The following is a 72,089-nucleotide window of genomic DNA, read 5'->3' as shown; positions in this document are numbered from 1 at the left end:
AGTCCATCCGAGCCTACATCAAAAGATTCAATCAGGTAGCTATCGATGTACCCAATGCTACTACTGAAATCTTAGTAAGCGCTTTCTCTCAAGGTTTAAATGATAATGATTTCTTTAAAGATCTGGTGAGAAACCCTCCTGCTAATTTTGATTCCGTAATTGAACGTGCCACTGAATTTATTAATGTGGAAGAAGCTCAAGCTGCTCGTAGAAAGGAGGGCACTACTTCTTCTCCTACTCTGGTTAAGGAGAAAGCTCTTGCTCCTGTTCCTCCACCAAGGGGGCCGCGAGCAATTCATCCACCTCATCGTCATCCAGAATATCATCCACAAGCAGTGCAACATGTGGAGATACAACCAGAGGCACCCAGAAGATGGTGCACTTATCATAAAACTAGCTGTCATCATACTGAAGACTGTTTTGTTTTGAGAAATAAAAGAGCAAACAGGGAACGCTACCAAAGGCCGAACTATTATCGACAGCAGTACCCTAGGCATCAAAGTCCGCTCAAATTGGAATATCGCCCGGTCGAGCCTCGGCAGGATGCATTACCTACCCTGGCCGGTACAAGTCAGGTGTCAGAGAACACTCCAGCTGAAGCCATGACAGCCCGACAAGAAGAAAACAGGAGTAATGCCACCCGAGGCAATATCAATATGATCGCGGGGGGGGGGGCCACTGGTGGAGATTCTAATAGGGCCAGAAAAGCACATGCACGAAGACTTGAGATTCATGCTATGGGATGCAGCATGGAACGAGCAGATCTTGAGGGGGTAAAAATACCCCATGATGATGTATTAATAATTAAGGTCGTGATAGCCAATTATACTATTTCTTGTACCTTTATAGACACTGGTAGTTCTGTCAATATTATCTTTAAGAAGGCTTTTGATCAATTACAGATCGACCCGAGCGAACTTCAATAGATGGTAACTCCTCTATATGGATTCACGGGTAATGAAGTACAACCGCTCGGTCAAATAAAGTTGGTCATATCTCTAGGGGAGGAGCCCCTAATGAGAACAAGAAGATCTTATTTTATGGTGGTGGATGTCCCGTCCTCTTATAATGTGATACTGGTCTACCGGCCTTAAACGAGTTTAGGGTGGTCGTTTCTACTTTCTGTCAAAAAATTAAATTTCTTGTTGATGACCAGGTCGGGGAAGTGCGAGGTGATCAGAAGACAAATCGAAAATGTTATGTAGAGATTGTTCGGACTGAAGCTAATGCTGCCCAAAAAATTCAAAGAATGGAAGTCAATGTCATTCAGGAAAAGCCGCCAATTCTGGTTTATAAAGAAAAGGAAGAAGTCCAGACTCAAACCGGTTGACCTGAAGCTACTACTTATATTGCGGCTGATCTTGATCCCACTCTGAAAGTCAAACTGGTGCAATGCCTGAAGAAGAATAATGATGTGTTTGCCTGGATACCCAAAGAGGTCTCGGGCGTTTCACCTGCAGTAATGGAGCATGCTTTGCATGTCTTTACAGATGCCCGGCCGGTCATGCAAAGGAAAAGAAATTTTAGCACAGAGCAGAACCAAATCATCAAGCAAGAAGTAACTAAACTCATGGAAGCTGGCTACATCAGGAAGGTACAATTTCCTAGCTGGCTAGCTAATGTGGTCTTAGTCTCTAAGCCAGGAAACAAATGGCGGGTATACATTGATTTTCGGGATCTCAACAAAGCTTGCCCAAAAGATTATTATCCGTTACCCCGGATCGATCAACTGGTAGACTCTACTGCTGGGTGTGAATACATTTCTATGCTAGACGCTTATCAGGGCTATCATCAGGTCCCTTTAGCTAAGGAGGATCAAGAAAAGGTCAGTTTTATAACATCTGAAGGTACTTATTGTTATAATGTTATGCCCTTCGAACTAAAAAATATAGGAGCAACTTATCAAATGCTTATGAATAAGGTCTTCCAGAAGTAGATTGGAAGAAATATGGAAGTATATGTTGATGATATCTTAATTAAGTCTCTCCAAGCTATTGATCTGTGCAGGGATGTAGAGGAGACCTGCAAGACATTGAGGCAATATTGGCTCAAGCTAAACCCGTGAAAATGTTTATTTGGAGCAAAAGGGGGAAAGTTCCTGGGGTATATGGTGTCCGAGCGAGGAATAGAGGCCAACCCGAGTAAAGTCAAGGCACTTCAGAACATAGAGCCGCTGCGCAACATGAGGGAAGCTTAAAGACTTACCGGCCGGATTACAGCCTTGTCTAGGTTCATTTCCAGGTCGGCCGATCGTAGCTTCCACTTCTTTAAAATACTCCAGAAGGCAAACAAATTTCAGTGGAACGAAGAATGTGATAAGCCTTCCAAGAATTAAAAAATTATTTGTCTACCCTTCCTGTATTAGCTAAGCATATAGTAGGAGAGACCCTCTAGGTGTATTTGTCAGCTAACGAGAACGTTGTAGGCTCTGTATTAGTTAAGCAAGAAGGGAAAGAACAACAACCTTTATATTTTTTCAGCCATTTATCAAAAGGAGTTAAGTGTAGATATACTACACTAGAGAAGTTGGCTTATGCATTAGTGTTGACTGCCCGGAGGTTGCGCCCATATTTCTTAGCACATGAAATTGTTGTGTTGACCAACAGTACGCTCGGACGGGTGCTACTCAACCCAGAGGCATCAGGTCGGCTGATCAAATGGATGACCAAACTTAGTGAATATGACAAACAGTATCAACCTCGCTCGGCCATCAAGGCACAAGCTCTAGCAGATTTCATTATAGAAGTTTAAGGTCCCGAGGAATAAAAGATTTGGAAAGTTTATGAGGATGGCTCCTCAACCAGACAAGGTAGCAGAATTGGTGTTCTTCTTATATCTCCAAGGGAAGACAGACTCCAACATTCTATCAGATTGAATTATAGAATCACTAACAATGAAGCAGAATATGAAGCATTGATAGCTGGATTGCAGGCCGCTCGGCATATAGGAGCAGCTCGGGTCCTTATCTATTCTGATTCTCAATTAGCAGCCCAACAATTATCAGATAACTTTGAAATTAATAACGATAGGCTCAAGTTATATGCTAAGGCATTTGATAAGTTGAAGTCTCAGTTTCAAGAAGTGAATATACAAAAAGTTCCTCGGTCTGAAAATCAAGTAGCAGATGAATTAGCTAAGTTGGCCTCTGCTATAACACCATGGATTTTGGATCGGCCAATGGAACAGACTCTGTTAATATCTTGTATCGAAAGACAAGCTGGCGTAGAAATACAGGGCGACTGGAGGGCACAAATCATATTGTACTTACAACAAGGTATTCTTCCCAGAGATGCAGAACAAGCAAGGATATTTAAGAAGAGAGATGCTCAGTATACTATGATAGGGGAGAAGTTATATAAGAGAGCTTTCTCCAGATGTTTACTGAATTGTATTAGCTCAGAAGACATACAATTTATTTTACAAGAGGTTCATCAAGGCTCGTGTGGTAGTCATATAGGAGGGAGATCCTTAGCTCGTAAAATTTTATTAGCAGGATATTTCTAGCCTACTCTACACGAGGATGCTAACAAATTAGTAAGAACTTGTATTTGTTGTCAAAAACATCAAAATATTCCGCATCATCCCACACAGTTATTAAGGACCTCCATAGTCTCCTGTCCCTTTGATCAGTGGGGAATGGACATAGTGGTCTCATTTCCTATGGCGGTTGCACAAAGAAGGTTTTTATTAGTAGCAGTAGACTATTTCTCTAAATGGGTAGAAGTGGAACCACTTGCTCAGATTACTGAAGATGCAGTTATTAAATTCCTATGGAAAAATATCATATGCAGATTCGGTTTCCCTCATAAATTGGTTTCTGATAATGGAAGGCAATTTCAAGGAGACACAATCCTAGACTGGTGCAAAAGTTATGGCATTATTCAAGCATTCACCTCCGTGGCGTATCCACAAAGTAATGGTCAAGCAGAAGTAACCAATAGAAAAATCATAAGGGGCTTAAAAACCAAACTGGATCATGTTGGAGGTAGCTGGGTAGATGAATTACCTAGTGTTCTTTGGGCCTATCATACTACACCTCGAGAAGCAGCAGGAATTACTCCTTTTCAATTAGTTTATGGAGGAGAAGCAATAATTCCCATCGAAGTGGGAGTAGAATCTGATAGAAAATAATTATATGATGGAGACAATGCTGGTCGACGACTCATGGAGCTAGACTTGATAGAAGAAATTAGAGACAAGGCTGCAACTCATCTCACCTCATATCGACGACGAATGAGGCAAAATTATAATAGAAGAGTTATCCCAAGATTTTTTCAAGTAGGAGATCTGGTATGGAAGCGTGTTAAACCCGTTGGGGATGTCAGCAAGTTAGCACCACAATGGGGAGGACCTTACAAAGTGATAGAAAAACTCACATCGGGTTCATATTATCTTCAGGATACTGAAGGAAGAATTCTCGAGCGTCCCTGGAGTGCAAATCATTTGCAGCCTTACCGAGCCTAACAAGATCACATCATTCAAGAATACATCTGAATGAACAAATCCAAATTATTTGAAGCGAGTTCCTAGCGAACTAAGAACAAGTATGCTTATAGTTTATGTACTCTATTTCTCTTAATGGATACAATGCAAGACAAATGTCGCTCGAGAAATAAAAGTGGTTCAGACAGTTTGACAATTATTGGCCAAACCTTTGTAATCTATTCAAGCACCAACAATTGGGAACCTTAAGGAAGGAACTATCCAATTTCCTTAAGAAAAGCTAAGAAAACATTAAATCATTACAAGGTTAGTACAAGCACTTTAGTTTTGCATAAAAACATAGTCGATCGGGAAATCTCATGAAGTAACTCGGACGGGTCTTCATGGGAGGAACCGGAGACTTTAAACTATCATAGAACATAGTCGATCGGGAAATCTTATGAAGTAACTCAGACGGGTCTTCATGGGAGGAACCGGAGACTTTAAACCATCACAGAACATAGTCGATCGGAAAATCTCATGAAGTAACCCGGACGGGTCTTCATTGGAGGAACCGGAGACTTTAAACTATCATAGAACCTAGTCGATCGAGAAATCTCATGAAGTAACTCGGACGGGTCTTTATGGGAGGAACCAGAGACTTTAAACCATCACAGAACATAGTCGATCGGGAAATCTCATTAAGTAACTTAGACGGGTCTTCATGGGAGGAACCAGAGATTTTAAACCATCACAGAACAAAGTCGATCGGGAATTCTCATGAAGTAACTCGGACGGGTCTTCATGGGAGGAACCGAAGACTTTAAACCATCACAGAACATAGTCGATCGGGAAATCTCATGAAGTAACTCGGACGGGTCTTCATGGGAAAAACCGGAGACTTTAAACCATCATAGAACATAGTCGATCGGGAAATCTCATGAAGTAACTCGGGCGGGTCTTTATGGGAGGAACCGGAAACTTTAAACCATCACAGGACATAGTCGATCGAGATCTCATGAAGTAACTCGGATGGGTCTTCATGGGAGGAACCGGAGACTTTAAACCATCACAGAACATAGTCGATCGGGAAATCTCATGAAACAGCCCGGACGGGTCTTCATGGGAGGAACCGGACACTTTAAACCATCACAGAACATAGTCGATCGAGAAATCTCATGAAGTAACTCGAACGGGTCTTCATGGGAGGAACCGGAGACTTTAAACTATCACAAAGCATAGTCGATCAGGAAATCCCATGAAACAGCCCAGACGGGTCCTTATGGGAGGAACTGGAGACTTTAAACTATCATAAAAGCATAATCGATTAGGATTATATTGTCGAAGTAAATTCAAAGTTATACAGATTTCTTCACAAGAATCATTTGGTATTACCCGCTAAATCCAAAGCCATGTTCGAGGGGGATTCCATATATACATTATATTTCCTATCTGAAGGCCCGATTACATAAAGCTCTTTATTTAAAATCACCCAGAGTACTATACTCAGTTAATAGCTCAGAAATCCCATGAAGTTCCTCATATAAAATCGCTCGAAATTACCCGTTCTTCTGAAGTATGAATGATACCCGGCACATGCCTACCTGAGGGAAATTCAGGGAGATTAGGGGAAATTTTATTATTCAAAATTATATGGTCAAGGAAGATATTATCGGCAAAGGAGTTTATTAAAACAAGATTTAATCCCGAGGATTAAGTAAGGAATTCTTGAATAAAGCAGCACTTATGCTCAGTTTCCGGAAGCATTTCAAAGGAAGCAATCTCAAGCTAACACAAACTGGAAAAAGAAACAGGTAAGTATCAAACTTTCTCCTGATATTGCAATCACTTAATTACAGATTTTTCAGTTGCAATTCCTTTCATTACAAGTCTTTTCATTGTAAGTTCTTTCATTATCAATCTTTTTAAATACATAACCATGCTTACTTAAAATGACTCGTTAAATCTTCGGGTAATTCTTTATTGAGTCTGCGACGGTTTATGAATGAAGGAGGAGGTTCTCTGGGTAGATAACCACCATCTCTCAGTTGTTAAAGGATTTCTGTCACAGAATGATTCAAAGCCCCTATAATTCGACGAACATATTCTTGAGCAAACGCTGGAGATCTTAGAAAAGTTAAACGCCTTCCTTCCCATTGGTCTTCCTCATGATCCTTGTAACTTTTGAAATCAGCTTGTAGTTTAATGTTTTGATCTTTGAGAGTGTCTTTCTCCAATTTAAGTTGTTCCAGTTCCTTTTAGAGCAGTGATAACTCGACATCTTGAGCCTTTCTTTGTTCTTGTTCCTGTAGAATAGCAAAGTCATGTGAGGCTGAATCTTGAGCCTGCTCAGAGAGAAAGACATTATGAAGTCTCTCTACTTTCTCTAATATAAGGCTTTTATGAGAGACATCTCAGAGAGCTTTTTCCTTCAAAGCAATTTCCAGTCGAAGACCAGAATGTAATCGATCCACCTGTAGCTCCAAAGTTCTCCTTTCAAGCTATTTGTCTTTCAATAATTGTTACAATTTCTAAATATGAGAAATATCCTAAATATCAAAAAAATAAAAATAACTAAAAACATCTTTTGAGGCTTCGACAAAGCCCTAAACGGTTGGTTTTGAACTCGAACCCATAACAAATGTAGTTTTTTCAATTCTACATGGTGAGTACTAACAGAATTTGATTCTGAGACCCGAGTTAAAAATTATGTCCTCCGTAAAATTGAATCCTTTTATATTGATCTTTCATCACAAAGTGTGTACGATTGTCTAGAAGGGACTATTAAGTTGACGATTTTATCTTTTAGTAGTGCTCAAGTATCTGTAATGGAACGAACGGACAAAATTTTTGTTATGATCATGAGTTGGAAATTAAATCTGAGAAAATCAAATCCATTTATTAATCTCATCATTTTCTTTCCAGATTAACATTGAACATCAGAAAGAAAAAAAAGATTCGACATCATCCCATCATCCCTAGCTCTCTGCTAATTTATTTTGAAGGAAGCTTACTATAGCAGCAGACGCCATTTTTGCAGGCGGCAAAACTTGGCGAATCACAGACGGAGTAGCAGTAACCGTCATTAACGCAACCGATATCCGTACAAACAAAATGAATGGGTTTCTCATTTATCGGTACTCCATCATCTGCAGATTAAGAAAGGATGCATGCATGCATGGCGTAAACATTAGCTAACAATATATATAATCAAATATCTTGAGATATATTCAATGACAAATGTGTACGTGGCATGCAGTACCAGATTTAACGAGCACGAAGGATGAGGAGAGAAGAAGGGCGACGATGACAAGGAGAAAACAATACTGCTTGGAAGTCATTCCTATCGCCAAAGGTCTTTTGACGTTCTTAATAGTTAAGCTAGTTTTGATAGAAATGTTAATGACGAGTAGTTATATTTATAATGTCGTGAGGGACTCGTAAACGAAAGGAACGTGACAACAGAATTAATTTCTAAAAAAAAATATTTTAAATTTACTCATTCATTTGTTTACTTAAAAAAAATACGCTCTTTCATTTTAAAAATCCAGTCCATCCTGCATTTTTTTTTTTATTTTTTTTAATGTGGTGCTCTTTAATTTCTTTTATTGTTTACTTGAAAAACCATTCTCTTTCATTAAGTAAAAAACTAATTAATTTATTTGCCTAAGTAAGCACAAACATAAAAGGTATGTATCAAAAGTGAATAATTTATCATGCAAACTTCCTAATTTTCATTGCTTGCAAACTTATTATATCAAAGTAATTCCATTTTACTTTGAGTAACTATTTAAAGTATTAATTATAATTAAATATTTTATCAGTTAATTAATTAAATATTTTATTTTATTAATTGTCTTTCAGGCTGTGACGAGATACTAAGCCTTCTAAGTTTTTTGTGCAACGACCACTTTCTAGACAAAGCCTCTTAAGAAAATTAAATATTTAATCTACTCTCTGAAAACCCTTAGTCCAATTCGATTTTAATTTAGATAAGATTTTGGAACCCAATATAGAATCCAGCCTACTGGATTAATTAAAAATCTTTTGGGTATGTATTTCTTTGAAATTTTCTTAATTTGTCCCTTGTGGTATTTAAAATACCAGTTCAAATTATTATATCTTTTATTGTTTTGATTAAACAAACATGCACGATTTTTCAAGTATGCTATTTCTGTTTGTAAATTATCATTTTTCAATAATTTAATAAACTTGAATAATTTATCGAGAGGCAGAGATCGTACCTAACTTACCTTGTCGATCTCATCATCCGTAGCTCCCCCTGAACTGCTACTTTCATCCGATGTAGCTTCCCCTTCATCGATGCTCATTTCAGACGAGCTTGCATCGTGTTCATTTTCTTGATGGCTTGCCATTAACGCAAGTCTGGAGAAAGTCTCAATCTCTGATTCGGATGACGTTTCATCCCACGTAGTCTTTAGCGTCTTGTACTTGTTAGATTGGGCAGGTTTCTCATTCTTGCCCTTGTCTTTATTCTTCAATTTAGAGTAGTTGTCTTTTACATACCCTTCTCCATCATAGTGGTAGCATCTGAATATTAGATTTTCTAGATTTAAGCAATTTTTTAAATCGCCTTACCATCATTGTCGTTTTGTCATCATCGAAAGAGGATTCTGAATCTTGTTCATCCATCTTTGCCTTAAAGGTAATGTTGTGTTTTGGCTCCTTTGAATCTGCACATCTCGTTTCATGGATTTCCAAAGTAGAAAATAACTCTTCCAAGACATATTCTAAATCCTTAGAGATATAGTAGGCATCTAATAATGATGCCTATTTCGCATTTCTAGGGAATGTATTAAGAGCGTAACTTAGTGAATCTCAGTTGCTTATCTTTTCTCCGAGATTCGAAAGTCCGGTGATGAGCTCCTTGATCCTCAACTGAAGATGTGTTATAGTTTCATCTTCTTCTAATCAGAAGTTGCTGATCTGGTTTCGAAGTAAGTCTCGTCTCGTAAGTTTCAACTCCGAGGTTCCTTCGTGAAGTTTCAGGAATTTTTCCCAGAACTCCTTGGCGGACTTGTAAGTTTCGATCCGGTTGACTTCTTGTGGAAGTAAAACGCTTAGTAGATGAAACTCTATTTTGCTGTTTGTCACAAAGTCGACTTGTTCCTTCTTTGTCCACTGATACTTTTCCTTGTCCTCGGGTGCTTCAAACCTAAATTCCATTATTAATAATAAATCGAAGTATATTTTGAAAAAATACCTCTATTCTCTTTTTCCATCTCGCGAACTCCCCCTCGAATTTTGGTGGGTAGATACTTGGTCCGGCCATCTTGTGTGCTTGGTTTGGCGGTTAGTCCTTCTGAAGCAACCTGGCTCTGATACCACTTGTTAGGATCCTTGGCGGCCGGCTAGAGAAGGGGTGAATAGCCTCTGTACAAATTAAACAAACGAACCTTTTCGAACTTATAACTTAATTAAAACACTTGCATAAATATAGAAAGAATAATAAACTAAAAAGACGAGTGATGTTAATACTTATAAATGTTACATACATGGAAATAGATGATGGAGAGATGTCTAACAGTGAGGAGGTTGATATACCAATGGAGTCTAACGATGAGAACTTACAAAATGTTAATTTAGTTGATTCAAAATGACATCAGATGATTAACAAGTAATAACAACGTTATGCTATATTGTATGAATTTTATATATTTATTTCATCTCCCTAATTAAAAGGTCTTATTATTCAAATGTGTATGTCTTATACTATGATTTTGTATATATTGTCATGGAGCCAGAAATTAGAGTATAGCCTTTGAGGGTTGTTGGTGACTAATAAGTATTTATGTATTTAGTAATTATTTCAATAATTAATTTTTTTTTATTTGTCACGCATATTTCATATATAATATTTTTCTATGTAGTTTTGTCCCAGTCACATCTTACATATCAAAGAAGTTTAAAAAATAGTTGTCAACATCTAGTACTACATGGATGCTTATATATTAGGACTTGAAGTACTTCTATTACATTGAATTCTTGGTAAGTATTTTAAATATAAAATGTATTTTGTAGTTTAATATTAATCTGATATTAATTCTGAATATGTATTGTTGCAAAAGAGGTATGTTTGAGAGGAGGACAACGAGGTTGAAATTTTAAAAAAAAAAAAATTGGAGCAACTACTGCTCTAAACTGTACATGAACATATTATACAACTAGAGGTAGAGGGGTACTAGGCCATACAAGGTCCCTAATGCAGTTTGGGAGGTTTAAAGAACCATTTGGGTTGTCAAGCATTATCGATCTAATTCAGCGATTGCTCGAGGTAAGGTATTTGCAATTCAGAACTTGTTGGGTCGAGCACTGGATCCATAAAACATATTGCTGGATCCTGTTCTATGGTGGAGTATGCCTCTGACTTTGTAAGTTTTAAATTAAGTTATATAAAAATTTCTTACATATATTTTTTTAATTAGTTTTAATGTACTTACATTCTCTGTATACTGACTGTTAAATTACAAAGACCTGCCACTTGTTTGGAGGTATTTAACAAGATTCATAAGAAGAAAATAGATTATTTTTTATCAATGTTCCTTAGAAATTAATATATGAATAAATTAACTATGTGAATATATTTGTATATTTTTTATGGAGATTAATAAAATTATTATTTTGACACAGGAAACAATATTCACTAGAGTTACATGGGTGTCTCAACTTGGTGCAGAGGGAGAGGGATTACTTTATCTTTCCACTGATCAGGTTAACAACATTTATTATAATATCATTGGTGGAAGGAAGAAGTCCTCACTTTATGAGCTTGCTCTCAAGCAAAAATTGTCTTATACCGGATGAGGTGTCCATGGGTTAGGGGGCGTCATCCTTGTTCCTCCTCCTCATCTAGTGAGGTCCAAGCATTGTGGGTAAAAAGTCAAGAATTGTGGACTCGACTCTTATCATTGGAGGAAACAATGGTTGAGAGAGACAGAGGCACGAAAGTTATGCAACCAACCGGCTCAAACTAAGGATATAATTTTCTATAGGCTCCACCTTAATTTGGCATTCTGTTTTAAAACTAAGTGTTAAATATTTATTTATCCTCCCCTTAAGTTGAAACTCCCCATTAACTTGACATTAGGGTTTCGATTTAATCAAGTTTAACTACAGTTAGTTTTGAATTGAGTGAAATTCTTCATGTTAAAATATCAAATTTTAATTAATTGCATATTAACCTAAAAACATTTCAAACTAAAATTAAGTTTGAGTTAAATTTAATTTGACTTTTGAGAAGAATTTTAGAAACGTATTTTTAAATGAATTTCAAAAAAATGAGTTTCAAAAGTAATTTTTGGAATAATTTTTTAAATGATTTTCAAAAGAAATTTATAAAAGAAATTAAAAATAATAAAACATTTTAAAATGATTTTAAAAAGAATTTTTAAAATATTTATAGATGAATTTTCAAAGAATTTTTAACAGAAAATGAATTTTAAAAGAAATTTTTAAAATATGTTAAAATGAATTTTAAAGGAAAATTTAAAAAAAAATAAAATTATTTTTTAAAGTTATTTTTAATTTGATTTTTAAAAAGAATATTTTTTGTTTAAATGGTTTTTAAAAGAATTTTTTAAAATTATTTTTGAAATAATTTTTAAATGATTTTAAAAAGTATTTTTAAAATTATTTTTCAAATAAATTTTTAACTAATTTTTGAAAGTATTTTTAAAATAATTTTTCTAAGATTTTTTTAACTCATTTTTTAAAGTATTTTTGAAAGAATTTTAAAAGGTATTTAAAAGATTTTTAAAAGACTTTTAAAAGCATTTTTAAATTATTTTTAAAAGTTTTTTAATAGATTTTAAAAATATTTTTAAAGGTGTTTTAAAATATTTTTAAGATGATTTTTAAAAGATTTTTAAAAAATAAAAGTTGTTTAAATGATTTTTATATGATTTTGTAAAAGATTTCAAAAAGGAGTTTTAAAATTATTATTTAAAAGAATTTTAATTTTAAATTTGAATTTGAATTTGAAGTTTAATTTTGAATTTTAATTTTAATTTTGAGTTTTGACCTTATTCATCTCACCCGGTCTATATTTTCAATCAAAGTTGTTACGCGCTAGAGGAGTGCTTGCCCGACAAATGAACAACATCTCCCTTGTAAGAGTAACAAATAAAACCTTAATACATTGTCATATGACTGTGCAAGAAAAATATGTACAATCCACATGGCTGGAAAACAAAATAATACAGCTCACACAGCTAGAAACAAACACAACGAAAGATAATAATACACAACTTACATGGCTGGTACAAACACAAATCACACAAGATAATAAACTGACTGTATACCGTTATGACTTATACCATGAAAAACCTAAAATGAATAAAAGTAGCCACAATGCTCAAAACCATAAACAAGACAACATAACACAATATTTAGTCCGAATGCAAAGTATAAATAGCGTAATACGAAATAGCAGGAAAAGCTTATCTCATATGTGAAATATGACTGATAGCCAAAATCCTCCAAGCGATTCCATAAATCCTCTACCTGCTCCCTAGCGAAAGAAACCAGTAAAAGGGGTGGTGAGTCCGAGTGACTCAGCGGGTAATAGACAAATGGTAGTACATGGATAAATGTGTAAGGTAGTCAAAGATATACAGTCTCAGTAGAGAAATAAAAACATGATCTTATGTGACATAATAAATATGCATACCAGTATCGGTCTAACACACATGGTATAATAATCAGTAAAGCACTAGGTATCAACAACATATCTGCTTATAATACCTGGCAATATATATAAAAGCATGTACATATATGATGAATGCACATGTTTGAATCATGATAACCATATGTAACATGCATCTACAACATAAGCAACCTATTCAACTATAAATAATGTAATGAGTAGAGTCAAATAATGATCAACATGAGTACCCAAAAGTCTAAGCATGTGCTAGTACATATAACAATACTAGATCATCATATGTGAGAGCAACGTTCTATAATAAGCAATACATCATATGTAGGAGCAACGCTCCACCACAAGCAAACCATTATATGTGGATACAACACTCCACCATAAGCAATACAAATGACCAAGACATCTAGCTATCTAGCTAGGGACTACGTGAAATTACTCTACCACAGATCACTGTAAGCAGTCCATGTTGGTGCAATCGACCTCCAAGGTTTTAATGTCCAACAAATATGTTTAAGTATGTTTAATGGAGCTTAGTCTTGAAAAGTCCTAGTTGTAGGCTAGGCAAGGAAAATCTCGATAGATCATGGAAGCCAAGTGGATTTGATAGGTCTGGAGGACCTGATCCCTGGATAGCCGAATACTTAGTCCTAGTTCTAGGTTAGGGAAGGGAAATCTCGGTAGATCGTGGAAGCCATGTGGATATGTCTGAAGGACCTAATCCCAGGGTAGTCGAATACTGAGTCTTGGTGAGTGAAGTCAGGTGGAGAAAACCCTAGGGGTGGTAACCTTAGGTTTTGGTGAGTGAAGCCAAATGGAGAAAATCCTAGGGGGAGATAACCTTAGGTAACGAGAAGTCTTGGAGGAGTGAACTCCAAGCAAAGTTGATCGGTCGACATAACCAGCAGATCTTGGTGATTCTATGTTTAGTTTTGCCATAGCATTCTGTATTACTATTATTGTTGTTGGCTAATGTAATATTATAGGAAAGACCTTAGTGGATCAGGTGATCAGACACTGAGTAGAGAAAGTCCAAACAAGTCTGGAGGACAATGTTTGGTAGGTAAGTTGAGGTAAGCAACTAGAGGAGCGACAGTGAGGTCGTGTTCCTGAAAGGAACAATCTAAGGTCGCTGATCCAACTGAAAAAATCGAAAAAGTTTTCAAGTTGAGATCAAGACAGTTAAACTATCTATTATTATTACTCATTCATTTATTATTACTGTGCTAATATCTATTTTACAAGATTATTGTCAAACACTGTTTTGCAAATTCGTCCTGATCAGTCAACCGAACTAGATGATCGGTCGACCGAACAAGGCCAACTTAGAGTAGATATTTGTTTAGACCAAAACAGAGCAAGGTCCGATCAAAACTTGATCGGTCAACCGAATAAGATGATCAGTCAACTGAATCCTGATGACTCGGCATAGTTCAGATCGAGCAGAAGCAAAGAAGGAAAGCTTGTTGATCGGTCGATCGAACACATGGATCGATCGACCGAACGATCATCACATTAAAGGAGCAGTAAGTGAGAATCTCGACAAATCTCGATGAACGGGGAAGGATCATGTTCGGTCGACCAAAAATAAGGATCGGTCGACCGAACCCTTAATGGTCATTAAATGTCGAAGATCAAATCAGCATCAAATCTCAGCGAAGATGGAAGAGAGCTGGTTCAATCGTCCGAACACAAGGATCGGTCGACCGAACATCAATGATTCTTATAAAAGAGAGCTCGAGATCCGAGGCTGTGTAACGATTCTGGTTGGTTCGAAGTTCATCTCTATGAAGGTTGCTCGTGTTACTGCTACTACAACTCGCAAGCAACTACTTCATTCAAGTGTCGACTGAGCTTCAACTTTAACATACTGTTGGTATATTTTTATTTTATTGCTTGCATTATACTTAACTCAAGTAAGATAGTAGGTTCTTATACGCACTGCTTCTTTTCGAGGTTTTCAGAAAGAAGAGTTTTAGTGAATTGTCTAACGATGCGATCAAGGATCGCGGGTCTTGGAATAGGAGTCGACATAAGCTCGGAACCAAGTAACCAAACGAGTCGTTTACTTTTCACTATATATTTTGATTGTCTTTAAAATGCTAAAAAGAAAAGTTTTTAAAAGTGCGATATTCACCTCCCCCCCTTCTCTATCGCATTCGTTCGATCCTACAATTGGTATCAGACCCTCGTAGCTCTGAAATTACTTAACCATTTTTCGAACAATTTTTAAAAACCTTTTCTTTTTCTTTAAAAGTGTTTTCTCTTAATTCTTAAGAAATATATTTTTTTAAAAAAAATCTTTATCCCGCACTAGTAATCCTAAGACGAAAGTCTTGGAAATTGATTTTCTATTTTTATTGCAAGAATGTCGACATCCTATCAAGAAGGGAGAAGCATCCATCAACCTCCACCGTACAATTAAGTCTACTTCAATTCCTGGAGGTAAATGATGGAATGCTTCGTAGGAAGCAACCATTTCGACAACTGGATCGCACTGAGACAACCTTCTCGAAACTCACAAATAAATGTTAGGACCTTCGGATGCGGCTAGAGAGGGGGGTGTGAATAGCCGATCCCAAATTCTCGTTTCTTCCTACAATTTGAGTTAGCGCAGCGGAAATAAAAGATAGAAACGAAAATGGAGAAGATCAAACCTCAAACGCGATGATATAACGAGGTTCGGAGATGATACTCCTACTCCTCGGCGTGTCCGTAAGGTGGACGAATCCTATCAATCCGTCGGTGGATGAGACCCCGGAGAACCGGCTAATAAAAACTCCTTCTGGGTGGAGAAACCTCGCCACAATCTCTCTTGCAATAGCAAGATCAGTGTACAAGAAATACAGCAAGAAGCCAAGAACAATATGAATGTAAAAACACTAGTTTGCTTGCCTTCTCGTCGACTGGTGATGAAGCAACCACTTCACGCCAACAATAGCAGCAACTGATCAGTTGGAGTCCAGCCAAGGGAAGCTCACACGAAGCTTCAGTAATAGAGAGCTCAGCAAAGCTCTGATCGCAAGGAACAAGAAGGAGCAACAACCAGAAAACAATCTCTACTGTAGAGGCCCTTGATTTATATGAACCTGCGAAGAAGAAGAAAGAAGAAATCTAGCCGTTATGTCTCAACGGCTAGACCTGGACCGATCAGGCTTCACCCTGATCGGTCCAGGATGGATCTGATCGGTTAGGGGACCGATCAAGCCCTACGCTGATCGGTCCCCAGACCGATCCCAACTCTCACAGAGAGTTGGTTGCGATCCCTGATCGGTCTGTGGACCGATCAGGCCCTAGGCTGATCGGTCCCCAGACCGATCCCAACTCTCACAGAGAGTTGGTTGCCAGAGCCCTGATCGGTCTGTGGACCGATCAGGCCATTCCTTCTCCCAATCTGTTTGGTTACTGATCGGTTACCAGATCGATCAGGTGACCCAGTGTATCACTGGATCGGTCAGCAGACCGATCCAATTTCCCAGCCTTAAACCTAAAGCCTTCCTGATCTAGAGAACGAGCTATCGAGCCCTCTCTGACCTAGTCCGGAGAACAAGCTACCGAGCCCTCTCTGACCTAATCCGGAGAACGAGCTACCGAGCCCTCTCCGACTCCATCCAGTCCAAAGAACGAGCTACCGAGCCCTCTCTGACCTCCCATGCCAAGCTTCCATACTTGGATTTTTCCCCATGCCAAGCTCCCTACTTGGACATTTCCCGTGCCAAGCTCCATCCTTGGACTTTTCCCGTGCCAAGCTCCCTGCTTGGACTTTTCCCGTGCCAAGCTCCCTGCTTGGACTTTTCCGTGCCAAGTCTCCATACTTGGACTTTTCCCGAATCAAGTCAACCTCAAGTCAGGTCAACCTTGACCAAAGGTTGCACCCACAATCCCCCAAGTTCCTATTCTTGTCAAACATCAAAATATAACTTCTCTATTCTTGTCAAACATCAAAATATATCTCGAGTTAGGTCAACTCGAGTCGGGTCACCCAGGTCAACCTTGACCTAAGGTTGCACCAACAATCTCCCCCTTTTTGATGTTTGACAAAAACCATAATCAAGTTAGGTTAACCCGATAACCTAACTTAGGTTTTCCAATAGTTCTCCAATGTTCTTCCTTGAACATTCTCTGAACATTCTCCCCAAACTCCAATGTTCTTCCTTGAACATTCTCTGGACATTCTCCCCCTTTTTGACACACATCAAAAAGGAGTGAATCAAGGTCAAGAGTTTCTTCCTAATGAAAGTCTCATACCGTTCATTGAAACCCTTAATTTCCCCCTTGATACTAAAATCAACAGTCAACTTAGTGATAATCTCATATCACTCATCCTCAGAAATCTTGACGAGTAAAAACTCCCCCTAAAAGTCAACTCCCCCTTGACGAATAAGTAAAACTCCCCCTAAAGGTCAACTCCTCCTTGACCATTGCACCAACAACAATGTCTTGGAGAGTTTTAACCCTTTAGAAATCTAAAACACCAACTTTCACAGCTGAAATTTCAGACAACAATCGAAAATCAGCATTTTGGCACGCTCTGATCGGTCACCAGACCGATCAGGACTTCACTGGATCGATCACCAGACCGATCCACACTGCCCTGGATCGGTCCAGTGACCGATCCAGACTTCCCTGGACCGATCAGGATCTCCTCTGATCGATCCACGACTCTCTGATAAGGATTTCTGATTTTTCTCCCGAAATTCAGAAACCCCTAAAAAATTACAGAAAATTCCAAAAATTATAAAATTTTGAGGATACATTCCTCATAACATATATTATCATGGAAAAATAGTTTTCTATGAAAATAACTCCCATTTTTTAATCTTGATATAAAGTTCGAAATACTTTGAAATAACTCAAGTTTAATCCATCTTTGTATCAACTTGCTCAATGATGAATGCTATCACTAGAAAAGCTTCATCAAGGTTTTTCAAATCAATTTTGAAATGATCTTAAACCATTCAATTTAGGACCACAATCTTAGGGCTAAATGTACATGACTTGTACACAAGTTTTTCCTATGATCCTCAAATTCGAATTAGGCTCATCTAGGTACAAGAACTATGCACCTTGATCCTAACTCATAATCCTAATATCTCACACACATCTAAGGTGTATCAAACACATCCAAGTCAATTTTGATGTGAGATATGGATTTAGGTCATCTTAAGCTAAGTTCTCATGCATTTTCTAAACAACCATTTGATCTCCATATCAAATTGTGTTTTTATCCTTACATCAATTTAATTGATCATAAATGCAAGAGATGATGACATGGCATAAAATAATATCATAAGTGGAAATATGTGCCAATGTCATGACGTCATGGCATAAAGTATGAAACTTAAATAAGGCATGACATATAACTAATCTAAGCATTATCATGACATTTCAAATGATAATAAATATGATTTCATGGCATGACATATGACAAACAATGTATGGAAAATAACATATAAAGGTATAGAAAATACCTAATTCTAGCCTTAGTTGCCATTTTTGATAATTTTGATCATTTTGCCATAAATTCTATATTCCTAAGTGTAATAGACCTAAAATCATAAACTAGAGATTTTTAGATACTATGTGTCAATTAGATTGATCCTAGGAAACTCCTCAAATGTGGTTGGCACATCCTAATCACCTTAGGAATAATTTTTAATTTCATTTTCAAGGCTTGATTACACCTTGAAAATTCCTAAAATGCCACCTTTTGCCATGAGTAGGTTAACTACCTATCCAATTAAGGTTGGCACACTCTAAACCATCTAGCGTGAAGGGATCACGCTCCTAGGAACCCAATACCTATTTGAGCTCATTGGATTCACTAAATATTCACTAGGGATGACTTCCCTAGCAACCCTCCTAATGACCCTCCTAGGCTTTAAAGCCTTGGTCATTTGGAACTCATCAAGATCAACTCTAGGGGTGGCTCCCCTTGTGACCTTGGTGATGGTCTTCTTAGCCCTAGGTCTTGTTCCATAATCGAATGGAACATTATGATAAGCGGGCTTGAACACTTGAGACTTAGGTTTGTGACCCAAACCTCTCATGTCCTTGGGCTTTGATTTTTGACCCTTAGACCCTAGAGTTGACTTCTCCAAATTCTTAAGAGCCTTTTCTAAAGTGTCAAGTCTTGACCTCAAGACTTGATTTTCATTCTTTAATACCTCAAGCTTTAATTTTCCATTTTTCTTTGAGGTATTCCTAGGCATATGTCTAGTTGTTTTGGGATTCCTATCTAGGTTTTCCTTAACCTTAGATGAGTTAACTCTAGGGTTGGCATTTCTAGCATTGTCCTTATCTAAGCTAACATGTCATGCTTATCATTATTGACAATTGCAATAAAACTACTAGCATGTGTCTTATTAGAATTGCAAGAATGTGCCTTAAAGGATACCTTAGGGTTTGCCTTAGCTCCCCCCATAGATGTGCTTGGTCTCTTGTCCTTGTGAGGTTGCCTCCCCCTTGGACATTGACTTCTATAATGTCCCCTTTGCTTGCATTGGAAGCACACCACGTGCTCCTTGCCCTTGTGTATCGGGACTCTGGCTTCCTTGACTTTTGGTGCCGATGGAGTCTTCCTAATCCTCTTTGGACATTTACTTTTGTAATGCTCATATTCCCTACACTCAAAGCACATTATATGTAATTTATTTGAAATTAAGTTGCTTAAGTTACCTAGGGTTGAGGATGGATATAAGCTCTCTCCTTCATCCCTTCCGGAGGTAGAGGCTTCTTCTTCTTGCTCCAATCTTGAAGAAGAACTCTCCTCCTCTTCTTCCTTAGATGTTGAGTAGCCCTCAACTTCTAATTCCATACCTCCATGATGTGAGCTACTTGGCTCACTTGACTCCTCTTCATGACTTGAATTGGAGATCTCCTCATGGAACTTAGCCAAGTTGTTCCACAACTCCTTGGCATTGTTGTATCTACCTATCTTACACAAGATATCATTAGATAATGAAAATTCAAAGATTTTCGTTACCTCGTCGTTGATTATGGATTGGTGGATTTCTTCCTTCGTCCACTTCTTCTTCTCGAGAGGTTCTACTTCTTTATCCATCGGAGGAATAAAACCTACTTGTACACAATTCCAATTTACTAGGTTAGTCATAAGAAAATACTTCATTCTTACCTTCCAATACGCGAAGTCGTCGCGATCGTAGAAGGGTGGAATTGTGACGTCTTCTCCAAGTTGATCCATTCTCTAGCTCGTGCTCCCCCGGATGTTAATCCGACGAAGAGCGACCTTGCTCTGATACCACTTGTTAGGACCTTCGGATGCGGCTAGAGAGGGGGGTGTGAATAGCCGATCCCAAATTCTCGTTTCTTCCTACAATTTGAGTTAGCGCAGCGGAAATAAAAGATAGAAACGAAAATGGAGAAGATCAAACCTCAAACGCGACGATATAACGAGGTTCGGAGATGATACTCCTACTCCTCGGCGTGTCCGTAAGGTGGACGAATCCTATCAATCCGTCGGTGGATGAGACCCCGGAGAACCGGCTAATAAAAACTCCTTCTGGGTGGAGAAACCTCGCCACAATCTCTCTTGCAACAGCAAGATCAGTGTACAAGAAATACAGCAAGAAGCCAAGAACAATATGAATGTAAAAACACTAGTTTGCTTGCCTTCTCGTCGACTGGTGATGAAGCAACCACTTCACGCCAACAACAGCAGCAACTGATCAGTTGGAGTCCAGCCGAGGGAAGCTCACACGAAGCTTCAGAAATGGAGAGCTCAACAAAGCTCTGATCGCAAGGAACAAGAAGTAGCAAGCAGAAGCAAACTCTACTGTAGAGGCCCTTGATTTATATGAACCTGCGAAGAAGAAGAAAGAAGAAATCTAGCCGTTGTGTCTCAACGGCTAGACCTGGACCGATCAGGCTCCACCCTGATCGGTCCAGGATGGATCTGATCGGTCAGGGGACCGATCAGGCCCTAGGCTGATCGGTCCCCAGACCGATCCCAACTCTCACAGAGAGTTGGTTGCGATCCCTGATCGGTCTGTGGACCGATCAGGCCCTAGGCTGATCGGTCCCCAGACCGATCCCAACTCTCACAGAGAGTTGGTTGCCAGAGCCCTGATCGGTCTGTGGACCGATCAGGCCATTCCTTCTCCCAATCTGTTTGGTTACTGATCGGTCACCAGATCGATCAGGTGACCCAGTGTATCACTGGATCGGTCAGCAGACCGATCCAATTTCCCAGCCTTAAACCTAAAGCCTTCCTGATCTAGAGAACGAGCTACCGAGCCCTCTCTGACCTAGTCCGGAGAACGAGCTACCGAGCCCTCTCCGACTTCCACGTCCGGTCCAGAGAACGAGCTACCGAGCCCTCTCTGACCTAGTCCGGAGAACGAGCTACCGAGCCCTCTCCGACTTCCACGTCCGGTCCAGAGAACGAGCTACCGAGCCCTCTCTGACCTAATCCGGAGAACGAGCTACCGAGCCCTCTCTGACCTCCCATGCCAAGCTTCCATACTTGGACTTTTCCCCGTGCCAAGCTCCCTGCTTGGACTTTTCCCGTGCCAAGCTCCATCCTTGGAGTACTTGGACTTTTACCGTGCCAAGCTCCCTGCTTGGACTTTTCCGTGCCAAGTCTCCATACTTGGACTTTTCCCGTGCCAAGCTCCCTGCTTGGACTTTTCCGTGCCAAGTCTCCATACTTGGACTTTTCCCGAATCAGTTCAACCTCAAGTCAGGTCAACCAGGTCAAACTTGACCAAAGGTTGCACCCACAATCCCCCAAGTTCCTATTCTTGTCAAATATCAAAATATAACTTCTCTATTCTTGTCAAACATCAAAATATACCTCGAGTTAGGTCAACTCGAGTCGGGTCACCCAGGTCAACCTTGACCTAAGGTTGCACCAACAATAAACACAAAGGTAATAGATATATTAATTAGTATTTTGCCTAACAAAATTTTGTGTCAATTAGAATATTACAAAAATGCATTCGAGTTGTGGACCAAATTGATCAAGCTTCACGAGACTCTATCAAGGCTAGAAGATCAAGGTGAAAGTGAGCTTGAATCCGAGTCCGAATCTGGAGAGTTATTCTCAGAGTCATACCTAGAAGAACATGACCAAATTAACTTCTTCGCACTAGTGGCTGAGGAGGAGGCTGACGGATCCGAACTCGAGTCAGAACAAATGTCCGAGCCCGAATCCGAGATGATAATGGTAAGGGGGAGAATCCTAATGAGGATTCAGAAGGTAAAATTATCAATTCAAAATTTAAGGTTCATATAACATGTTTTAAGTGCAGTAAAAAAGGACACTATAAAAGTAAATGTCCGATGAATCAATCCGCACAACCGGAGGCAAAGGAGGAACCAATGCCTAGAGTACGAAAAAGGAAGGACCACATCGAATGCTTCTAGTGCAAAAAGATGAGACACTACAAATCCCAATGTCCAGAGAGAGCACCCAAGGATACGGGGGAACAATTATGATAAATAAATTTAAATTATATGAAAATTTGCATGCTTTAAGTATTTCTTGTTTAAATTGTAATATGAAATTAAAAATGCATGAAAATCCTACATTAACATTACTTAACAAAAATAATCTAATTAATAAAAACTTAATTAATTCAAATATAACTAAAATAGACTAAATCAACCCAAATCTTAATCAAGAGTAGATAGTTAATCAAAATTTATATATTCAAGATAATTTGAATCAAAATAATAATCATCTAAAATTAAATAACAATAAACACAATTTAACAAAAAAAATTAGAAAATAAAAATAAGAAACTAAACTATAAACTAAATATAAAATCAAATTTTAAAAAATTTGAGAAACAAAATAATTTTTTGAAAACTAAAATTGATAAACTAGAAAACATTATTAATAATTTTATAAACTCATAAAATCTAAATTTAAGCTACAAATCAAAACCAAATCTAAAACAAAACTTCTACCAACCTAATTATAATCATGTACCATTTAATTATAAAACAATAATATTAAAACAACACAAATAAAATAAAAATATTAAAACAACAACAATAAAATAATAATATTAAAACAACAACAATAAAATAATAATATTAAAATAATAATATTAAAACAACAACAATAAAATAATAATATTAATAAATAATAATAAAACAACAACAACATCAACAACAACAACAATTGGTATCATGCATGACTTGTTTGAATTGTTTGACTTGTCATGATCATGCATACTTATCTGTTATATAACATGGTATGCATCTTCTCTTAATTTAGAATGGTTAGTTAAAAAGATTTACCAAACGCTAACAACATAGCATCGGAATGGATTTGGATGATAGTACGTCAAGGAAACTTTATCGAATGCATGTCTAGGTTGAATCTTGTGTATTCTACCTGGTGCACTAGACTTAGTGGATTTGACTGAAGCTACCCTAGTCAAACATGGGCTAGTTAGACCAAAACTTAGTATTAAGTTTTTTGGGCAGGACTATTTTAAAAAGTATTCAGCAAGTGGTCCACCGTTAATACACAAGACGGTCATATGTCTCGCCACTAAACTGAAAACTTATTCTTAGGAAGCTTGCTTGATTAACCCAAAACTAAATTTGAATCTAACATGCGTTGAACAACCTTTTCAAAATTCAAAATACTTAACTAAAGTTTAACTTAATTATTAAAACTTAATTACATTTAATTAATTATTAATTTAAAACTTAATTAAAATTATTTTAAGAATAATTAAAAATTATTTTAAAATTTAATTATTTTAAAACTATTTAAAATTATTTTAAAACTTAATTTAAAATTATTTTCAAACTTATTTTAAAACCTTATTTTAAACTTAATTAAAATTAAACTTAACTAAGCTATTTAAAACTATCAACTTAATTATTAAAATTTTAATTAAACAAATTAAAAACTCAAAAATTAATCAAAACTTAATAAAATAAATAAAATCGAAATTAAATGATTAATTATTTAAACTTTAACTCACTAATTAATGTCCATTCAATTAATAAACTATCTTAACAATTAATACTTAAAAACTTAAATTTAAAATTCAAAACTTAATTAAAAATTATTTTAAAACTTAATTAAAATTATTTTAAAATTTTAATTAAACTTATTTTAAAACTTAATTAAAACTTATTTTAAACTTAATTGAAACTTGAAATTATGTTAAAACTTAATTAAAAATTATTTTAAACACATTTAAAAATTATTTTTAAAAACTTCACTAAATTTAAAAAAAAAACTTTATTCAAACTAAACAAGTTGAAACTTAAAATTAAATTAACTCAAATCTAATTTAAAAACAAACTAAACCAACTTAAAATTAAAACACATAATCTTTAATGATTTTAATCAATAAATAAAATACTTTAAACTTAATCAATAATTAATAATTTTAACTTAATTAAATTAATCATTAACTTTAAAATTTGACGTAATACATCATTAATGAATCTCAATTTGTAATCTTAACTTTAGTTAACTAATTAAGTACTTTAAATAATGTTAAGTACCTTAACTAATTCTTGACTCAATTAATAATCATCTACTTAATTAACTTTAAATTGTTCCCTAATTAATTAGTTAATTAAATCTTAAAATTTGTAAAGTAAACATAAATTTATAAATTCAATTAATTCAAATAATATTAATAATAATAATAATATTAATAATAATATCATTAATACCAACTTAATTAATCTTAATAATCTAATTTAACACACAATTAACTTAAAATAATTCAAGTAAAAATAAAATTCAAACTCAATTTTAACTTAATTATAACGAATCTCACAATCAATAAAGTCATCTCACACAATTATAAGATTACCATACTTGAAAATTTAGAATGGGTGAGATGCTAAGAAAATTAAAATTTAAAATATTTTTTAAAATATTTTGAAAACATATAAATCTATTTTCTTAAGAAATATTTTTCTTGATGATTGATTGAGTGTAATATATATATAAATTATTGTTATTCACCAACTAAGTATTTAGATCTTTAAGTCAACTATGACCCTTAGATACATCTAAGAATATCTTTCTTGTCGGTAACAAAGATATCTAAAAAGAATGTCTCATTAAAGAGGAAAGACTATACTGAAAAAAATATTTTTTTAAAATATTTTTAAAAATATATTTTCAAAAAGAGTTTCAAAAGTTTTGATTTCAAGCATTCTCTTTTTTTAAAAAAAAAAACATATTACTCAAAATCTTATTTTTGAAAACATATTTTGAAAAATATTTTAAAACTCTTTGAAAAATACTTGATAAAAATTCTTTACAAATCTTTTTAAAAATTATCTATAAAATCTCTTAATTCCTATCAAATATTTCTTGAAAATTACTTTTACAAAATTTCTTGAAAATTATTTTTTAAAGCATCTTGGTTTTGAATTTAACTTGAAAATATTTTTGAAAATTTCTTTCAAGGATAACTTTTACAAAATTTATGTTTGATTCTTTGAAAAACTATCTAAAAAAAGATGTTCTCTTTGCAAATTCTTTTGAAAATTATTATTACTTATCAAATATTTTCAGAAATCATTCTTACAAAATTTCGTGAAATATTGAAAGCATCATTATTTTGAAAAAATATTCTTGAAAATTTTTACTTAGAGAATTTCTTGAAAATTACTTGAAAACATTTTTTGAAATCAGCTTTGAAATTTTTTTAAAATTATTTTCAAAAGTATCTTGAAATTTTTTTGAAAATGATACTACAATTTCCTTCCAAATTTTTGAAATTATCAACAACTATTTTTCAAAATATATTTGATGCATGTTCATTTAGAAAATCCAAAATACATCTTATTATTGTCTTGCAAAAGGGTGAGAGAATACCTTAGGAAATATCTTGTGAATGTTTAAGGTACTACATTATTGTAGGTGCAAAACTAAAGGATACCTTAGCAATCAATGAAATTTATGACGGATTTTTTTTGTTGTGTAACGAAAGAGGGAGATGGGTCTAAGTTAGATATCTAATTACCTCTAACTTAAACATATTTGTCAAAGATCAAAAGGGGGAGATGTTGGTGGAATCGACCTCCAAGGTTTTAATGTCCGACAAATATGTTTAAATATGTTTAATGGAGCTTAGTCTTGGAAAGTCCTAGTTGTAGGTTAGACAAGGAAAATCTCGGTAGATCGTGGAAGCCAGGTGAATTCGATAGGTCTGGAGGGCCTGATCCCTGGATAGCCGAATACTGAGTCCTAGTTGTAGGCTAGGGAAGAGAAATCTCGATAGATTGTGGAATCTGGGTGGATAGGTCTGAAGGACATGATCCCTGCGTAGTCGAATACTGAGTCTTAGTGAGTGAAGTCAAGTGGAGAAACCCCTAGGAGGTGGTAACCTTAGGTTCTGGTGAGTGAAGCCAGATGAAGAAAATCCTAGGGAGAGATAACCTTAGGTAACGAGAAGTCTTGGAGGAGTGAATTTCAAGTAAGGTTGATCGGTTGACCGGACCAGTGAATCTTGGTGATTCTAAATTTAGTTTTATCATAACATTCTGTATTACTATTATTAATGCTGGCTAATGTAATATTGCAGGAAAGCCCTTAGTGGATCAAGTGATCAGACACTAAGCAGAGAAAGTCCAAACAAGTCTGGAGAACAAATGTTTGGCAAGTAAGTTGAGGTAAGCAACTGGAGGAGCAACAATGAGGTCGTGTTCCTGAAAGGAACAATCTAAGGTCGTTGATCCAACTGAAGAAATTGGGAAAGTTTCCAAGTTGAGATTAAGACAGTTGAACTGTCTATTATTATTACTCATGTATTTATTATTACTGTGCTAATATCTGTTTTACAGGATTATTGTTTAACATTGTTTTGCAGGTTCGACCTAATCGATCGATCGAACCAGATGATCGGTCGACCGAACAAGGCCAACTCAGAGTAGATATTTGTTCGGACAAAAACAGAGCAGGGTCCGATCAAAGCTTGATCGGTCGACCGAACAAGATGATTAGTCAACCGAACCCTGATGACTCAGCATAGTTCAGATCGAGCAGAAGCAAAGAAGGAAAGCTTACTGATCGGTTGACCGAACACATGGATCGATCGACCGAATGATCATCACATTAAAGGTGCAGTAAGTTCGAATCTCGGCAAATCTCGATGAACAGGGAAGGATCCTGTTCAGTCGATCGAAAAGAAGGATCGATCGACCGAACCCTTAATGGTCATTAAATGCTGAAGATCAAATCAGCATCAAATCTCAGCGAAGATGGAAAGGAGCTGGTTCGGTCAACTGAACGTAAGGATCGGTCGATCGAACATCGACGATTCTTATAAAAGAGAGTTCGAGATCCGAGGTTGTGTAATGATTCTGGTTGGTTCGAAGTTCATCTCTATGAAAACTGCTTGTGTTACTGCTACTACAACTCGCGAGCAACTACTTCATTCAAGTGTCGACCAAGCTTCAACTTTAACATACTGTCGATATACTTTTTTTTTATTGCTTGCATTGTATTAACTTAAGTAAGATAGTAGGTTGTTACTATCTTACTCATTTTCTTGTACGCACTGCTTCTTTCCGAGGTTTTCAGAAAGAAGAGTTTTAGTGAATTGCCCAACGGTGCGATCAAGGATCGTGGGTCTTAGAGTAGGAGTCAACCTAGGCTCCGAATCAAGTAACCAAACGAGTCATTTACTTTCTGTTGTATATTCTGATTGTCTTTAAAACGCTAAAAAGAAAAGTTTTTAAAAGCGCGATATTCACCCTCCCCCCTCCCTCTATCGCACTCGTTCAATCCTACAGTCCAAAATGTCAAGGTTCCTGTCTACGTCAGTTCACTCTACCACGGATCATTGTGAGCAGACAAAAGTAGTTACATAGCTATAGGCTATACAAGATCATTCTACTATAGATCACTGTGGGCAGCCCTAGGTATAACAACCCAAGGATAAAACCACAAACAAATCATTATATATAGGAGCAACGCTCCACCACAAGTAATACAAATGGCTAAGACATCTAGCTATCTAGTTAGGGAATGCACGAGATCACTCTACCACAGATCAGTGTGTATAGTCCGAAATGTTAGGGTCTCTGTCTGCACGAGATCACTCTACCATAGATCACTGTAGGCAGATAGGAAGTAACTATAAAGCTACGAGCTGCGCGAGATCACTCTACCACAGATCAATGTGGACAGCCCAGGGTATAACAATCCAAGAATAAAACCACAAGCAAACCATCATATGTGGAAGCAACACTCGACCACAAGCAATACAAATGACCAAGATATCTAACTATTTAGTTAGGGACTGTGCGAGATTACCTTACCATATATCACTATAGGCAATACAAAATGTCAAGATCCCTGTTTACGCAAGATCACTCTACCACAGATAACCCCGGGGCAAACCGGATGTAGCTATCTAGCTATGGGCTGTGTGAGATGACTCTACCACAGATAACCTGTAGACAGCCGAGGGTATAACAACCACTGTCAACTAGCTCTAACCTCAACTCACAACAGAAGGGAGCCCTAGTCGATAGGATACATACAAATTTAGATATGTATAATAATCACAGTCGCATGACTCTGACCTCAACCTAAAATGGGAGGGAGCCCTGACCAACAAGATACATGCAAGTCCCCAGATGTATAACAATCACTGTCGATTGGCTCTGACCTCAGCCTACAATGGGTGGGAGCCTTGGCCAATGGGATATACACACGATCACTATCAATTCTCTCAACATCGTAGTGGAGGCACAATCGTCAACCACTCGTAGGAGACTTAATTAACAAGATATACAAACAATGATATAGTGTGACTTAATTAACAAGATATACAAACAATGATATAGTGTTACTAATATAGTAACCGACTACATCAATAGGAGTATATGACTCTATGCATTGGTACACAATCATACCTACCATGATAATCAATGGTATATCCAGAACATGATCTAATACTCTGGAGTTATAAGAGAGCAAGGCCCTCGCGCTAAGTGTCCCAGACTCTCGAGCTGCTCGACCGAGTTATAAGTGAGCATGCTCTTACGCTTCTAGACTCTTGAATCGTTCGACCGAGTTGTAAGTGAGCAAAGCCCTCTCACCTAAGTGTCCCAAACTCTCGTACCATTCGGGTGAGTAATAAATGAGTATGCTCTCAAGTCTCCAGACTCTTGAATCGTTCGGCCAAGTTATAAGCAAGCAAAGCGCATGCGTCTAAGTGTCCCAGACTCTCGCACCGTTCGGGTGAGCTATAAGTGAGCAAAGCTCTCGCGCCAAATATCATAGAATATCGTTCGGCTAAGTTTTGGTCAAGCTTAGCTCTCGCACTGCATATTGCTCAAGTAGTCCGAAAAAGCTAAGTCTTTAAGGTGAAAGGTAAAAGTCAACGCATTTACAAAAAGCTAACTCCAGAACGTAGAACGGGCTTGCATCAAACTAAACTTAGAAAAATTTTACAACTAATGCTTCGTTACAACTATTGCTTCGTTGCTACAAAAGGATGTAGATAAAGTTAAAAAGAAAATTAATCCAGATCGACAGTTACATCATCTAGGAGCGATTCCACAATCTTCGCCCTCTTAATGAACGCCTCCGGGACCTCTGTGAAAAGGTAGCTTCCCTCCTTTAATTGTTACAAGGTCTCATCAATAGTATAGTCAAACAGTCGGAAGGTGCAATTGGTCAACATTTGGTTAAAACCCTCCAAGCGAAGGTACTCTACCCTGAAGGCCTTTAGCCGACCGGGCTCCTCTTCCTTGAACTTAGTAAATTAAGCTTGGGAGGTCCCAACGCGGCTTTCGATGCTAGTAGTTCGACATCTTTTTTAGTAAATTCTCATTTAAGCTCACCGAGCTAGAGTTCGTGGACCACCTGCTCAGTCGTACGGATGACTTGCTCTATGGCCAGGGTGTTTTCCGCTTCCTTGAGTTTTTTTTGCCATAATCGGGACTTCTTTATTTTTGATATCTAACTCTTGATGGCCCTGAGCTTCTTGGCATTCGCAGAGTTGACTTTGGCCTTAAACTTATGAGCCTACTTGGTCAGCTGGTAGAGTTGGAGGGGTTGATCATGATTTTTTATTTGTTTTCAACCATCAGTGCCCGCTCAGACCCTAGCAGTTGCTCGGAGGTTGTATCCAAGTCTTTTTTTAGCCGGGCCACCTCAGCATTAAGCCAATCGACTAAGGCTTGCGAGGCACTTGTCTCCCCGACTAGGATCTGCAGCTGTTTATTTTTGTGCTCTAGGTAGGCCAGCCTCTGACACATAACCAAGCTCTCTACCCAGAACTGTAAGTAAAAGAATTCAGTTATGGTCGATCGAGAAAAATGAATAAAAAAATCCCAATAAGCTTATCCAAATAGATTTCTAACTGAAGCTATCAGCGAGCTCACCGGGTGGAATTATGGTTGCCCTAGCCCTAGCATCCGCCAGGGTCTGGGCCAAGGGACCCTGTATGCGAATCTTATGTTCAAGGGAGCGTGGTTCGGAATCGTCCAAATGGCGCCAGGCATCAATTGGTAGTTTGATAATGGTCGCGATATGCCTACGGCTACTCGGATCGGAGGACTCTAAAGTCGCCTTGCCCTTGGACTTAGAGAGGGGGTGGAACGGATGATAGATGTAGGGACCACTGTGTCGGCTAGGGGGGGGGCATTAGGTAGGAGATGGGTTGTTCTATGGTTACCCCAGCCGGCAGCTCAGACAAAGAAAGAGTCCGATCAAATGACGGAGGACTTGGTAGATCGGTCGTCCTCTCAGGGACGATAGACAAAGAGCTCTCACCTCGCTCAGATGGGGTTGAGGAGCCGACACGGCCGCAGAGTTCTATGAAAGAGAGTCCTCCGATCAGGAGGAAGCCTCCGGCCGGAGCCTCTTCCGGCGTTGGTGCTAGATCAGTGGCTCGCCAGAGTGGTCGATTCCGAAGGAACCGTTATGAGCGCCATAGAAGGGCGCTCAGGCAGTAGCTCGCCAGTGTTCGTTGCGACATCACTGGCTGCCACCCGGCTTGCTCATGTTTCACCGATCAGTTCTTCAGATTGCCCGACCAACAACAGCCTACGCTTTCTAGCTCGGTCACCGCCCTAGAGTTGATTTCTGCATCGGTTAATTTGCCCTTGCCACTGAGCAACGCCTTGAACATGACTTAGGCTGCAAAAAGAAAGAAAAATCTATTAAATTCAAAAATGATATAAGGAATATGGCTTACCAAAGGAGTCGGGTAGTCGAGCTCGGACGGGAGTCAGCCCGAACATATACAATACACTCTCTGGTAGTAGCTTGTGTATATAGTATTTCTAACTGGCTAGGTGCGCGGCTACTTGAAGGTAGGTTGGCTCCCACAAGTATTTTCACAGCCCAGGGGCATTTAGCAGTTCCATCTGCCAATTGGTTGGAAAAGCGGGTCGGTCGAGAAGTCGGGCGTAGAAATAATAATCCTTCCAACTCTTATTAGAGGTGGACATCTTTTCAAAATAGACTGCGCCCACTCGGGCTTGAAAGAGGAAGATACCTGGCTCGGATAATTTCGGATAATAGAAATAATGGAAAATACAAGACAAAAGAGGAATTCCATACATACGGAACAGAATCACGACCCCGCATAGTAACTTAAAGGAATTAGGTACCAACTATTGCAAAGAAATGTGAAAATACCTACAAACTTTAGAAAAAAAGGAATGGATAGAAAAGCACAGACCGACATACAGTTGATCTTTAAAAAAAGGAGGAAAGTCGTCTGGAGGCGTATGAAGATGAGCATAAGCGGAAGGGATTGCGATTTGGTGGTCGTCGAGAATATGGTAGGTTATTTTCATCTGGTCTACCTCGTCACCGTTAAAGTCCGACTCGGTGGAAGTATACCACAACTCGGGGACAGTCGGGGTAAAGAAGGAGAGTGTGCTATGGAAAGAAGATGAAAATCAAAGATCGAAAGGAGAAAGGCAAAAGAACTTACTAGAGAAAGATCGCCAATGAGGAGCAGAGGACAAGAAGCAACGGAGACGAAGACGAGAACGAAGGATGCGATAAGGTGAAGGAAGAAATTAAGGGTATAGAAACCCTGTTGACGGTTGTCCCAAGTCATCCAATCAAGGGCTTGGGAAAATGAGACTTAATCTTGGCCATCGAATTGGAAAAGGCGATTGTCACATTAGATCACAAGTCATATCATGTCACACATTCAACAGCAGAGGATCGTGACACATGGCATTCAACCATAGGTGGCATTAATGAAAAATTGAAGTGTATGATTAAAAAGCATGGTCGGCGTACTTTACATTAATGGCAGGAGATTTGAACAATTTCCAAGAAATCAAGTTGACATCTGCAACAATAAAAAGACACTAAGTATGGGTGGCCATTCGAGAAAGAAATTAGAAAATAAGTGATAAACAACTAAGTGTTGTCCACGTGGCGTCTGATCGGCATCAACCCTAGAGTCTCCCGATCAGGTAGAGATCAGCTCCTGGACGATCCATAAAAGCAGTAATTGTGCAAAGCCTAAGTGTTCTAGTCGAGCGACAGCTCTAAACCCTAGTGCGTCCGTTCAAGAAGAAGAGTTGCTGAAAATACTAATTGTCCAATGAATCGGACTTGCAGGCTCCTTCGACTAGACTTGAGGGGAAGGTTTATGATATGGTGACAAAGAGGACCCCCACCAAAGATGGGTCAAAGCAGGGAAGAGTGACCGGTGTGGAAGTCAAAGTCTTCAGATCAGGCAAAGTTGGCCGAACATGCCTCCAATGCTGATTGGGCGTGACCTTCCGAACAGTCATCCTTTGAAAACTTGGGACTAGAGTTAAGAGACAAATAGTAAATATCCTGGCCCACCGTTCTATTGAGCGAACCTTATGTCCAATCAGGCGACAAGCAACCCTCCGACAACTAGATAGTCGAGTGAAGGACAGATTAACAACCTTACTCTATATGGCCAAGATGGAGATGTCCCGGCTGGGCGACATCCGATCGGCCTATTACGAGACCCAGAGACATATCTCACCATCCACTTTTGAAAGTTTGTGTCATCGACGACAGAGCATATCCAGCATGCAAATCGTACTTTAAAAGCTTCTAGACTCTCACATTAAAGATTTACGTGCTCGCTTAAAGAAAGGTGTCATTGACACTTTTTGACTTATCTTTTCCTAAGACACTTTAAAAAACTTGCATATACTACAGTGATATTTTAAAAAGGAGTTTCCATTCACGTGGGGAGGTATGCGATACTTTACTATTCAACACGCTCATGGATACAATTTTCCTACTATTCTTCTCCATAAGTTGAGGATTGACTTGAGCGTCGAAAGACCAACGCTATGAACCCCTCCCCGGCCCGACACTAATGCTCTTGGTTTTGCAAGACAACGAGTCTTCATCCAATCAATCGCAGAGCCACGTGTTCAACCTACCGTCTTCTTCACTTTCAAATAAGATCAACATGGAATTTAAAAGGATTAAGAGGATCTAACCCACATGTTCGACACTCACTTTTGAAGAATGTGTTAAATACCACATCCGATAGTCACTATGGATATGTAATCTCTACTTCACCTCAGATCACTTATTCCTTTCCACCTCAACCAGATTTAGCCCAAACTGCTTTACCGCATGCTGCAGCACAACTTCACTGCAAAGTTAGTTTCAAGATTAAATTGCACCCATCCACCTTGGACAATCAGGACAATTTGCTCATCGTTCAACAAAACTCAATTGGACTCTTGATTGATTGATCAAATCTAACTAGAAACTTTACCCATTGCGTCCGAAGGCCTGCTTCAGAAGAACTAAACCCATTGCTCCACTCAAATTGGCTGAACTCCTATCAACTTAAATCTCTTCTTTAGCCAATTTCTCCAAGATCTAAGCTAGAGTTTTATAGCAACGGTAACTCAACCTTGACACTATCCACCACTGTTTTATGCTTGAAGTTAACCTAGATTATACTTTTCAACCACCTTAATCCACCTTTCTTGAAAACAAGTCTTGAACAAAAGAGTTCTGTCCATCCTGTTTATAGATCTAAATCTGTCACAATGACTAAGAGATGCATATGCTTCAGTAGTCAGATCATTTAAACCATAAACTTGTTGCAAAGCCACCAAAATTCACTACCCAAGTGAAATATGAACAGGAGAAACATCAATAAAGCATAAAAAAAATTATTCTAATTATTCTAACTAAACACTAATCTAAATGGAAATTCACCCCGTGGTAGGCTTCAGTTTTCGGCCTCCAATTCAGAATCGGAGTTGGGGACTAAATCTTGACTTTGCAGACCCGTTTGTGCATTTCGAGACTCAGCAGTGCCTGGTTCGTGGATGTGCGCTGGACTGATGATATCCTTCAAAACCTTGTTTGCTGAAACATATTCACATAGTAAACCTCCAGTCAATAGTGCTCCAAAACAATTAGATAATAGAGCAAATGAAAAGCAGTAGTTGAAAAGGTGCGCTTGTGAACACACCATGTCAAATGAAAGTTCTAACAAATACAATACTATGACATTGGTTACAAAATCCACATAAGATAATTCCCTACTCAGGTTACAGCTTAGGGTTTAGGTAAATCACATATGCAATGTAAATAGACTAAGATGCTCCTCGGAAGATAAAATGCAATTGTCAACTTGCAGTTGTTTGACATCTGATGCATGATGGTAGAAAGGCATACATGCTATGTATGGTTAAATTGTTAGTTGAACTATAATTAGCTACAATACTAGGAACAAATAAGATCCTTGGAAGAGACCCAAAATAGTTAATCATTCAACCCTTCGCTACCATGAAAGCAATCGAAACCCAAATAAGATCAAGTTGCAGTTGTTTGACATTTAATACATGTGATAGAGAGACATGAACACCATTTAAGTTTATTGCTTGTTTGTCAAATTAGTATTAGCTATAATACTTGGAACATGGAAATCCACAGAGAATCTCCCAAATAGCTAGTCACTCGATATACTTATCTGTTAAGAAAGCAATGAAATACAAAATCAACCTTTTTTTTTTGGGTGTTACTTCTGTTTGCAAAAAAAAGAGTACAACTGAGACAGCACAACTACCTGTGATTGCGCATCTCACAGCCATAGCCTTTGTGAATTGAATTTCTTGTTGATGGTTGCTAATGAACTTCTCCTAAAAGTTACAAACAGATAAGAGTCTAATATCATATGACAAACATTTACAAAGTATTTTCATGAGCAAGATGTACTAAGAATTTCATTTTTGGAAAGTTTAGTAGGCGGTGAACAAAAAAAAAGCAGATCATGGTTGCCATCATCACATGTAGACTGTTTAATGAAAAATAAAACAAAAGGATAGATTTTTTAATTCACAAAAATAAAGGGCAGCAGATAAATCAATAGAAGGTATACATCACCCAAGAGATTGATATAAATATAGCATATAAAGTAACCAAAACCGTTAGGATAGCAAATCTTTACATAAGAAGGTTTTTATTCTACTGTGCACATTCATCAAAATTTATAAAATAAAAAATTGGCTTCCAATAACTTGCAGCCTTTGCAGTTATAGAGAACTGAAACTTTACCAACCAAAATGAGTTGCAACCAAATGACGTACAATTTCATGGGACAAGGAATTCAGTAGGTGATCAAGTGTATCTTGACGTTTCTGTAAGAATGGCCGAAGGTATCTTGCATACAAATATTTTGAACCCTGAAAAATGGAAACTAAATCACTTCAGTTATACTTCGAATAAAAAATAGAGGAAAAGTGAAGTGAAAGCATACAGTTTGTATCCTCTGTGCATTACATGAAGAGCACACAGGAACAAAGTAAACTAAAAAAATCAGGTTTCTCAGAGTCAATTTTATTAAATTGATTAATATTTTCTTTCGATCCCCTTCATCCCATAGACCATCCAAGATAATAGGTTTAACTCTTCAAGTTATAGAATCTATTGGTCGCTATTGAACATATTCAATCCATCACAATTTAATTTCCACCATTTTTTCATCTACTGAAGTTATATCTAATTACACTTGGATAGTAGCATTTTTTTGTTTTATCCTTTTTAGTAACTACATAACCATCTTAGCATTTTAAAATATGCAACATTACCTTTTTTTGTACCGAACTACTCTGTACTTTGATCCAGGGAAACGAATACCGTTCTATGCCGGGCGGCACGGATGATTTTTACCGTTCCGCCGCCCGGCCGAAACCGGCACCCGACGAGATAAAATTTCGACACGTGATACACACGCATCAGTCCACGCACAATCGATTAATCGCAACAGAATCTGTCGCGATAAATCATCGCTGAAAAAAAAAAATCTATAAAAGGCACCACAGAATGAAGGAATCGATTCCACGCGCGATCGATTAATCGTGACAGAAGGAATCGAATTGATTCCATCTGTCGCAGTTAATCGGTCGCTATAAAAAAAATCTATAAAAGGCACCGATCGCGCTCGATCAGTAGTCGAGGCAAGCAGCAGCAGCATGACAACGGCGAGGCAAGACGACAGCGGACGAGGCGAGGCGACAGCGGCAAAGCGAGCAGCAACGAAGCGGCAGCAAGGGCGGTGAACTCTGAAGGTATGATTTCCCCTATTCATCGACATGCACATCTCAGATACATCGCAGGCAGCGCCGGAGGAGTCGTCGGACGCCTCCGGTGGCGCCGGAGGCCGCAATCCGCCGCTGCTCGCGTGCCCTAGCTTTAAAAAAAATATTTTTTAATTTTATTAATTTAAATCATTCCTAAGGAAGTGTGGTATTACAAACAGGCTTTTATAAACCCTAATTAAACTATCCCAATAAAATATATAAAAAAATATAATTAAAGATAAAATTTTAATTAATATTCTGAAAAATTATTTTTTAATATTTTAAATTGTATTTAAAATTTTTTTTAAAAAAATTATAATAAATCTGATTTATATTTTAATAATTTTTTTATTATTTTAAGTTGCATTTAAAAATTTGAAAAAAAATATATAAAAATTCAGTTAAAAATTATTAAAATTCAGATAAAAAATTATAAAAATTCAGATTATATATTCTAATATTTTTTTATTATTTTCAATTTCATTTTAAAATTAAAAAATTATAAAAATTCATATATATATTCTAATAATTTTTTATTATTTTAAATTTCATTTAAAATTATTCTTAAAAATTTTAAAAAATCTAATAAATTAAATTGATATTCTGATATTTTTATTATTTTAGATTTTTTACAAATAATAATTAAATAATTAATTAGTTTATTTATATAATTATTATATATAAAATAACATTTTTATGTTAATTTATATATTTATTATAGATAATATTTTTTAATCTTATAATTAATTTGAAATTTGAATCCACAAATATTAACATATTTAATCTTGTGCAATTCTGATCATTTTAAATTGAGAAAGATGAATTAATATTTTTAGGAGATTGTTTCAAATTTTAGAAGTTACTCTATATAGTTTATATACTTAATTTGTAAATTTACAATGATAATACATTCTTTGTGGCAAAAGACGAATACGCTCGCCCCTAGCGCCCCCGCCAACCCATCCCCGGGCCAACACGGAGGAAGTAAATCACGGGCGGCTACTAGCCTTTGGAATAGTGACTAGCACATAAGGGAGGTATTTACCTCGTCTTTGCCGAGATTCGAACCCCAGACCTTATTGTGGCAACACCTCATGCGCTAGTCACTAGACCCATCCGAGGGGACAATGATAATACATTCTTGACATTATAAAATGATGACCATTATCTATAAATGTGTATTATTCTTAATTTTTGTATAATAGGTAATGGCACCAAAACAACAATCTCATGATCCAGCTTGGAGACACGACATCGATTAGAAAATTGATTCCATTGGTAATGTTTGCATTGCGATATGATTGGACGCAACGGCGGGGTCACACGCCTAAAACAACATCTTGCTGGTGGATATCCGGATGTTTTTAATTGTCCAAAAGTTTCTCAAGAAGTTCGTCGTGCAATGAAAGAGAAACTTGATGGCAAAAAAACATTAAAATATAAACAACAACGAGAACATGGACTTGTTGATAGTCAAAGCTCTAAAGAACCAATCTATGATGAAATGGAAGGTCGTGGTGAAGTTCCAAATGACGAAGACTTTTTAGCAACTCTCAATGCCTCTCGAACTCAATATGACTGAGCAAAATATGCGATATAGAAGTGGCTCTGGTGCCCGTGGAAGTGACTCAACTACTGCAACAAAATTAGGAAGGAGTGCAAGTGTTCGTATTACTTCAACACAAGGTAGTATTGGTCGTTTTTTTCTTCTATAGGACAAAGACGTGCAGTTGATATTGCTAATATTAATCCACTAGCATTCCCAGACCAAGCTAGCAAACAGAGTAGAATTAATGATGCATATTCAAAAGAGAAGAAATCAATCATAAAAGTATTGCTAAATTTTTCCATTTTAATCATATTCCCCCTAATGCAGCAAACAACACATACTACCGTAATATGGTGTCTAACATCCAAAAATCTCATCCTGGTATTCAACCTCCGACTGCATATGAAATTGTCGGTCTATATTTAGATGAACAAGTGGAGGAGATCAAGACTTGGATCATATCATGTAAGAAGCAATGGAGCTTATATGGGGTTATGTTGATGTGTGATGGTTGGACAGGACCTACACGGATAAGCATTATCAACTTTCTACTATACTGCAATAGAAAGGTGATATTTCATAAATCTATTGATGCAACTACAGACTATCATGATGCACCCTACATATATCGTTTGATGGATAGTGTAGTTCACGAGATAGGTGCAGAAGTGATTACAAATAATGGTGTCAACTTTAAAAAGGCTGGAGAGTTATTGGAGCAAAAGTATCAAATATTATTTTGGATACCATGCGCAACACACTGTATCGATTTGATGATAGCAGATATCAGTAAGTTCGATATAATGAAGAAGGTAGTGAAAAAAAGGTCAATCTTTAACAAAATTTATCTATAATCACCATTGGGTTCATGGATTAATAAGGAAATTTATTGATGGGGAGATTCTGCGACCAGGAGCGACTAGATTTGTCATTCACTTTCTCCTGTTAAAATCGTTGAATCAAAAAAAAGTCAGATTAAAGGTCATGTTCAATATGAGGATTGGGAAGCCTCTCGATATTCTAACATGATGACAAAAGGCGAATACGCTCGCCCCCAGCGTCCCCGCCAACCCGTCCCAAGTAAATCACGGGCGGCTACTAGCCTTTGGAATAGTGATTAGCACATAAGGGAGGCATTTACCTTGACTTTGTCGAGATTCGAAAATGACTGAAGGTAAGGAGGTGCAAAAAATTATTATCTGTTAGATTTTGGGACTATATCACAGATATTCTTATAGCAGTAGAACTATTGTACGTTGTTCTACGTAAAGTTGATATGGACAAGAAGACACAAATGGGCAACATTTACCACCTAATTCATGAAGCAAAAGAGGAAATGAAGAGGTGTCTACAATCACCGACCAAGTATCAACATTACATTAATATAATCACTACAATATGGGACGATCAAATGAGAAAATCTATCCATTTGGTCGGTACGTATTTTTTAATGATAAAGAAATTTTAATATTGTTATTAATAATTATATATGGTTAATCATTATAGGTTATTATCTCAATTCGGCATATCAATATCGTTATAATCTTGGCCCAAATGATGATTTATTAGTGGCTCTCAGACATGTAATATCAAGACTACATACAAATAAAGAATCAATTGCTGAGACTATTAATAAAAGTCGATTATTTCAAGAGGCATATGATTCTTTTAGCGATCCTATTTCAATGTCATGCAGATATAAAATGGATGCAAGTAAATGTAATAAAAATTATTACTAATTATTGTCAACAAATATAAATACTTATTTTAATTTTGTTCTTATTTATCTTACAACTGAGAGGTGGTTACAATCTAGAGGATCAGCTCCAGATTTGAAAAAGATTGCACTACGAATTCTCTCACAGACAACGTCTTCAGGTGGTTGTGAAAGAAATTGGTCAACTTTCTCCCTCATTCATATAAAAGTACGAAATTGTCTTTCTTATCGTCGCTTAGAGAAGATGGTCTACGTTCATTATAATATGCGTCTTCAACTAAGAGCAATAACAAAAGAGAATGAAAAACAAGAGTATGGTAATGTAGTCCCATTTGATATTAGATTTGTCCAAACTGAGAATGATCCAATGATGGATTGGTGGAGCGTTATTAAGGCTGAAAATCCATTACTTGATGAAGCAGGAGATCCACCACGACCATCTCAATTTCTTGCTCAACAGATTGAAAAAATACATGCTAGAGGAGATATCTGCGAAGAAAAAGATGATGAAGCTTTTGATCAAGAATTACGATTTTCTGGATCTTGATCTAGGCATTCTCAAACATCACAAACCCAACCAAAGTCCATAGATAAAGGCAAAAGCAAAGCTCTTGCAATTTTTACTAAAGACAAAGAAAAAAAGCAAACCTCCTACTTTTATGGGAAGGGGTCAATTGAGAATTAAAGAAAATCTACTCAATGCAATTTATGAGCAAGAACATGATGACAGTGAAGAAATATCATCACCTTCTGACACTGTAGTCAGACGAGAAGTTCGAAATGAGGATAGTGATGTTGATAGCAGCGCAAGTACTTATTGAAGTGATGATAGTGGTGATGCATCTAGTGGTGAAAATTATGTTCCCCCTACTCTAACACCGGAGCCATGAACATGTGAGATAGATTACACACATGCAACTCAAGATTATGATCATGGAGCTAGAAGTAGTGTTATTCAATATCAACGTCAATATAAGGGTGAGTTTAGCTGAGATTGATTCTGGTCAAAGTTCATCATACTCGCAACCTTCTTATTATAACTCTGATGCATCATATGGAGCTCGGGGACATATGTTTATCCTTATCCTTATCCTGTGCTCGTTCCGATTTCAATGGTGTCAGTTCAAATCCAACATCCAATGATGAATCGAGACACGCTGATGGACATGTGGAGAAATCAATATCAATATTGCATGTCATGGGATGCTTATTTAATCTGGGCATTGGAGAACTATGGAATTAACCTAAGCAGAATGTCGCAAGAACCAATGCTTCCATCTGATTCACGTCACTCCTTTTGGTATTAATAAGGTAACATATTATGATGTATCAATTTTAATTCAAGTTATTCATAGATCAACTTTTTTTAAAGAAAACTATATTTAATTATTTTTTCTAACTATATTAAGTTGTTCAATAATTGAGAATTTATATAAAATTAATATACAACTTATTTTTAAATTATACACAATAAACATATTTATCTAATAATTATTTTATATAAAAAAACAACCTGGTGCACGAAGCTCCCGCCATGCGGGGTCCCAGGGAAGGATCCATTGGACGCAGTCTTACCCTGCTTTTTACAAGAGGTTGTTTTCAGGATTCAAACGCGTGACCTTTTGGTCACATGGCAAAGGCTCCCTTCTAATAATTATTATATATAAATAAAAAAAATACCGAAACAGTATCGGCACGGTACGATATAATACCGAAACCGTATCATTCTGGTCCGGGACCGAAACCTCGGCACGGGTCAAGATTTTAAACCTTGCTTTGATCCATAAAATATGAAAGGTGATACAAGACTTTCGATTCAAAAAATTTTCTCAGCAAACTCAAGCCTCAAATTTAATCTAATAATACACTCACCCATTAACAAATATCTTCTAAAAAAACACACACCAAAGAGACTTTATCTATATCATAATTGGTTTATTCATCTAACACTGATGTAAGAGGATAGAGACCTAGAGCTAACTATGCAAACCTATAACTATTGAAACAATAGTTATCAAACACCCTATAGTTCTAACACTAGTAACAACATAATCATGCATATCTTCCATTACTAGATATAATTTTATTCTCCAAAACCTACTGCAATAGCTGTCAAGGGATAATAAAAGTTTTTTCAAAATTCTATTTGTGTTTCCATTAGTTATTTTATTAATTAAATAAGACCTACAGTTGATCTCACAAACATGAAACCAAATAGATTCTCATAGATATTTGTGGCATACCTTTCCCTCCTCACTACCTTTTTCTAAAATTTCGTAGTATAACTCATCTCTATAGAAGGGGAGCCTTGGCGCAACAGTAAAATTATTGCTTTGTGATTAAAAGGTCACGGATTAGAATCCTGAAAATAGCCTCTTGCAAAAAGCAGGATAAGGCTGCATACAATGGATCCTTCCCCGGGACCTCGCATGGCGGGAGCTTCGTGCACCGGGCTGCCCTTTTTATAACTCATCTCTATAGCTCCAGAAAATAGAGATGAGAAATACCAAACAAAGACGATCAAGTAATTTAAAGGCAAATTGTTCCTCTTTATCTGAAAAGTCAGAGTTTTGACCTTCGTGTAAGTAATGGCTTTTCAAGAAAAGGATAATATGTAAGCTGATCAGAGAAGAGGTATATACATTTCTAACCCTCCAAGTAACATCAGTGAAGTTCCAGTTCCATAGGGGATATAAATTAGTTGGAACTAGTAAAATGAAAAAGAGCTCAGCTGAAGAGCTGAACAGGAACTTTGCTGTATTCATATATAAAAAGGAAGCACTAGATTATTTTTAAAAGACATTTACACCAATCAATGACCAAATTGAATTAAATGACGAATTATATCCTGTAGTTCTGTAGCCATTTACGCAAATTGTTTATGGAAGTTTATTATGTCCATGTTCCAGAGCACATTGTTTGTGGAAGATTAGTCATAAGGTTAGTGTTGCTAAATAAGATCATTTCATTAAAAACTCATATTAGGACATAAATATTTTGTTGTAGATTGCTTACATGACACGATGGAAACTGGAGCCAAACAAGGCACGCAAACTTAATTTGGTAGTAGAATGGACACCTGACAAATAAAAAGAATAACAAAACTGAATAATCAACTTATAAATGGTGGCAAGCATTTCTTTGAACTTAAAAAGGCTGAAAATATTAGTAGCAGACAAAGATGTTAAAGTTAACCATTAATGTTAGACCAGTAATTTATAAATTGGGTCATTTCTTAACAGCTATGAAAACTCAATATAATTTCACACTCAGTCAAATACGAGAGAAAATGAAAAATGTTTCTTAAATGAGAATTCCTGTTATGCATGCATCAATAATTGGCTGCAATAACACTGTTGCGGAAAATTCAGATCATAGATAAAAGAATCACAGCATGGACTCAGCCATGCAAACATTTGTTGGAAAAAGAAAAAAAGAACAAAGCAAGCTAATTATAACCTTGGAAGGCCAATAATTTACAAGGCATCACAAACACGATACCATTCCCAAATTTAGATCTAAAAATATACATACATACTCCGAGTATAACAGAAGTTGCCTATGAGCATTCATATTATGTATGCATCAATCTTTTGCTGAAATGCAACAACTTTGAAAAATTCATATCTCAGATAAAACAATCACACCACAGTTCTGCCATACAATATATGTGTTGTTGAAACCAAAAAAAAAACATATAAGCTTATTTATTATACCCTGGCAGGCAAATAACTATATGGCATCTGAAAAACAATCATATCCTTCCCAAGTTTACGTCTAAGGATCTGCATACATACCCTGAGTGTATCTTATGCATAACATTGCATATCTCTATGCACCAGCTGTTTTCAATCTGATCCCTCCTTAGACAAGAAGTCTAAGGCTGCATGATCAACAAATATGAGTCTAAGATGAAAGGTGGAACATGACAATAGCACGCTGAAGGCTGACATGCCTTTTGCCTAGAGGGCTAGTGCATATGGGTGTTATCCAGTACAAATCCAGCTGTAGTATTTTCTCTTTTTTATTTTTGCAGAAATACCCCCAGACAACAAAAAATAGAGAAGGAAAAATGAGACAATGCATGAAGTTAAGTTTTCTCAAATTTGCATCGTGTATCAAACAAGATGCTAAAATAAAGTTCAAGAGACTAACTGATAACAACATTTTTGGGAATATCATGAATATTAACCACAATGAACAATTGTCATAAATAAATTTTTTGAGAAACTTCCTATATTATGGCAATATACAAGAAAATACTATTTTTATGGCAGATGATCATACCAATAAAGAACCTGGTCAGAGACGACTTCAACAAGGCTAAATGATCCATACACTGCAATTTAAAAAAAAAATAGGAAGTGTCACTACATTAAGCAAAGGATATACCTAAATTGAGAAAAACATAATAGATTGGTAACAAACAAAGAGGCTCTGGGTCAGGAAAACTGAAATCCTAGTCACACAGTAAAATTCAACTCAATTAGAAGGATTTCAAATTACAAAAAATTGAATAGGATACCAAAAATATGTTAGTAATAAAAACCAAGAATCAAGTAGCATCAAAGGCATCAGTTCAAGCAAAAGAGATAGTTGATGAAATCATGATCAACCAATTGACAGACGTGGACAATCTTAATGATGAAAAAAGAATTGTTCAAGAACTTGATGACAGTTAGCACAATACCATAGGCATAACAATGAAAATCTTAAGGATTTATTAAGCATAAATCAGTGACAACGACAACAACCAAGCTTTATCCCACCCACTAGGTGGGGTGGCTAAACACAAATCAATGAGACGACGACGACAATAATCAAGCCTTATCCCACCCACTAGGTGAGGTCGGCTAAACACAAACAACGACAACAATAACCAAACTTTATCCCACTAGGTGGGGTTGGCTATATGGATCATTCTACATCATTGGGCTCTATTCCCTACTATATCATCATCTATACTTAAAAAAAAAATTATCTTGTCTTATTGTTGCTAACCAAGTATTTTTTGTCTTCCTCATCTCACATCACCTAACTGAAGCATTTATTGTTCATACTATCTTAAATGTGTCTATCAAAGTTTTTCCTCGATAGATGCAACTCCGATTTTTTCTCTAATATTCTCATTTCTTATTATGTTCATCTTCGTATGTTCATACATCCACTTTAACATCCTCATCTCTGCAACTCTCATCTTCTGCTTTACTTTAGTGAGAATGCTTATTTATTATAGAAGAACCAAATTCTTGGACTCTACCATGGTGAAGAAATTCAATCAACCAGAAGACGAACCTCCGATTTTTTTAAAGTTAAGGTGGTTGTTAGGAAATCAATTACTACTATACAAAAAGGTCATCATCAAGGTTTCCTTAGCAAACCAAGAGTTAACCATTGATTTTCTTTTACTGTTCTTAGATGGAAGCGATGTTCTTGGGGCAAAATGGTTAAGGACTTTAGGTTATATACCTATATTTCTCCCCTACTAATGGTACATTTTTATGATAAAAGAACTCAAATTTGTATTAAGGGCAAAGGATTTGATGGTGTGACTATCACATCTATCAAAGGCCACTATGTGGGGCAAAGAAGACTGTCACAGTTTTAATATTCAACTTAGCAGTGAGACAGAACCTACAAATATCTCTTTTGAGTCTCAAGAATAGCCTTCACATACCATTGCTACCTTGCTACCTGAGGTCTTACCTTTATCCATACATAGGAAGGAGATAAAAAAGATCGTGCAGGGGATGGTTCGAGCTTGCATTCTCCATCCAACTGTGAGCAGATATCCATTCCCAATCTTCTTTAATCAAAAGAAAGATGAACGATGACAAACATCAGATCACTGTGCACAAACTAAAATCATGCTAATAACCTAGTCATTACCCAATGAGTTGGGAGGTTTCTAAATAAGCTCCCTTTAAATAGGTACCATAGCATATAGATTGCTCTTTGAGATGGCAAGGCTAATCATGATCAATTTGCTACATTTATGTATATCTTTAGATAAGTAGACTTGTCAACAAGACCAAATATCCTCATACATTTAAGAACTGAGGTGATGAGTTATAGTGGGGAAAAGGGAAAATCTTGTTAAAAAAGCTCCACTTTATATCCTACACAGGACAAGGCAAATAACAAAACTAATATGTTCCAGACTTCGCATTCAAGCCACAGAAAACTAAGTACATCAATTAACAACATGAATCAACCATTTCTGTTACAATAATGAGGTAAAGCTAGGAATGAGATATCAACGCCTTCTGAACCTAATTTGGAAAAAACAATTGCAAAAGAAGAGAACTTGGGAGTAACAAACAAACATATGTAAGGAACATAATTTCCCAAACCTGAGATAGCAACCATTTACCAACCTGCCCAATACAAAAGCCATTTTTCTCGTTCATTCTGGTTTTTATTCTCTATTGCCTTAAAAGTAGAGTACAATGGCAAGCCAATCCCTATTGTGCAGCTGCACACGCAAAACACAAAAATTGGAACAATTATAGTGATCCTTCTGTAAGAAAAGAACACTGATCATCCAGTCAGCTAATTTTTAGTAAAGTGCTAAAAATCAGTTAATCATTTTGATGTAGCAAATAGAAAACAACATCATACCCCAATATAAGGAAACCTCATTTCAATGCAAACTGAAATCACAATAGAAAATTAATGCATTCATTCTAGATAAGGGTGACCTAGTTCACAAGGCTACCATTAATGCAAGATTGACAAGGATAACCTTATGGTCTTTAACACTAAAAGCAAGCTGAGGAGCTATTATCAACTACTTGTCTAAACAATCAATCTAATAACTTGAAAAGTAATGAAGAATAAATATGTGCTCCAAAAGCTAAAATCATGTTCATAGAAGAACTAAACTAACAAATCTTTACTCGTTAAAAAAACTGCAATAATGACTATTTCATTTTTTTTTAGTATAAAAACTGGCTTGATAGAATGGGAACAAGGAAGTGTTATGGAGCAGGGCATCTGTTCCTATAGTCATACATGAGTAGCTCCAAACATCTTAGGCATGCTTAAGAGAAGGGATTCCCCTTCTCAACTGGTGGCTCATGTGGGGATGGTGTATTAACCCATTTTGCTCCTTAAACAACATAATATGAGAATAACTTGGTTTATTTGAAGAATTTAACAAAATCAGATCTTAATTGAAGAAGAAAGACAACTGTTACACAACTACATATGTTCTTCCAAGATTCCAATGAATACTTTGGCATCCCAAGACATTTTTTCTTCTAAACACATTGCAACCCAAGAGCACCTTTAAAGAACCCAGTAAGAAAGTTCAAAGGGCCTATTTCGAACAGGGGAGAATGATGCTCAATCATAACAAGTAATGAAAGAAAACTAGTGATATGACAAATGAATCTCTGGCATTCCCGAGCTACCAAGCAAAAATTGTGGTTTCTTGGTCATGATCAACTAAAATTAAAGTTCCATTAAAGAGTGTTTCCACATGGTAGAACTTCCTCAGGGAATACAAGGTTTTCATAATCCTGAACCTCCATCCAAGCATGAATACCTTCAGATAATTCAACTTTTGGTATAGCACCAATGTAAGAACAGGAGGACCTAACAACAATTCAATGACATGGTCCAGCCCCTAGTTTGGTGGCAATCCATTAAGTAGTTCTGATACAAATGAATCATTTTGTACCCCTCCAATCATGTTTGAGCCTATATTCAAACCAAAGCAAACCCGGGACCCCAAAAGTGGAATGAAATAATGTTTGCTGAATTCAAATACTAATCAGCTAAAGCGAGTTCACACCCTATGCCAGACTTGCCTATCTGAACTAACACAATCAGACAGTCACATCTGTCTGGCTGCTAAAGGAAGAGTTGCAAGACAAGAATTGTTAGGTACTGGTTGTCTGTTTTGAATATGCCAATTGTTTGTTTATTGATATATGAATCTCAAACATGACAAAACTTAGTTCTTAAATCCTTAAGAATTTACCTTATCAAGTAGAGCTGTAGAGGCATTTTATTAGATACAAATAGGCCCTTTAAGCATTTAGAGTCAACAACTACAATTTGAAGGACATGGAGTGTTCAATTTTAAAAGTAGAATCGCAAAGCACTCTAGTCTTCTGTTCATATTCCAGAATTATTTTATTTTCTAGTATAAAGTGACCTATGTTACTCTTTGTAACCACACTGAGCAGAAGTGAAACATACCAAGCTGTCCTAGTAACAATGTTAGAAGAAAGTGGGCAAAACAGCAGCCGCAGTCCAACCTGAACAGATTGTTCAACATTCATAAGTTTAAAATTGGAGTACTAGACCATAACAATTTATTTGATAATTAGGCAATAATCATGAATCCTAGCTAGGATAGAATAAGACATCCAAGTTCATAACACCTTGTAAGATGCAGGAAGAGGAAACAATGAGCAACTACAAGTTTGTGTATCTATCATATGCAACCTATATTGGTTACTATTTCAAATCACGCTTTATCTTATCAACAGGATGGTTAAACCAAAGTTCTGTCCTTATATTACACAAAAAAAGATACTTTGCTTAAATTCATGATAATCATTCTAGGTTCAGATATGACTCTAGTATTCTGATTGAACAGGTTGAATATCAGCTTGCCTAGTTTTAGTTATTCAATTTATTGACCACTAAACCATCTGCATATAAGATATATTTTCTTTAGTAGTTCCATCAACTTCTTTAGTGAAGGAGACTAGCTTCATCACTTGACTGGGAGATCATGTTGGCAGAGAAAAGATAATGAGCAACTATTATTTATCATTTTTCTAGGATGATATATTATATTAATTTACTTGTTATAATCTCCAGACCATGTATCATACAGGTAGTGGCAGTGGAATATCTTTGTTCCACATTTTGTGTAATTTTGTTAATTATGATGCAATTGTAAAACCTTTCTTTCTTAAAGCATCTCTGGCCCAAAAGCAAATGTTAATTGATATGCTAAATTGATTTGGATATGAATAGAAAAAATATTGCGAAGGAATATCAGAAAGCATCTAATCTAAATATCATAAGTTCGTTTCTTGACAGAACTGTTTAACGTCTTTAACAAAATTATTTGAAGATGTTTGAATTAAAACCAGTAAATGCAAAATCGCAGGGCCATGGATCAAAAACGATGACGAAATCAAAATAACGAGTAAAAATGATCTCGATGACTGCAAGTTAGAGCAGGGCAACCTCGGAAGGGATCGTCGCCGCGAGAAGGGCCATTTTGCAAGTCTCCGCCGATCGATCTAGAGAGAAAGAGGGACTGAGGCCCGAGGGAGAGGAGCGGTATCAGGTTATCAGCCTACGCCTCCTATCTGGGTCTTAACGGGGGCCAGTCGGTCCATAGAAGGTCAGGTCCAAAAATACCTGGAGTGGGCCGCGTTCTCCCGAACTGAACCGGGCCGATTCGTAACGAGTTTCAATTTCCAATAGAAAATATTTATAAAAAAACATTTTGCCCCATCATTTTACCTTCTTTAGAAATTTTATTAGCCTCTTAACCATTTCTACTTCTTATCATGGAAATTTGTTAGGATAACTAAAAGGTCATTTATTCGTTGAGTCGCTAATTTATTCATTGAAGTAACGATGACAATGGTCAGGGTTAAAATTGTTGGGACAGATTTAGTTTGAATAGCAATTTATCCGAGAGGACGGATTCAAAAATTGAGAAAAAAAATTTGTATGGAAAATTTTCTCTTGTTATTTCGTAAAGATGGATTATTTATTTTTTTTCTCTAGTTTATTTGTTAATTGTTATGAAAAAAATACACGGATGGATTTACAACTTCACCCTCGACCGATTTGTTAATAAATTTTTATTCATTTAATATAAGGTCGAAGTCGAAATGTGTTTCTTCATTTCTTGTTGCGTCTCTTGCGCACTTTATCCTCAATCTTGCGAGCTGAGGACGGCCCTGTGCAACCGGCCCAGCACGGCCGCTCGAGAGTGGCGGGCCTCCCGCACGGCCTCTCATGAGCACGAGCAACAGGCATTTCATCATGGCCGCTCATCCCCCTCATGGCCTCGCGTAAAAATACAAATGCAGCAAAAAAAAATTAAACCAGGGGAATAAAAATGCAAATGTTAACACATCCAGTTAAGTGATTTCAAATTCTATACTTGATCGACTCGACCTGAAGATACTCTTTAATACTCTACATCGTTAATAAGGACGGTCTTAATGGTTAAATATCCATTTAAATTAAAACTATTCTCTCATCTCTTAAATGCATTTAAAGTCTTAATTAACTCCACATGTCATCTTCATGCTTTGATAGCTGGCTTTCACCTACACAAATTGCATTCTAATGGTTATGGTCCTTCAGATATCTCATGCCATTATTTTTTTTATAAATTTTAAGATCTCAGACAAACAGGCTACCACCGCATCATTTGCCTTGGCGATTCTAAATCATTTTTATGTATATATCCATCGAGATTGCAACACATCAAATTAAATCTTCTGCATCAAAATCTATTATCAATCATGATAATGGACAAATATTTAAAATTTTATAATATTTTAATAAATTTATAAATTTTATAAGTATTTGAAATAAAATAAAGTGGGGGTGATAAATAACATATTCGCAAACAAAATATTTTTTTACGAATTTATATATATCTAGTATTTATACATAATTTTAATATTGTTAGAAATTAAGCGTTAATGATTAAAAGAGTATTAAAACTCACCTTTTATAATTGAGAAAGGGGTGGACTTTTACGTGGAGTGGGCCCCAGTCCACGTGAGAGAGAAGGGGAAGTTAAGATAGACGATCATATGATGTTTATTCAATCACCTGCGCTGCATATAAAAATAGTGGGGTTACATTAATCACTATCCAGCATCTCCCTCCAATAAAAACAAAGACGTGCTCGTTGGGGCTCCGATGTAATCATGCGATCATTAAACCCTTCCACGTATAATTAAAACGAGTGATCATACACACGCGTTCGTGGAGAACTAAAATATATTGAAATGATATTGATCCTTTATAACGAAATTATATTAATTAAGAAAAAATATCTGTCTTTTAAAAATCTAAATTATTTGGGTCTTTAAAAATTCATTTTGTTTCGATTTTCTAATGTCACCCTTACATTCAGAATCAAGAATTAATTATTTGGGTAAGATTCGTCAGACCCATACAATAGTGCAATAATGCATGGATGGCGCTAGAGAATTCCAGCAACAAACTACTGTAACGAGCTTCCCTATAAAAAAAAAATAATTTAATTTAATATTATACTTATCTTAGTAAAAAAAAATCTAAGAAAAGTATATATTTTAACATCGTCAGCTTAAAATATTTATAAAAACTTTTTTGATCATAGTATTATCAATTCTAAGATGTAGGACTAAAGAGAACTATATTTTTTTATATATAAAACCACCAGAGAAAATTAATGATGAAAAAAATTCATAATAATATGTCGTAGCTGAGTCTCGAACTCTAGATCACTGATTGTTTTGCTTGTGGAATTACTAATAAACCTTGAAAAAAAATTTAGTGTGAATAGAAAAAAGGACATTAACGTAAATTCATTTTAAGCTTCACCAAAATTAGTTAGTAAAGGGGGGAGATTTTTAATAAAATAGTAAGATATTAAAGATTTGAATCTTAATTATGAGATATTGCAGAAGATTTTTTTTCCAAAATAAAAGGTGGACCTAAAAATATTGGTCATGTAAATGAATTTCTAGAACTCAAAATCAATTTGCTTTATCCTTCTTTAAGTCAAATTTGAATGAAGTATATAATGACTAATTAAATTATCACGTTGAATTAAATTGTGTATTTAATTAAAAATATATAATAATGTATTTAATATAAAAAAACTCTTTAAATTTTTTTTATCAGGACTATGTATTAAATATTTCTTTCAAATATTTATAGTCCCTATATATACGTCATCAATTAAATATTTGACTTTTCAAATATTTCAAATCTCGTAAATAAATATTTCCTCAACTAAATATTTATGGATCCCACCTATTAAATATCTTACTCTTAAATATCTCAAATTATATAATAAAATATTTCACCATTATACTTCTACCATCATTTTATTAATTTATATCTAATTTTATATTTAAATAAAATTAATTATTTTTCCCTAATTGAATTTTTAAAAAAAATAAAAAAAAAATTGACAGCCTTCATTGTTTTATTTTTCCAAACCATTAATTTTTATTTAAAAAAACTAAAAAAAATAAAATAACCATTTCCCACCTTATTAGGGCCCAATTGCATGCCACCTAAAACTAAATCACCATACAGAAACTTATGCTTGATAATTTCTAATGTCTTTCAAATATCCCCCTATCTCCCTACAATGGGGGATATTTAAAAGGGGAGGATATTTAGAGAAATATTTTCTCCAAATATCCCCCATTGAAGATGCCCTTACGTGAAAAAACATATGGATGCAAAAAAAAAAAAGTTAAATTGCTTTAGCTATTCATCCTCTAAATGGTTACATTCTTCTTTATCTTGAAATATATTATTAGTATAATCATCCTCGGGTCAAGATTAACTAGTTTGATTAAACTTGGGTTGGTCTGAGTTTGAATTTTGATATTTGACAATATATGAGAGAGAAGTCAAGTGGATCAAGAGAACCAGATACTTGACTTGGGAAATCCTAACTGAAGTTAAATAATAAAAAGTCTAACGGGAAGATTGGCAAGGGAAAATCCAAGTGGGTCAAGCAGGACCGATCACTTTGTGAGCTAGTACCAATATGTTAAGGTTAATCGGATATTAGGCAATAAAGAGTCTTGATGGGTCAATGATGACCAAATGTTGAGCAAAGAGAGCCTTGGTAGGTTGAGGTCAACCGGATACCAAGAAAGGCACGAATTTAGTCTGAAGAGGATTGAATTTAGTATTACCAATCAATTGGGGTGATGTGTCAATCGATTGGTAAACCCTAACCTCGAATTTTGGGTTTAGGGTTGGGCATATAATTGATTGACCCAAAGCAATTGATTAATGTAATTGATTGAAGACTTTATCGTGGAGCATAGAAGGTGCCGAAATCGAATGGAGCAATCGATTCTGGCATCAACAATCGATTAGGGAAATCGATGGAACAGTTTTTGTGAGAAAATAGAAAGGTGCTGAATCGATTCAAAAAATCAATTTAGTATAATCAATCAATTGGGATAATCGATTGGAAGTGTTTTCTTGTGAAAACAGAAGACTTTGGAATCGATTCACTCAATCGATTGGGAAGCTTCTTGTCACAAGAAATTGAGCGAAAGACGTAGCGAACGAGAATGATGATACGGGAAGAACATCGATGGGCTAGGTACATCTTAGGAATGAGTACTGCAGAAGAGTACAACAGTGGAGTGAGAAGGGCGTGCGCAACACATCTAAGGGACGTGAAACCAGGAAGAAATCCACTTGAGGAGAAGGTCGAAGTTGGATTTGGGTGAACTCAATTCCGGATAACCGGAGCATCACCCATGGAGACCAAAAATGGTCAACTATATAAGTTGACCATGAAGACCTGAGGTGCCTCAGTTGTCTTGAGGTGCCTCGGATGCCCAATAGAGCAGCTGCTATGGAAGAGACTTAAGGCTCCTCAATTAACTAGAGGCGCCTCAGATGAACAGTAGTCAAGGTGCTTCAATTAAGTTGGAGGCCCCTCTAATGAAGCAGAACAATATTGTGGCGCGGATAAAAAAGCAGGAATCCATGTCAACACAATCGAGGCGCCTCCGACTGATCCAAGGCGCCTCAAAATAGACAGATCAGAAAGCAAACGTTGCATGGATAAAACTTTTCTAGTTGGAGGCATCCTAGACCACTCGAGGTGCCTCGAATTGCCACATCAGCAAAACAGTCACTTTAATTGTTAAGCTATAGATAGAGCCCTGAAACAGTTGTAAAGAACACACCTATACTTGCATTTCCATTCTTGTTCTTCATTGTTTTTGTACTCAATTGTTGTAAGGTGTTGCTCTGCCTCCGAGATTGTCAAACAAGTAGTTTTGATAGTGAGTTTTCTATTGCCTTAGATTAACAACCACTCACATTGCAACTAAGTAACTTTTATGTCTCAGACTTATTTCTTTTATGTTATTTTTAATTACTTAATGTGTGTATCCTTACTAAGTTAAAAAAGCAAGAGAAATTGCATTTTTGATTTGTAAGTTATTTATCCTCCTCTAGTCGGCCCATCCATTTTAACAATTGGTATCAAATCTCAACCGCTTTAGAAAGACTAACTACCAACTAAAATAATAGGAAGATGACTAGATCAAGCATTCATCCACCAAAGTTCAAGGGAAAGTTCACATTTTGGAAGCGTAAAATGGAGATATTATTTAAAATAGATTTTGATATTTTATTAATAATTAAATATGATTTTGAAGTACTTAAGAACAAGAATGGAGAAGAAACAGAAGAATACCAATGTAACTAGAAGCAGCAAATCAAGATTATAGTGAACAATAAAGTTGATTTCCACCTTTTGAGTATACTACTACCCTAAAAAATCAACGGAGGCCAAGCTAGAAAGACGAGATTTACTCAGAAATTAGCTCAGCAACTTCCTGATGGAAAAAGGGGGGGGGGGGGGGGGGGGGGCACAACTACATGCCAACTTAAAGGAACTCATCACTGTACTCAATAACCTCGGAGAAATGGTCTCAAATCGGTATGCACTTCGATATGCATTAAATGCATTTCCTATGACTCCAAATTTGACATTTATAGTAGACTCCTACTACATCTTCAAGGATCTTGAGGTAACTTAGAAAATTTCAATTTTGGGGACCAGCTCTAGGGGATCGTTGATGTGGCGGTTCCACATTTTTGAGGTAACTTAGAAAATTTATTTTCGACTTTGAAATTACACAAGTCTTGTTGTACATGACTAAGAAAAGAAAAGAACTTGAATGAGAACCAAGCACTAAAAGCAAAGCAGAATAAACCAGATTCAAACACGTTTCACGATGAATATCAAGAAGCTTATCTGGTAAGGAAAATACATAATTTTTTTAAAACTAACAACTTTGATAAGAGACGGGCCATAAAGCTTCTACAAAGAAAGGATAAAAGAAAAATAAGGTGCTACAAGTATAATGAAGAAGGACACATTAAGAACTATTGCCCCCAATTGAAAAGTAAAGGAAAATAGAAAGAAAAATGATTCAAGCAAAAGAATCTCAAAGCAATATGAAGCGAGTCATCATTAGAAGAGTCTGAGACCGAGAAATACATTGGACTAGTACTAATAACAAGTCACCAAGAAGAAGATGATGAAGTACTTCAGAAGAGAGCATCGATGAAGAGGGAGCATCTATCAACGAGTCTGACACGATAAGTGAGGTACTATTCTTACCCTCCTATAAAAAAATATGATGCAATTAAAATGCTAAGTAAATCCTTATATAAGACTAGGATAAACTATATAATTTCAAAGAAAAACTATGCATGCTTACTTAGAAGATATAAATAAACTTAAGGTTGAAAATGCTAAATTGAAAGAGCAAATAGAAATGTTAAAAAAAATCATGCAGGCTCAAATTTCTTATAATCTCCAAAAAGAAACTTTAGTTACAATGGGGAGCTTAATTAGTATATTAGAAAATATAGGACTAAACTGCAAAAGTGTTAAAAATTAATATTTCTAAAAAAAATACTTGATCAATCTAGTAGAGAGAAGTTTATTTTGAATTTCTAAATCTGTTTTAATCTATTAGATTTTTATATTGCTAGTAATTTAGTATTTACTTGAAATTAATTTTTCACAAACATACTATTCAATTTTAATTCATTTTAAAATTTTCTGTGTTAGACAAAAAATGTTATCTTTTATAAAATAGTTTCGAAAATTTTCAACTGTTATATAATTATTTATTAATTTTTTATCAAAAAAAGAAATTTTAAAATTAATTTTTTTTGAAAATTAAATTTTAAACTTTGATTTCTTTATAGATAACTATTATATTTTTAGTGTTCATAAAAATTAGTACGATTTTTAGAGTCAAAATCTATTTTTAGGCATTTAATTTCAAGAATTTCTATTTCTATAAAGAAAACTATTTTCTCACTTTAAGAAAAGTCATTTTCTAGTAAATTTTTTTCTTATAATCATATTGTTTATGTTTTATATTGACAAAAAGTTTAATAATTTTTTGAAGGTTAAAACTAATTTTCAAGTTTTTTGGAAAATCTGGATTTTAATCCTAGAAATTCATATATTTGAAAAATAATTCTTTAAAAAATATAGACTTGCTTACTATAGGTAGATCCCCTAGAAAAGTTTTTAGATTTTTTTTTAATCTTTTTCTCTCATTTTATTTATCATATTTTTTTTATATGATTAAAAGGGGAGAAATTATGGAGATTAAATTAAGGGGGAGATTGATTGTAAAAGTTAAGTTAGGTCTTGCGTATTTGATGTCTTGTATCTAAGTATGTATAACTTAGGAACACAAGTTAGACTCGTCAATTTGGGTTGGGACCGTCGGGTTGGCTCATCCTGCCAAACAATTTAAATGGGTTGGATTAGAATTTTATCAACTTAAGCCCATCGCAGGCCGACCCGTCTAGGCCCGCGACGGACTTGGGTTAACCTGCGAGTTGAGAAACACATGTAAACCAAGTTTTATGTCAATATATTATCTTTCTTTATTATAATTTTGAAATATAAATAATACTTTTCATTAAATATTAGTACTTATTTGTGTCCATTTATATTTAAAATACCTATTTCTGAATACATTTGATTGATAAAATCTTTTCAAAATAAAACATTGTGTTGGTACAAGGAGCACCAAATGATCGAACTTAAGTTTTGATAATGACAAAGGATTCTAAATTAAGTGTTATTGTTGTCCTAACGAGTTGAAATGAATATGCAGGAAGTCCTAAGTGATTTTAGACAAAATAAAAGTCTTAGTTGAGGCCAGACAAAAGGTGGAAAGTCCTAGTTGTGGTTAGGCAACGAAGTCTTGGTCTATGGGATTGGCAAACACTTGGCAGGGCGAGGATGTCGGGTGAAATCCTAGGGTAGAGGGCCTGTTTGACAAAAAGTAAATTCTCTTGAGAGAAGTAAGGACGCATTCCTTGTAGAGAGAACAGTAGACGTCGATTCGACCTAGGGTTTCATTGAAAATCTGAAAGTCAAAACCAAACAGTCTAGAGGTCGTTAAAGTATTCATATTTTATTGTGCTAGCTTTGTTTTATAGAGTATGTTTTATATTTTAGACTAACATGTCTTGTAGGGAGTGAAATACACAAAAAAGCTTCGGGTGAATAGTGCTCAAGGCGCCTCCAATGGTACTGGAGACGCCTTGGACACCATGGTCAAAGGCCTCGCGCGAGAGGGCGCAAAGGCGCCTTCTAGGATGCTGAAGGCACCCTGGATGTTGGAGTGAAGACGCCTTCGAGTGCCTTAAAGGTGCATTCGAAGAGAAAAAACTTACAGACTACATATTTTATTGTGACCGAGGCTTTAGGGATAAAACTTACAGTTGGAGGCACCTTGGATGGTCTTGAAGGTGCTATCAAGAACCTATAAAAGAAGTCTTTGAGCAACTTCTTCCACACAACTCATTCTCGCAATCTCTCTCTTGCGCACTGCTTCAAAGATGATCCTACGACTCCGTGACACAACTCCAACGACCGAAAGCCCGACTCTCCAAACCTTAAGTCATCGGTATAATTTTCTTTTATAAAGCACTTAAATTATATATTTCTTGTAATCATCTTTTATACTTATAATTTTGTGAACTATTAAAATTATCCAAAGTAAATACTCAATGAGTGAGGGCCTTTGAATAGAAATCATCACAAATTTTGAACCAAATAAAAATGTTAGGACCAAAAGTAGCTAGAGGGGGGGGGGGGGGGAATAGCTCGTCGCGTACGCTCGGTGCTCGGCGTTGCTTGTTCCTTCAAAGATGTGCAGCGAAAAATACAGAAACAAACACACAACGCTAACACGGTTGGTTTTACTTGGTATCCACCTCACAAGAGGTGACTAATCCAAGGATCCACACCAACACACACACCCTCCACTAAATAAAACTCTCCTTTGTGGTAACTACCAAGGGCGGAGAAGCCCTACAATACTCAATACAAGAAGAGAGGAAAATGATACAAGAAATACAAGCTTACAAGCTTACAATGAGTACAAAACCCTAACCCTAGCTTCTCTTCTTGGCTTTGATCCGCCTCTTGACTTGGAGAGCTTCCAAGATCCTTCAAGAACTGGCGATCTGAGCTTTGTGAGTGAGGAGAGAACTGGAGTGAATCGGAGAAGTTCTACCGCAGCCATCGAACGCTGCAGCTCTATAAACGACGCCAACGGTCGGATCCCGATCGATTCAATGTTCCCAATCGATCGGAGGCTTTGGATCGATCCACGGATCGATCCAGCGCCTTTCGCTCGAAACACGCCGGATCGATCCACGGATCGATCCGACGCTTATCGCGGGGAGCCTCCAATCGATCCACCGATCGATTGGTACTCTGATCGATCCACGGATCGATCCGTGGCTCGTCATTGACAGTCCGATCGATCCACCGATCGATCCAGCCCGGATCGATCCATCGATCATCCAAAGACTTGGTTTTGTCCAAAACCAAGTCCTAAACCTCCCAAACCAACATCCGGTCAACCTTGACCTGTTGGTATGTCATGCCTAGCATCTAGTCACCCTTGACTGCTAGGACTCCCTTACAAGTGTCCACCCTTCACCCACTGGACTTTTCTCCGCTAAGGCATCCCACAACCTTGACCTACTTGGACTTTTCTTTCATGCCACAGTCAATCCTTTGACCTACTTGGACTTCCCAACACCGGATGTCCGATCATCCTTGATCCATCTGGATTTTCCTTGCCCGGCTTCACTCAGGACTTTCACCTAGCTTCACTCACTAGGGTTTTCCATCCGCCTAGCTTCCACTAGGACTTTCACCTAGCTTCACTCACTAGGATTTCCATAGCTTCACTCACTAGGACTTTCAGCTTCACTCACTGTGATTTCCTCTCGCCTAGCTTCACCACTAGGACTTTCACCGGCTTCACTCACCAGATTTCCTCTCACCGGCTTCACCTCCAGACTTTCATTTTGCCTAACATCCCGGTTAGGACTTCCTAGTCAAGTATTGACCTACTTGACTCTTCTTCAATCAATATCTTATTGTCAAACATCTAAACCCAAACCAAGACTCACCTTGGTTACCCAAGTCAACCTTGACACGAGGGATATGCACCAACAATCTCCCCTTTTGATGTTTGACAATACCACAATAACACTTACAATTCCATATGTAAGTTAGAATAATCCCATAGCCTCCTTCTTCATGCCACTAGGTAATGAAAGCATAAATTAAGCTCTTCATTCTCCCCCTAAGAGGGCAAACTCCCTCTAGGTAATGAAAGCCTAACTTACTCCCTTTCATGAGTCCTTTCATTCTCCCCCTATGACCTTCCCATAGGTAATGAAGGACTAAGCTTAACCATACATTCTCCCCTTATTGGCACACATCAACCCATCGTTGGACACACATCAACCTATGCTCCAATTCTGGGCACACTTCAACAAATCCATTTGTTGAAGACTCTCCCCCTGAAGAGTTGCTCATCGTTGTTCACAACATCACTCGTTGTGATCAACACGATAATCCCATACCCTTCATTTATCCTTAACTTCTCCCTCAATGTAGACAACTACCCAACCTTGAGCATTATCTACCACTTGAGTGTCCACTTGAAATAATGAGGATATCCACTCCCCATTTCTCCCCATTTCAAGTTTAAATGCTCAACCTTGAGCAAGTTCACAACAGAAAGTTAACCACCTTCCATGGTTCATGAAAAATAATTTTCATGTCTTTAAAGAGTCCCTCCCCCTAAAGACATGTTGGTAACTTCTGTCATTGCACCAACAATGACTTGGAATCCCTAAACCATTAGGAAACCCAAATTTAGAAGTTTTTGAGGTTCAAATATTCAAAATTTGAAACAACCTCAACCTAAACTTCTACTTAGTCTTCGTTAACCAATCCATCCTTGTTTTCAACATGAAAACACCCTTTGTATGTATACAAATGTATTTAAGGAGTTTGGAATGGTTACCTAGACTCAAAGAGGTTCAAAGATGCTGAAATCAGCCTAAATCAGCAACTTGGATCGATTGAGTTGGGTTCCAATCGATTGAACCTTTCTGAATCGATCCACTGGACGATTCTCTCGGATCGATCGGTCGATCGATCCAACGCTTCCCGGGAATTTCCATTTGAATCGATCCATGGATCGATTCAGAACTCCAATCGATCCATGGATCGATCGAGACTCCAGATAAATCCATTTCCCAACTTCAGAAACCCCTAGAAAATTCTACAAAAATCCAAAAATTATGAAATTTCGTGTAGACATTATTTAGGGCATACTTAATCATGGAAAAATAGCTTTCTATGAAAATACATCATATTTTCAAAGATTGACACAAACTTGAAAACTTGCAAAAACTTTAGTGTTTTTCTTCAAGTTTGTGTCTAACTATTCAATGGTGATTACTATCAAAAGATAGCCTTCACCAAGGTTTTCCAAAAACATTTTAAAAACATTTTCAAAACCAATATCCCATCATGTTCCTTGGGCATAATGCACATGACTTGTACATTAGCTTTCCCAATGATGGGAAAACACATAACTATGTGTTTTGATGAATTTAAAACTCAAAGGAATGCACTAAATCAACATCTTGAGCTTTGTTCATCATCCTAACATCTCACTTGTATATAATATGCACTAAAACACATACAAGTCACCTTAGAGGTCTTTGTGAGATGTAAAATTTGGTTTTGCCCTATTCTAGGGATCATGCATATCTATCTAGGCATTTTAGAGATATTAGACATCCACCCAGGATGTCACTTGTCAATAAGTGTCGTTAGATGCCATTTGTCCTTAATTACAAGGAATTAAAACTTAATGCATGATTATGTTATGGCATACATCAAAAGAAAATAATTTTCAAAAGAAAATATCCTATTGCTACATGATGTATGAATGTCATGACATGGTATTTTTTTTTTTTTGATTTTTCATAATAAAACATGAATGTAAAAATAGACATGATGTCATGACATATGATGGGCAAACAATCATGGCAAGATTTAGCATAAATAAAATATACCTAGATTAACTATCTAAGTATCCTTAAAGTCTTAGCTAAACTTACACCTTAAACCTAGATTGCCCTAAAGTGCTTCAAGAAAATGCCAAAGCCTAAGTTTGCATTTCTTATTCCCTTGATTAATTTATGCCAATTAAAATTAAGCATATTCCTCAAATGTTGGCATATTCCATTTTTCCTCAAGAGTAGCACTTTTAAATTTAAGGCCCGGATTGCCTTAAATTGCCTAAGAACATACCAAAAACTCAACTTGATAGTTCTTATTAATTTTCCAATATGTGCCATTTAAGATTAAAATCAATTCTTCCACCATTAGGCACATTTTACTCTTTCAAGGAGTAATCAATAATTCCATTTCATTTTCAAAGGTTAACAAAAACCTTGAAAATGCTCCTTGAGTGTCAATTTCCTCAAAGTTGGGTTAACTACCCTTCTAATCGGAGTTGACACTCTCTAACCCATCTATGGGGTAGAGAAGATGCTCCTAGGAACCCAACACCTATTGGTGCTCCTTGGATGCTCTAGGTACTCACTAGGGATAACTTCCCTAGATACCTTCCTAGTGACCTTGTTGGGCTTCTTAGAAGCCTTGGTCACATTTTCTAGGTCAACTCTAGGGATAACCTCCCTTGTGACCTTGTTTGTGACTTTCTTAGACTTCTTAGAAGTCTTAGTCACATTTGTTGCAAAAGTACTCTTAGGGATGACTTCCCTAGTATTTTTGGCTTGACCACTAGACCTAGGGTTTGTTCCATAACTATATGGAACTCTTTGGTAAGAGGGCACATCCTTCTTAGCCTTTGGTTTGTATCCCAAACCTCTATGGCCATTGGATGACTTTTGTACCCCTAAACCTAGGTTATGCTCATTTTGCCCTAATAGGATATTTTCCATCCTTTTTAGGGTCTTTTCCATTTTATCAAGCCTTGATCTCAAGACTTGATTTTCTATCACTAAGTCCTTAGTTTTTGGTTTTTCATTTGATCCATGAGCATTTTTGTTTCTAGGCTTGTATCTTACATCCTTAGAGTTATCGCCTAAGTTTTTACCTACATTCCTAGCCTTAGGGATAGTAGTTTTTTCCTTAAACCCTCATGCTTCCTATTCTTATGGTAAATCGCATTAAGATGATAAAATTTGACCTAGCATGCTTTTTACCATTTTGCAAGGGAATAGGCTCAATGAATGTTACCTTCTTCTTTACCTTGACTAGTGCCTCCTTGAGCCTTGACCATCTTCTTCCCCTTGGGGCATTGACTGTAATGCCCTTTTTGTTGACACAAGAAGCACACAATGTGCTCCTTGCTCTTCTTTGTCCCGGGGGTGGTCTCCTTGAGCTTCTCCTTGCCCTTTTGTGCCATTTGGCCCTTCTTCTTGGCCAATTTAGGGCATTTGCTCTTGTAGTGCCCACTTTCCCTACACTCAAAACATATTATATGATTTTTATTTTTAATTAAAACATTTATACCTTCTTGTATAGGGATGACACTTGCTCCTCCATTTGATATTTCTTGAATTTGGAGGTGGCACAATCTTCTTCTTCACTTGACCCGGATGTAGAAGCTTCTCCTTCTTCTTGATCCGGCGTCAAGAATTGCTCCCCTCAATCCTAGAGGTGGAGGCTTCATCATTTTGAATGTGAAACAAGGAGTATGCTCCCTCCTTGTTCTTGGTTGCATTCCCTGATGATGAAGCTTCTTGGATTTCTTCTTCGAGGTTGAGCATCTCTCAACCTCGGAGTCCTCCGTCTTGGTCTTGATCCAATGATATGTCCTCTTTGGATTCTCTTGATTTGATACAGTGGAGGGGATCTCATGAATTCTTGCCAATTTGCTCCAAAGCTCCTTGGCATCTTCAAACTCTCCAATTTGTTCCAAGATGTTGCTTGGCAATAAATTGACCAAAAGCTTGGTCACTTTGTCATTGGCCTCACATCTTTGGATTTGGTCTTAGCTCCACTTGCTCCTTTTGAGTACTTTGCCCTTGGAATTTGTGGGAGCTTCAAAACCTTCCATGAGAGCAAACCATTGCTCTATCTCCATCATAAAGAAATTTTTGATTCTTGATTTCCAAGAATCGAAGCTTGTCAATGAATATGGTGGAGCCACCCTTGTGTCAAATCCAAGTCCATCTTGGAATTGCATCTTGAAGTTGAGCTTGATAAAGTCTTGAACATTGAAGAATTTGCTTCAACTTCTTCACCCTCTAGACTTATTGCCCCTTCCGGCGATGATTCCGTGAAGAGCGGCCTCCCTCTGATACCACTTGTTAGGACCAAAAGTAGCTAGAGGGGGTGAATAGCTCGTTGCGCTTGTCGCTGGCGTTGCTTGTTCCTTCAAAGATGTGCAGCGGAAAATACAGAAACAAACACACAACGCTAACACGGTTGATTTTACTTGGTATCCACCTCACAAGAGGTGACTAATCCAAGGATCCACACCAACACACACACCCTCCACTAAATAAAACTCTCCTTTGTGGTAACTACTAGACTAAACTCTACTAAATACAAGAAGAGAAGGATACAAGAAATACAAGCTTAGTCTTACAATGAAAACCCTAACCCTAGCTTCTCTTCTTCAGTCCGCCTCTTGACTTGGAGAGCTTCCAAGATCCTTCAAGAACTGCGATCCGAGCTTTGTGAGCGCCGTGGAGGAGTTGCAGAACTCGGAGTGAATCGAGAAGTTCTACCAGACCATCGAACGCGCAGCTATAAACGACGCCAACGGTCGGATCCCGATCGATTCAATGTTCCCAATCGAGGGAGGCTTTGGATCAATCCACGGATCGATCCGAGCGCCTGGTACGCCGATCTGATCCACGATCGATCCAGGCTTATCGCGACAGGCGCTCAATCGATCCACGATCGATTGAGATCTCCGGATCGATCCACGGATCGATCCGAAGCTCGTCGATTGTGTCGAGGTCGATCCACCGATCGATCCACCGATCGATCAGAGATATCCAACACTTGGTTTTGTCCAAAACCAAGTCCTAAACCTCCTAAACCAACATCCGCCAACCTCGACCTCATGCTCATGCCTAGCATCTACTTGACTCGCTAGACTCCTGTCCCGGCCATCACCCTTGACCCACTGACTTTCTCTCTGCAAGTATCCGCCAACCTTTGACCTAGACTTTTCTTTCATGCCAAGTATCCAATCAATCCTTTGACCTACTTGACCAGATGTCACTCATCCTGGATTTTCCCTGCTCGGCTTCACTCACCGGACTTTCACCTAGCTTCACTCACTAGGGTTTTCCATCCGCCTAGCTTCACTCACTAGGACTTTCACCCAGCCAGGATTTTCCATCTACCTAGCTTCACTCACTAGACTTTCACCCAGCTTCACTCACTAGATTTCCATCCGCCAGCTTCACCACTAGGACTTTTACTTCACCACTAGGACTTCACCGCTCACACCACCAGATTTCTTCCCGCCGGCTTCACTCACCGGACTCTTCCTACCGCTTCACTCACCGTGAACATTTCCGCTTATAACATCCGGACCTACTTGACTCTTCTTCAATCAATATCTTATTGTCAAACATCTAAACCCAAACCAAGACTCGGTTTGGTTACCCAGGTCAACCTTGACCTGAGGGATATTGCACCAACAATAAAGTCAATTCGTTTTAAACTTCAATATTAACGAGATTCACAAGCCACTCCCCTATGCAATGATCCAACACATTGAAGATATGAAACTTTTTTATTTTTAAAAAAAATTTGATGGGCCCATGGGCTGGCCCACCTAACCCGTAACCCACCTTGGATTGGGTTGGGTTGGGGATTTACCAACCCACCAAGATGATGGGTCAGCCCGCCCTGCCTTGCTAGATGGTTGGTCCGCCACTAGCCAACCTATCCCACCACAAGTTGACCCATCTGTGCACAAGAAGTCGAGCTGAAGATGCATCGAGTCCCATCAACTCTCTTCTCATACCATCCTTCGTGCTCACTACATCTTCTACTTGACTTCTTATGTTTCTAAGTCCTTCCACACTCAAACATAAGACATCAAACACACATGACTTAACTTAATTCGATTGATCATATCAAAACTAACTTGAGGTACTTACAAAGTCAAGGTTATAAAGGAAGTTTTCCTTAGTATTGACCTTGAGAAAACTAGCACGACTAAGCCTTCTAAGAAGTCTAGAAAAGTTATTAGGAAGGTATCTAGAAAAGTTATCCCTAGTGAGTGCCTAGTGTACTCAAGGAGCACCAATATGTATTGGATTTCTAACAGTATAATTTTTCACACAAAATGAGTTTACAATGTGTCAACTCTAAATGAAGGGTAGTTAACCCAATTATAGTAAATATGACACTTTAGGGTATTTTCAAGGCATTATGATATTTGAAAATGGAAATTCAATTTTTACTCTTGAAGAGTTTAAAATGTACCAATAAAATTTGAAATATTGAGATTAATCAAATCGGCACAAATAGGATAAAAATCAAAAGTGTATTAACACATTTGAGGGAGATAGGACCATCTATGTCAATTCATGTTTTTGGCATAGTGATTAGTTATTGAAATTTAGATGAAAATCTAAGTATTTTCTATGTGCTATAATTGTCATATTTTGTGTGTCCTATCACATGTCATAATATCATATTATTCATTCATTTTGATATGATATTATAGTATTAGTATTTTAACATATGTCATATCATACATGCATCATTTAAATATGATGAATTTTCTTTTTTAAAATTATGCATTTGATATATGACATATTCATTATCATGTATTATTTTAATTCTTTATAATTAAGGATAATAAAATTAATTGACATCCTAGATAGAATGATCAAAGTTAAAATTCCTAGATAGAGATACATGATCCTTTAGTTATGAAAAAACTAACTTTACATCTCACAAGATCATAAGATAACTTGTATGTATATTGAGACATATTATATATAAGTGAGATGTTATGAGAACGAGCAATATTCAAGATGTTGATTTAATGCATCTATATGAGTTTTAGTTTCATCAAAATACATGAATTTTGTGAAGTCTAATCATGGAGAAAAGCAAATGTGCAAGTCTTGAATATTTATCCCAAAGATCGTAGTTGAAAATTTGTTCTGAAAATAATTTTAAAAATACTTTAAAAAATCTTAGTGAAGTCTATTTATTGATAGAAATCACTATTGATTAGTTAGATACAAAGTTAGAGTAAAATATTGAAGATTTCAATAGTTTTAAATTTATATCATTATTTGAAAATGAGATATATTTTCATAGTAAACTGATATTATATAATATAAGTAATGTCTACGTAAAATTTCATGACTTTTTGAATATCATAGAATTATTTATGAATTTCTGAATTTTAGACAGAAAGTAGATTTGAGAAATCAGTAATATCAATCGATTAGGCACTATTGTTAGTTAAAGCTGTCACGCCCCAGAGGAGTCCCTGTTTGAAAAAAATTTCAGCGGCATCTCCCCTGTACGGGTGACAATCTAAAGCGTTTCTACATACAAAATATACATCAGCCACATTCGGCTAGAATATATACACAACCACGTAGATTATATCATCAGCCCACTCGACTGGAACAAAATAAACACAACCACGCAGTTTAATAAGTCTACATGGCTGAAAACACAATAAACGCAGCGGAAAACACAAAATAATACGAACGTAAGACCAACAATGATACTAACAAAAATACCTGCAATCACCAGACTTGACTCCAAAATTCACATCGACTTATTGAAAAGTAAAAAAAAAATACACAAAATCAACATACCACCCAAATGATAACAAAACCCAAAAAAAAATATCCTCGAGTGTGACGTAGGACCCAGGACTGGCAGCCGACATCTCTCCAAGCATCCAAGACTCATCTACCTGTTACCTGGCGAAAGAAAACCAATTTGCGAGGTGGTGAGTATGGGAACTCAGCGGGTAAAGAAAGAGGTAGTGCATGAACATAACATATAAGTAGAGAGTGTCAACAGTATACAGTCTCATAAGAGGAATAACAGATACTACAATAGAACTAAAATAAATGCTCATACCTGAAACCATATCCTAGGCTAGGTATAGTAGGTTAGAACTGGTACTAATCTGCTACAGTACCTCTCATAACTACAGAGGTAATAAGCAAGGTATATATAAATTTCCAATGACTAAACATCTACAATGAGAATATATCTCATCATAAGTAAACATATCAACATATGTGAACAACAACAGTAAGTAAGCAATAATAGTATATATAAACAGCAGCAGTCAAAGCTATTACAAACAGCGTATGCACGGATGGTCACTCCCGCCCACCTCTCTGTACCATGACCCCTGTATGGTCGAGAGGTCAGGTCAGTGACAGACTGTACACCACTCCAGCTACCACTCGCTCAAGTGGCCGAGGGGACAGTTGCATAGTAACTAACTAGCTACATCTGCGACGGGGTCCCTGCTGCTCGTAACTCCAGCTACCACTCTCCATGAGTGGCCGAGTGCGGCACGACTGGACAAGCGGCATCAACTCCAGCTACCACTCTCTCGAGTGGCCGAGGATGTGACCCTGGTCAACGACCCTCTCGACCGTAAGGGAGAATCGGTAGTTGACATGCATGCCATGACATGATGCGTCAAATGCAACAATCATCATACAAATATAAGCAAAATTTAGGTATGTTACATGAATCCAGCATGCTCAATATAGTACATAAATAAGCAATAGTCAAAGCATACAAATATGATATCTAATATCTGCTACTGATCATGGACAACAACAAGAGACTGTATAGATATGGAAACGACTTTCTCAAAGATCGCATGGAAGTATCAAGTGCAAGAAAATAAGAGTGGAGTCAAGGTAAAAATAATTTCTTATCCAAAATAGTTCATGCACCAAGGTCAAAGTACTAAAAGAAACAAAGCAAGAAGTACCCACCTTTACTTGTCGACCATGCTAGGCTGTCTCCACTTCGGAACACTTGGCTCGTAGCAATGTCCTGCAACAAATCATATGATTACAACCAAATCCCCTCATACCTCAACTAGTTACCTAAATCCAATTCAAACAAAAAACCCTACTGAACCACGCCATTATACCCTCTACAACACGCCATGAATCAACCCTACCTAATTCATGCAAATGACCACTCACGACTAATCGTGTAACAGAATTAATCAACTAACATGGATAACGAATTAATCAAGTAAATCTCCAAATAAGTCCTCCATAAATCTACAAATCTATCCAATGAGAAACAGAATCACTAAAGGCAGAGACTGAATCACAAAATTTAAACTAGCATTTAAGGAAACTAATGTATACAACCTAACCCCTGCTTAGCAAAGTAGAGAATGGATTACAGAAGTTGGAGAAATAACCTATCCCATAACAGAGCATTAATTTAGATCAGAGTAGCAGTTAATACTATAAACTACAGCAAGCCTTAACTACCCTTACTTAGTATTCCTTATGCAGAATTACAGCATACTAAGGAAGTATAAATGAACCACCAAACCTTCACCAACACTAGTATCTTCTAGAATTGACAGACGCCGTAGAAATTACTAAACAGTCCCATTGTAGCCTATCCTATCCAACAATCATCCTAGCACTTCAAAAGCACACAATGAAATAGGAAATCATCTCAACCCGAGTACATAAAAACAAACCTAGTACCCTACACCGAAAATCTGTCCACCATATTACAACTAGTTTGAGGGATCTAGAACTCCATCAAAACCAAATGACTTTACCTAAATTCACAGCAGGCATAAGAGGAACAAGATGGAAAACAACTACCTTGATGCCCTAGACATCATCCCGGATTGTATCGTAATCTACGGAAAGAAACATTCATCTCATACTTACAAAGGAAATTTGTTTACTGGACAGCTCATGTAGGGGCCGGAGGTGGAAGAAATCCGGCTGCCGGCACTAGGACAGGAAGAAGTCGGTCGACGCTAGGGCACAAGGAAGACGGCGCTGGGGTGCTCGCGTGCGGGAAAGGGTCGGTTGTGTGGTGCTCACGCGAGAGTCGACGACTGCTAGGTGCTCGCAAAAAAGAGGAGATCGCTGTCCGTGTGACTCGCGTGAGGGAAGAAGAGGCCGGCGCCCGCGTGGTTCTTGTGCGCGGGTCAGGGAAGAGGTCGGCTAAGCTCGGCGAAGGAGAGGGAGGCGGTGTCGTGAAGGCTCGGGAGAGAAGAGGGAGCTCGGCGAAGGAGAGGGAGTTAGGGCAAGGGAAATTCTCCCTTTTATAACTTAGGGAAGTTTGATTAAACCCTAGATCTATTTCTCAATTAACTCCCACCTCCGGGTATTCCAAATGGGCTTTTTCTTGAGCCCATAAATGCATCCCCTCAAAATACGTCTTACATGCTCCCATTAATTCCATAAAAATTTCTAAAAATTCTAATAAGGTTATTTATCTATTAAACCTTATTATTTAATTATTATTTATTACCGTATTTTACAAAAGCCCTAGAGCCAATCATATGATGATTGTTATATGGACTCATTGTATCATATTCCTATGTATATAAAGGCATTTGTTTTGGTTATTATACTTACTTGTATTTGTGCCAAATAACTAAGTATAATAGCGTCCTTGAGTAGAAGGTTCTTATCTATATCAATCAATTAGTTGAATCGATAGTGAGATGATATAGAGAACACTACTCTTAATCATTCCTAGTCAAGTATTAACATTCAGGGATAATGTTAATGCGACGAGACTAGCATGTAGGTCAACTCGATGACTTAATCTCACAAGTCATGAATATAGAGATATCAAGTTGGCACATGGGTATGCATTGGAGAATGTATACTGAATGACCCGTCATGAGAAAGTATCATGGATCGTTATATGAGTGTCATATACTTTCTCATGTGGCTATTAGTATGACTATCAGTCCTTAGACCTGAAGTCACCATGGTTCCCTACATAAGGAGTTGCATACTTTGGCTTCGTCAAATGTCACCCGTAACTGGGTGGACTATAAAGGCGATTACTGGGTATGTAACAAATTATGCGGAGGGATGTGAGTGATGTAGATGAGATCTATCCCTCCTATATAACGGGAGTGACATCGTTATTCTTGATAGAGTGAGACCACTAAGTGCATGGCCATGCCCAAATGAGTCAATATGAGATATTGAGCTCATTTGATTATAGTGACTCTACTTGGAGTTCAAGATTTAGATTTATCAGAGGATGACACCGTCTATGCCTCAAATTGATCAACCTAGATGTCAAGGATAGAAGGACATTTGTCATATATTATGAAGAGTCGCAATTAGTAGTCACAAGGTGATGTTGGATCTCAACATTCTTGTAACTTAGGTAGTAATGATGTGTTGCTAGATACCGCTCATTACTTATGCTTCTAAATGGGTTTAGGAGCATTGCCAACGTTACAAGAACCTATAGGGTCACACACAAAGGGTAATTAGATGGAGATTAGGTTCATTTGATGTACCTAGAGGATTAGGTTCATGTGATGAACCAAATTGGATTAAGAGTAATCCAAATTAAACTAATTGAGTTAGACTCAATTAGATTTATGTGTTCAATGGATCTAATTTAGATTATATTTCATTGAATCAATTTAATCAATGAATAGAGATTCATTATATTAAATTGATTTGAATCAAATGGTTAGATTTGATCAACCATGGGAGAGAAGTGGTCAAGTTTGACTTGACTTGAGAGGGAAGATGAAAGGTCAAGTTTGACTTGACCATTGCCACCTCATTTATGAGTTGGCATTAGGTGGACCAATGATGATGTTCCACATCATCAAGGTTAGCACATGTGTGTGCCACCTCATGAGGGAGATCAAAAGTTGTGACTCTTAATATCCCATGGAGGTATATAACCTCTTTCTAAGGAGGTCGACCACTTTATTCCATGAGTTACAATTGTGTAAACTCATTCAAGGCATCTTCTTCCTCCTTGCTTTCTTCTTCTCTCCCTCTCCTCCACCTTGGCCGAAACCTCCTTGAGTGCTAGCACACTTAAGAGGTTTTTCTTCACCTAATTGTTCGTGTGGATACACATAGAAAGGTGTTCACTTGACACCCTTGAGATCCGACATCTTCTTGGATGAGCGGGATAAGCGAAGGGCTTCGCTACAAAGGTATATCTTTCTTCCATGTAGATCTAAGGTAGATCTAGGATTAGAGAAACTTGTACATGAAATTATGAAATTTTTATCTTCGCACATATCCGGTGGCATGGGACTTCGGGGTTTCCGCAACGCAAAAAGCGATTTTTGCAGCTCGAAAGTCCCAACAATTGTTGCTAATCAATTGACAACTCATGCTGTAGGATCGAATGAGTGTGATAGAGGGGGGTGAATATCGCACTTTTAAAAACTTTTCTTTTTAATATTTTAAAGACAATCAGAATATACAGCGGAAAGTAAATGGCTCGTTTGATTACTTGGTTCAGAGCTTAGGTCGACTCCTACTCCAAGACTCGCGATCTTTGATCACACCGTTGTGTAATTCACTAAAACTCTTCTTTCCAAAAATCTCATAAAGAAGCAGTGCATACAAGAAAACGAGTAAGATAGTAACAACCTACTATCTTACTTGAGTTAAGTACAATGCAAGCAATAAAATAAAAGTATACGGACAGTATGTTAAAGTTGAAGCTCGTTTGACACTTGAATGAAGTAGTTGCTTGTGAGTTGTAGCAGTAACACGAGCATCTTTCATAGAGATGAACTTCAAACCAACCAGAATGCTTTTTTATAACCTCGGATCTCGAGCTCTCTTTTATAAGAATCGTCGATGTTCGGTTGACCGAACCCGCTCTCTCCCTTCTTTGTTGAGATTCGTTGAGATCTAATCTTCGAGCATTAACTGATCTTTAATGGTTCAGTCGACCGATCCCGATGTTCGATCAACCGAACAGTGACCTTCCCTATTCGTTGAGATCTTGAATTAATGCGCCATTAATGTCTTCATTGTTCAATAGACCGATTCCCTGATTCGGT

At 36.9% G+C, this 72,089-nt stretch overlaps 1 protein-coding gene across 1 annotated transcript; it reads right to left on the bottom strand.

Moving 5' to 3' along the window:
• Positions 1-34,111: 34,111 nt before the first annotated feature.
• Positions 34,112-49,243, bottom strand: LOC122052543 (HVA22-like protein k). Its single transcript, XM_042614116.1, has 8 exons — positions 49,114-49,243; positions 48,109-48,167; positions 46,278-46,375; positions 44,188-44,239; positions 42,916-42,979; positions 35,642-35,737; positions 35,122-35,194; positions 34,112-34,418 (listed from the first exon to the last, which is right to left on the bottom strand). The coding sequence occupies exons 1-8, from the start codon at positions 49,144-49,146 to the stop codon at positions 34,279-34,281; spliced, it is 615 nt and encodes a 204-aa protein (XP_042470050.1). The 5' UTR covers positions 49,147-49,243; the 3' UTR covers positions 34,112-34,278.
• Positions 49,244-72,089: the final 22,846 nt, after the last annotated feature.

This window comes from Zingiber officinale, chromosome 3A (genome assembly GCF_018446385.1).
Source record: "Zingiber officinale cultivar Zhangliang chromosome 3A, Zo_v1.1, whole genome shotgun sequence".
NCBI classification, from domain to species: Eukaryota; Viridiplantae; Streptophyta; class Magnoliopsida; order Zingiberales; family Zingiberaceae; genus Zingiber; species Zingiber officinale.
The sequence above is the reverse complement of the archived record's forward strand: the minus strand, read 5'-3'. Positions and strand labels throughout refer to the sequence as shown.

What these genes read in the sequence shown, in the direction of transcription:
- LOC122052543 (XM_042614116.1), bottom strand. Translation starts at nt 49,146, where the DNA reads ATGGCCCTTCTCGCGGCGACGATCCCTTCCGAG. An exon ending in TCCAGTTTCCATCGTGTCAT is followed by an intron (nt 35,738 to 42,915) that starts GTAAGCAATCTA and finishes TCCATTTTTCAG; the next exon opens with GGTTCAAAATATTTGTATGC. An exon ending in ATTCCTTGTCCCATGAAATT is followed by an intron (nt 35,195 to 35,641) that starts GTACGTCATTTG and finishes TGTAACTTTTAG; the next exon opens with GAGAAGTTCATTAGCAACCA.